The following is a 51,130-nucleotide window of genomic DNA, read 5'->3' on the forward strand; positions in this document are numbered from 1 at the left end:
AGCCGGGCTCTACTCCTTTCCTGCCCACTGCTGTGGGAAGTCCAGTCTCTGAGTCCCCCAGGATATGTCCCCTGGGAAGCTCAGGCTCTTTTTGGCACCAGCTGGGCACTGCCAGGCAGTGTCGGAGTTTGATTGTGTTACAACTTCATAACTTCATTTTCGACTCTACCCAATACCCCAAGCAAATCCTGTCAAAGACCCAAGAGAAGACTAGTCAAGTCAGGGCACGGTCCGCTCCCGGAGTCTTTCTCGAATCAGCCATTGCCCTTTGGGATTCTCTGCCTCGAAGTGAGCCTCCTCCAAAGCCCCCAGGGACTCCTGTGCAAAGAGCTCCTGGTCCCACTCCATGTCTTCTCTGGAGAAGCCGCGGAGGATCTGTCTGGAGCTCCCCAGGCTGCAAGGGAAGGGTAAGGGAGAAGGTCAGGCTCAAGCTGGCGGCAGCATAGGGGGAGGGACCCCCAAGTTAATGCCATTCCTACTGAGACTATCCATTGTTCTGCCAATTCAAGGCTTTAGGGAGAAGCTTAAAGTGATACAGGGTGGGGTGTGGGTGGACTTCAGGGGGCCATTGACCTGGCCTTGAAGGAGGTCAAGGATGAGGGATGGATCATGGCTTCACTACCGTTGAGCACATGGTTTATTACTATGGGAGTAAACTGCTATCAAGAAAACCCTGTATCTATCAGAGTTGAAGGACTTATGGAGTCTGAACAGGCTCTTGTGTCCTGTGGCACGGCCTGAGTGGTTGCCTTGTGTAAGGCAAGGGAAACACGGGGAGTTGGTCCTGGGAACTAATCTTGGGAGAGAAGGGTCTGGCAGCAGAGGTCACAGAAGCCAGTGGCATTAGGTCCTCACAGGGACCAGGCCAGCAGGAAGTCCTGCTCTGCCCAGCAGAGGCTGAGTCAGTGTCTTCCAACACAACAGTATCTCAGCGTAGGTTTGCTTTCTGCTTGGCACTCTACTCTGTAGGTAGAGCTGCCTTTAGAGAATACGCAGAAGGTACAAGCAGCAGACCAGAGAGGAGGCAGGTCTGCACAAAGGACAGCAGTGAGCCAGGCTGCTGGAGGATAGACTGTGAGAAAACACATCGCAGCCAAGCCCTGCCCCCCATAAAGTCAACCAATTCTGCACGCGGGATGAGGGACCAGCACACCCTAAGAAGCACTCCGCGAGTCTGGAACACGTGGAGATTGTCATGTTTCTGCTAAGTCCAAGCACTTACTCTTTTTTGTGGGCTTTGGGCTTGAATTTCAGGGTGTTGAATGCCCCTTCCACAGCCTTGGGCAGGTAAATGGGGTGTCTCTCGAGCCTCCTCTGGGTGCCAGTGACCCTCTGTTCTGTGCTCCTTCGAAATCGGCTGTCTGCAGTGGCGGGAGCAGAGACGGCCTCGGAATGTCTGCGTGGTGCCCGCAGAATCCAGTTGGAATGCAAGCTGTGCTCCTGGGAGCTGGTTGCCACTGGAAGAGAGAAGCAAGTGACCTGGGCAGCTGGCCACTATCGGGGGAGCAGACCTTAAAAGAGGGCGTGAACAGGTGGGCGTTCCACAGCAAAGGAAACACAAGAGGCAGCAGGACTGGGGGGGAGGGGGGGACGGAGTCTGACTCAGCAAGTTTGAGCCTGGGGCGGAGCCCAGATCAGTACTCACTGATGTACTCACTGAAAGATATCCCAAAGTACTGCATATTGCTCAAAAAGATTCTGGTTTTTGTTCAAAGTAAAATTATAAGTAAAATCTGAGTGTGTTGAAAATCCTCCGTGAAAGTCATATGCCCAAGTGTTAATTAACAGTGGTAGTGACCTGCAGGTGGAATTTGTCTTTTAGTTTCTTCTTTCAATTAGTTTTTAGTTTTAATGATGTGCATGTGAGGGTGGGTGCTCTCAGAGGCCAGAAGAGAGGGTTGAACCCCCTGAAGCTAGAATTACAGGAGCGCCGTGTGGGTGCTGGAAACAGAACTCTGGTCCTCTGTGAGAGCAATGGTATCTCCTGCCAGCTGAGCTATGGCTCCCAGCACCTTTCCGTTCTTAATGCTTCTGTGTGCCGTCTGGTTCATTTGTTATACAACGGACATCGATTATTGGTGCTATGGGGGGAGGGAGGTGTCAGAGACAACCTTCAGGAGTCAGGTCTCTCTGGAGGTTGAATTCAGGGTTTCAGGCTCAGGCACTTTTGTCACCGAGCCCTGTCACTGGCTCTTGTATGACTCCTTCCTCCCAATTGCAGCCCTTCCTCCACATTTCCTGGGGGGTGGGAGGTGGGGGGAGGAAGGGAGGGAGTGCTCACCAATATCAGTGATGAACAAAAGGTCACACAAGGTTACATGTGCCAGAACAAAAACTTGGAAGATGCTGGAGGTCCCCTACTCAACACCATAGAAAGCATTGTAAACATTTATAATTCATATATATATATATGTGTGTGTGTGTGTGTGTGTGTGTGTATACATATATATATGTTTAGAGTTTATATAACTATAAACAGCTGCTGGGATGGAGACTCTGAGCCGCCAAACTGCAGAGAGAAAGATGCAGGACTGTGATGTCCTGCAGGAGTCAGGACTCGGGACTTGTCACCTGTGTTGGGGTGGGCTGCCTGGTGATGCAGGTGCTTTTGAGTTACCCCTGCTCTTTGTAAGTAACCCCTCACCCCTACTCCTGTTCATAACCTCAATCAAAATGCACTGGTTCCCCAATTTGGACATTGGTGCAACAACAACAACAAGGCTCGGAACTGAATTTTCAAGTCACTTGCCCAATTTTTTCTTTTATAAAGTGTCCGTACATCAACTATATACGTCTTTAGCCTGTGTGCTTTTGGTTTTGGCTTTGTTGTTTTCGTATATTTGTGAATATGCCTTCCTCGGTTTCTCACCACCCTTGTTTTGTTGTTTTGTGTTTAAGGCAGGGTTTCTCACTATCCTGCTCCCTGAATCAGCTAGCCAGGCTAGACAACAAGCCCCAGGGATCCCTCCAGTTTCTGCCTCCCAAGCACTGAGATCATATGCTCACACCATCACATGTACCTGGCTGCTGGGTCCTGAACTCTGATCCTCACACTTTTGGTGCAAACACGTTATCGACTGAGCCGTATATTCAGTCCCCGAGTTACAGATTTTTGAAACAGAGTCTCCTTATGTAGCCCAGGCTGGCCTCCAAACTCTTGTCTGTCCTTCTAGCTCATCCTTCCAATTGCTGGCATTATAGGTGTGCACCATCCTGCCCAGCCCATTTTAGTCATTCTGAGTACATCATTAGGTAGTACGTTCATATTCGAGAATGCTTTTCCCTCTTACAAAACAGAAACTTTGCCCTGTATGGCACCATTCCCCATTGATAACTTCTTTCTTTAACCATCTCCTCTTGCTTTCCCTTATGACAGTTGTAGTAAAGAAAAAAACTAAACAAAACAAAAACAAACAACAACAATAAAACAGCTCAGATGTAGGCTGAGGCGGTGGCCACAAGAGCGACTGAGACAGGTTAAAAGGATCAAGCCTAACATGACAGTAAAAAAGCCCCTTTCAGCCAGGAAGTTGTGGACCCTGATGCCCTCCCAGGGGCCCACTCACAGCCCACCTCCCCTCAGCACATTAGGGTGCCTCTCCCAGCACTCACCATCAAAGTCCACATCTTCGTTATGCAGGTCGGCCTCAGCCGTCCTCGGCCGTTTCTCTGTGTCCAGTTCTGCAATGATGGAGTCAAAGAAGGCAATAGCCTCGGCCACATCGGTGCTGAACTGGGAGTATTTCTTTGAGGCTGCTTTCTGCAACGGAAGAATGGGGCAGGGGGTGCTGAGAGTTTTTTGAGTGCCAGAAACATTAAAAAGAATTAATATTCCTAAAACTAAATGCATGTGAGGGTTTGGTATTTGTGAGGTTCCAGAGGAAAATTAGATGGTCGAGATGTGGGTTTAATTAGGGGTACTGATCCCTGGACAGATGGAATCTTTTAAAAGACAGAATACTGTGTATCCACAGAGAAGAATAGAATCTGGTCGTTTGTTACAATGTAGACGGAACTGGCGGCCATTACTGGCGGCCATTACTTCATGTGAAATAAATCAAAAACTGCAAGGCAAACACCCCATGTAATCCTTCACATGTAGAAGTTAAAAGATTTTATTTGGTAGAAGTAAAGTGGGGGAAGGGAAGAGAAGGGGTTAATGTGGGCTAAGGCAGACAGGACAGGTTCTAGAGTTCTATGGCACAGCAGAGGTTGTAGTTACAGCAATTTACTCTATGTTCTATAAAGAGCAAGAAGAGAAGCTTGAAAGACAGAAAGAGTGAGCGTTTAAGAAATCCTCACAGTGGAAATGCTCATCCACTCCTTTCTGCACACGCACATCAAAGCATCACGCTCTACACATCAATGCGCATAGCTATTGCACATCAATTAAAGCAATGCAAAGGCGCATTTGATGGAGAGTCTTCTGGAAGGAAGATCCACAGCCGCTGCAGGATTTCTTGTCTCAGAGGGGAACTGGGAGAGGGAAGACAACAGCATCTATTTCTATCCTGGTCGTAGATTTATCATCAGACATGAGAGAAAATAATTTGCCCTTCTTTTGCCTTCACACCGGCCCAGAGACCTTGGGAGAGACCCACCTCATGAAGCCCGGGTACTGTGGTAGGCTCCACAGAGAACTTCAGGTGAGGTGGGCACGAGAGACACACGAATTGAGAAAAACTCCATGAGGAGTTCCAGAGAGACAAACAGGACACTGCTCACCAATGTGGGCTGTTGGATGAGACATGGAATCCCATTCTGTGAGGCTTTGAGTGGGCATGGCATTAAACACGAACAGAATTAAGTCACGGAGCAGAAGGTGGGGTGGCATCTCTAGGTGCACATTAAAAATGAACAGAATTAAGTCACGGAGCAGAAGGTGGGGTGGCATCTCTAGGTGCACATTAAAAATGAACAGAATTAAGTCACGGAGCAGAAGGTGGGGTGGCATCTCTAGGTGCACATTATGGGGTAACCACAGACTCCATTTCTTCCCTATTTTCTTCTTCGAATTGCAAAGAACTTCCTTATAGGAAAAACTGACAAAAGACCACAGCACACACTGAATATTTTGTCATAAAAGTGGGAGATTATTCTCAGACCTTTATCCAACACTCTTTAAAGAGCTGCTGAAAAATGAGAGCAACGAGAGGAAGTGGGAAGCCCGCTGGCAAGGAGAGCTCATCCTCCCACAGGCAGACCTCATCCCCCCCCACCCCCCCACCACCCATGTTTCTAGAAGATGGAAAGCAGTAAGGAGGCTAGGGAAGAAACCGCAGTTCCCAGGACAGCAGGAATAGAGAGAGCAGCTGGGCACTATTTGAGCACCAGAAAGCTGAGACGTTGCAAATGTGGTGTCCTGGGTACCAAGGGCTGAGAGTGGTTTCAGGACTTCCAATGTGACTCACTTCCACCTCAGCTGCATGCACAGCCTTGATTGTTCCATGTTTCCTATTCCTTTGTAACTCTCTGCTGTCTCTGACTTAGAACAGGATGTGTCATGGAATGCAAGCCCCTTGACACTGAACTCCCCAGCTTCCTGAACTATAAGAATAAATCTATCTTCTTCATAAATTACTCAACATCAGATCATCTGTTAGAGCAACTGAAAATACACTAAGACCACAAGTTTTATATTTTGGTGATTTCAAAAAATTATTGTCTTCCCAGCCATTTGATGACAATGCTGCATTGTCTTTTGAGTTGTCTCTGATGAGAAATCTGTAGCTTTTAATCTTTGTCCCATTGTATAAAATATGTCCTTTTCCCTCTTAGCTTCCCAGAAGTTTTCTCATGAAACACCTAGGTTTTACTGGTGTGATTTATCTTCCTGATCATTATTTTAAGCTTCTGGATTCTGTGGTTTGCTGTGTACAGTCCTTGTTGTAAAGTCCACAGCTACCGGGTCCCCACCGCTTTCCTCCCTCCCTGCTTCTCTGATTGCATTTGAGTTGTTCCTCTACCGTCCCACCCTTGCCAGAGCGCTGCTGGGCTCTTTTGCTAACTTTTCTTGTTGAGTTTGTTCTGAGTGTTTCTCATCTTCCATTCTGTCTTCACCTCTGCTCATCCCTTCCTTGTCTGTCTGTCATCTGCTGGTGAACCCATCATCTTAGTTAGGGTTCTTTACTATAATAAAACACTGTGGAGAGGAAAAGGTTGATTCATCTTACAGCTGTAGTCCATCACCCAGCAAAGTCGGGCTGGATACTCAAGGCAAGAACCAAAAGCAGAAACTGCAGCAAAGACCATGGAGGCGTGCTGCTGACTAGCTGGTTCCCATGGCTTGCTCAGTCTTTGTATAGCACCCAGGACCAGCAGCCCTCAGGTGACACCAGCCATGGGGACTAAGCCTCCCATATCAATCATCAATCAAGAAAATGCCCACAGACTTGCCCAGGGGCTAATCTGGTGGGTGGGTGTTTCTTAACTGTGGTTTGCTTTCCCCAAATAACTCTAGCTTGTGTCAAGTTGACATTAAAAAAAACAGCCAGAACAATTGATTCCTTGTGAATTTGACACACAAACACATTTTTATTCAAATATAACCTTTCCTTTCTTATTTATTCCCAAGATCTTATTGAGACATTAATATCAATGACTCAATATAAGACATATGCCAACCTTTTAAAGCCCCACATACTTTAAAAATTCAAACATCTTTAAAAATTAGCTTCTTTAAAATACCCAAAGTCTCTCTCAAAGTTCAGTTTCACTATAGCATCCAGTCTCTCTAAAATCCCCAAAGTCTTTTTTAAAATATCCAGTCTCTCTCTGAAATATTCAAGGTCTGTCTAAAATACCAAAGTTTCTGTAAAATCCCAAAGTTTCTCTAAGATTTCCAAGATACGAGTTCCTGTAAAATCAAAAAGCAAGTAATTATTATTTTTTTTATTCCAAGAAGGAAGAACCAGAGCACAGTTGCAACATGAACAAGGCAAAACTAAACTCCAAAAGCGTAAATAGCTCAGTGTCTGATGTCTGACATTCAGAATAATCTTCTGTTCTCCAGAAGACGTGGAGAGTTTCTCTGGCCCCGCCCTCACAGCACACTCAGCCTGTCTCACTAGCTCCAGCTACCTGCGCTCCACAGTGGCCGCTGTTCTCAGAGGTCATCCCGCAGTTCCGGCTTCTCCGGATTCCTGGGGTCTCTGCAGCTGGGCTGCACTGTCACCAATAGCCTCACATAGAATCTGTCTTCAGGAACTTGAACCCTGCCACAGGGTACCAAACCTTAACTTCTCTCCATAACCTCTTCAGACTTGGGTCTTCAATTACAACTGAGGCTGCGTCTTTACCAATGGCCTGTCCTGGTGCCAAGCTGATCTCCATGACCTCTTCGTGCCTTCAAATCCAGGACTATCTGTGGGATTCTTAGATGCACAGTCAAGCTGCCAGCACAAGGTACAGCCGTGGCCGCCCTGTCCCACAGATTGTGTGTACTGGCCGTGAGAAACACTTCCCTGAAGATTTTGCCTCCAAGATTCTTCCTTTTTTCAATCACAGCTGATCCTTTAGCATCAGCTCATCAGAACTCCAGAAGTGTTGTTCAAAATATTGAACAACCTGAGATTCTTTAATGGGTTCTTTCAAACTTCCCTGTGAAATTTCAAAGGCCAGGCCTCCATTACCTGTATTGCTCTAAGCATTGTCCCCCAAGTTCCCACGACAGCTTATTAAGCTCTGGGCACTCAATAGCATTTCTAGTTCAATGTCTCAAAGTCTTTCCACAACCCTCCTCAAAATACGGCCAGGTCTGTCACAGAAATAGTTATTAATTTCTGTCTTAGATAGGATTTCTATTGCTGCAATAAAACACCATGACCAAAAGTAAGTTGGAGAGAAAAGGGTTGATTTCATCTTATAGCTACAGTTTATCATCTAGCAAAGTCAGGCCAGGAACTCAGGGCAGGAACTATAGACAGGCCCTGAAGCAGGGACCATGGAGGAGTGCTGCTTTCTGTCTGGCTCCCATGATTTGCTCAGCCTGTTTTCTCATAGCACCCAGGACCACAAGCCTGAGGGTGCCAGCTCCCAGTGAACTGGGACCTCCCACATCAATCATTAACAACAACAACAACAAAAGTGCCCACAGGCTTGCCCATGGGTCAAACTCGCAGGTGACTTTCTCTGTTGAAGCTCCTTCCCCAAATAATTCAAGATTGTGTCAAGTAGACAGAAAAGGAACTAACACCCTCACCGGAGGCCCTCCTTATTCGTGATGCATCTGTGGCTTTTCTGGTCTGGTCATTGGATTCATTCTGAAAGTTTCTGTCTTTTGACTGGAATTCTCCACAGACATGTTTTCTACTTTTCCCACTCAGACTTTCAGCATCAAAAAATTGTTTAGAAACAATTCACTCCGGCTGGTCCCAACATCCGTCACTCTGAGTCTTGTCTGTTTGGTGTCTTGTTTCTTGACACCTCTTTCATTTCCCCTTCCTCGTGTGATGTTTTTGTTTAAATCTACACACTGTGTTGTCAATAGGCACTGCGGATATGGGTATCTGAAAGCTGTCTTTGTTTTGCTAGACCTTCAGTTTGGCTTTTTGTCAGTCTTAGGCAGTCTGCTGATGTCATACTCTTTTGTTGCTATGGTTACCATGTGTGGATCATTTTTTAATCTCTCTTGAAACACCATGCTTAAAGTGGAGGCTAATTAATTTCCAAAGCACTTCTTTTTCCTCGGTGTAGGTTCCCTCTGTGATGCAGTTGCCAGAGGCTCCTTTCCCCACTCTGTGGCTGTCTCTTGGCAGTGTCCCATCTAGGGACCTACTAGATGCTTGTTTGCATGGTAGTGGGAGGCAGGGAGACAGTCCCAGACTTAGGTAGTACCTTGTGTTTGAGGATGTGACCTCTCAGAAGTGGTGTACTCCTCAGCATCTGTCGTCTTGGACCCAATATCCCTCAGAAACTCCCATACTGCCCTCCCCAGGAAACTTGTTTCAGGAGCTGTAGAAGAATAATCTGGCCTGAGGTTTTTACGATAGCATCTGGAAGGAACCTTCAGCATCTGGTCTCTCCCATAGGCCTGAACTGTAAGGAATACTGGCTTAGGGTCTGCCAGTCTTTGTGGGCATCTACTTATGACAATAGAGAGAGCTTCCTGTATTTGTGACTTTCTGGGCCTCCTCTGACTCCCCAGTTCCTGATTTGCCAGTTGTCAACAGGTCTAGGAGGCTTTAGGTCTAGGAGGCTTTCCAGGTATGTGGCTGCCTTACTTAAGCAGGTACAGCTGTCCTGCTGAGGCAAGATGAAGGCAACATGATGAAGACAAGAGAAGGGGGAAAGAGCCTCCTGTTGCATGGGAGAGCACTTGTTTGTTCCCGGCTGCTCAGCCCCGAAATAATCACACAGAAACTATACTATTTGCAATACTGTTTGGCCAATAGCTTAAGCATATTTCTGGCTAACTCATATCTTAAATTAACACATCTCCATTAATCTTAGGCTTCTCAGCTGCCCTGGGTGTGTCTTACTTTCTTTGGAGTGCTTCTCGTTTTTTCCCCCTCAAGCCTTGTGTTAAAGCTTACATGAAAATATTAATAAACTCTGCTTTATACACTAGCCAGTCCTGAAATTCTTCTCTGTATCAGAGTTAAGAATCCTGCTTTGGCCTGAGGTTTTGGCCTAAACGTCTAGGCAAATTCCTAGAGTTGTCGGGAGTGGCAACAGGGAGCTCTGCTGCTGCCTCCACCTCCCCCAGTGAATAGCAACACTTACTGCAAGCTGCATCCAATTCTCCCCTTGGATTTTAATTTGGCTGATTTCCCAGGGACCTCAGCTATCTGATGCTGCCAAGAGAAACTATAAACTTGCTGCATATTTGGGTTGTTGTTGTAGAAATGGGTATGGACAAGGAATGGCTCATTCTTCAAATCTCAGAACCTTGGAAGGGGAGGCAGAGGATCAGGAGTTTGTGGCCTTCTAGGCTGTATGACACCCTACTTAGAAACATAAAATAAAATATTAAAAAGATGGAATGGAAATATAGCTCAGTGGTAGAGCACTTGTCTAGAACAAATGAAGAACACAGTTCAATTCCCAATATCATCAAAACATAAGTTAATTGATTAATAACATTAACTAAAATGAGAATCTTATTTTTCTAGATCTCTACATCCTGAATATCTCTCAAATTAATGTTATAATTTTCATTTTTTTGTATCTATTTTACATTGAGACAAAATAACTTCCTGTATCTTATTGTATGTACAAGATCAAGTCAAAGCAAGAGCAACATAAACCTTGAATGCTTTTCCAGACAGGGTTTCTCTGTGTAACAGTCCTAGCTGTCCTGGAACTTGCTCTGTAAACCAGGCTAACCTCAAATTCACAGAGGTCGGCCTGCCTCTGCCTCCTGAGTGTAGTCCTTAAAGGACTACTCTTTTGTTTAATTCTTTAAAAGTCACAACTGCATGCATGGTTCCACCAAGTTTTGAACTATTGCTCAAGAAAGAGGGTGTTTCCATGGCGGCCTCTTTTCCTTGTGTCCTGGATCCTCTAGTTAGTCTTTGTCTGTCTTCCTAAGATTTCTTTCTGGAAATATAAGCAAACATGTAGGGCACACACAGGATGATGAAAACCTATAATCCCAAGATCCAGATAACTGAAATAGGAGGTGAGTTAAAGGCTAGCCTAGGTTACACAGTGAAGTGAGTCTTATCAAGAAAAAGTAAGTGAGGAGCCAGGAGATAAAGGCACTTACTACAGAAGTCTAATAACCCTGAATTCGACCCCTGGAACCCATCCAAACATAGAAAGAGAGAGCTCTGACCTCCACACATATGCATGCCATGACCCATGAATCCATCATGCTCACACACACACACACACACACACACACACATAATAATAATAAGTAGATAAATTTTCTGTTTTTCTCCTTATTATGGTGTTTTGCCTGTGTATATGTTTGTGTACCATGCATGTGCAGTGCCCTTGGAGGTCAAAAGAAAGCACTGGATACCTAACCAGAGTATTGTAGTTACAGGTGGTTGTGAGCTACTTCCTGGGGGCTGGGAATCCAACCCAAGTCCTCTGGAAAAGCATCGAGTGCTCTTAACCACTGAGCCATCTGGGAGACAGCTGGGAGACAGCTCAGAAGCTTGCTGTGTGAGCGTGGAGACTTGAGTTTGGATCCACAGAACCCACATGAAGTCAGGTGAGGTAACAAACACATGGAGAATCCCCAGGGAGGCTAGCCTGGTTTACACAGCAGTGAGCAAGAGTCCCCATCTCAGACACAGTGGAAATCAAGCACAGACACCCCGAGTTGCCCTCTGATCAACACATAGACAAACATCCATTCACAAATATGAGAAGGCACACATGGACACACACACACACACACAAGATTTTCAGAAACAGTGAGTATATTTATTCTCGTGTTTACTCAGTGAGTCATATATAATACACACCTGTGAACACTGCCATCTTCACTCTGCATCCAGAGTTCAGCTCCCTAGTCTACAGAGAACCATCTTGTCCCTCTTAATAGCTGGATAGTTTTCCATTATAGCCACACAATATGGCCACAAATAATCTTTGGATTATTCTTCATCTTCGACTCTAGCAATTAGTGTCGCAATGAAGAGTCTCACGTCTGTGTTGTTTTGAACATTGCCAGTAGGAGCCTAGCTTAAGGTAGAGCTGGGTGCGTGAGTGCCCAGCTTACTGTGAATAAATATTGAAGCCACAGTGGTGAGTAAATGACAGCTGGGCGTTTCCTTCATGGGTCCCCTTGGAAACGCCTCTGAGTGGATGTGGGGCTATTTTCACATGCAGAAGATGAGGCTTGCTTCTGATCTTTCTGCCTTCCACGGTCTCCCTGACCCACGCTTACGACAGTTCCTCCTCTCAGACACCCAGAGGCTGAGGATTTCAGGATCCAGCTGACATTACGGAAAAACCTACCTTACAAAGAGGTGACCAGCAGGATGGGGTGTCTGTTACCAGCACACTGAGTGAGCTCAAGAGTCCTACAGCCAGGAGCTCAGAACTCCAGGCAGACTCCACTGTTTCCTCTGTTCCTTAACTGTTTAGAAAGGCCTGGTGTAATGCATGTAGTCTGCTTCCTGGTGTAGGCTGATGTCCCCTTTGCCATTTCTCCTTCTCCAGCTACTAGGGAGGGGGTTATCTATGCCAGAGAACAGAGAGCACTCATTTGTACTATGCATATCATTGTTCAAGCTCCCCTGACCCTGCTGCTTCATCAAGCAGAAGCTTGCACTGCTCTTCCTGGATGGAATCTTTTGCACATTTCCAAGCCAAACCCCCTCATAGTTCTCACTTCAGTTTCTGACTCCCTGGAGGCAAACACCATGGTTTTTCTGCATTTAGGCTGTCAGTCTGCCCTACTGGTATACCTAGGCTGCTTCTTTCTTCGGGGCTCTGTGAGTTATTATCTGCAGACCTGAGTCCTTCCATAGGAACTTCCCATGTAAACAGCAACCAGAGGAGGGGGAGGGAGATGCTCGCTGCACCCAGTGCCAGGGAAACCTCCGCGAGCTTCTAGTCCCTTTCACCCTTTCCAACCTGTCTATCCGTGCCCTCCTAACCCACCCTCCCCTACCCCGATGGTCAGAGAGTCATTTCCTGTCTTCTCTCCTCTTTGAAGTCCTCACCATGGTTGCACAGACAGAGCTGGGCATGCTCTTCCATGCTAGAGTTCTGCCTTGTGTGCGTGGGTCCACCCGTTGGACACTGAGTCATGCCCACTGCCACTCTACCCTAGAGCCACACCTCTTTTGGCCAAGCACACAGGGTGGAGGACACTTCTACAAAATGTGATCTAATCAGAGGACTTTAAGATAAGCTTTGAGAGCTTCAACTACATTATCCTGCCTTCTGCCATCCCTGCCTGTGGGGATGAGGATGATGTCAAAAAGCATTGTGTATCTTTATTTCTTTTCTTTCTTTGTTTTAGGCAGGGTCTTATTATATGGCCATCTGGTCTGGAACTCACAGAGATCCACCTGCCCCTCCTTCCTGAATGCCAGCGGATTAAAGATGTGCACCCATATACCCAGCTCCAATATGCATCTGTTCTTTTAACACTACAGTATTTAAAGAGCGAGGTGCCCATAACTGAATGGGATTTTATTTCTTAAAAGGTGAGAGTTTGTGAAACAAGACCTATCTATAAGCAAAACAACTCCAAGAGAGTAGTCACTGGGATATGAATGCAGGCATGCACGCAGCCTCATACCCGTTCTCCACAGAGAAGCTAGCTGATAAACTTGTCCAACTTTAACGAAAACTCAATGGAGTAGACAGCAGAGCTGAGGAGATCAATACAAAGAGATAAGAGAAAGGAAATAACCCTAGAACCACTCGTTGTTGCTGTTGTCTACAACCCTTAACCACTATAAGAGCAAAGACATAAACTCTCAGTCAGTAGCAGCCAGGTCCTGTGTTTGGCTGGAACTTCCAGTTCGCTGTGGAAGCCCCACCTCTCTCTCCAAACCCCACCCTCTCAGAAAATCTCCAACAACAACAACAAAAAAAAAGCCGCCAAAAAGTCCAGTTCCACATTCTTGGTGGCTGCAGTAGCTCCTCCCCTGAAGTTGCTAGCTACCCAAAGCACACCATACTTGGGTACACAACTAGTTTGTGGCAGACACATCTTTGCCCCTCGACTCTAGGGTACATAAACACCCCGATTTAGCTGGCCATGTGATTGTGATTTTCTCCTGCCTTCATCTCTGGGATCTGGAGGAGTCATCTGGGAGTTGCTTTGCCCAAAATAAAACTAGTCTTTTACTTTTTAAATTCAGCTTGATCCAGCTTACTGATTTGGCAATGAAACCTTTTATTGGGGTACAGAAAACCTACTACTCAGACCTCAGGCCACGGGGTTCTGGTGCTGTTTACCTGAAGCTAATATGGATCCTACAGGGAGGAAGCTCAGTTCCCAGAATGCCCCTGTTTCATATCTGCTCAGTGTCCCAGGTCATTGTTCTATCTGTGCTTCTGACTGTGGTTTATGATTCCTGGAAAGAAGCCGCATCTGCAATGACTGTGTTGTGGGTCCCCCGGATAGCCTACCTCTGTGTCAGTACTAATATTCTGTGAAAAATTCGATATCTGGATTCTTTTAACCTGGCAGGCCCACCAGCTCCCATCAACCCAAAAGCTAGAATGCAGTCAGATATCGTCTGAGGCCCTGTGGAGAGATTCCTCCATCTTGTCTAACTGTTTCTCTGGCATACCCACCAATATATTTTTTAATTACCTTGATTTATGTCTTTTTTTTTTTGTTCTGTTACTATAAAACTACACAAAACTGCTTCCATGTTAGAACATTATCTTTGGGAAGACCCGAATATGTGTTCCTGGGCCATGGGAACTTAAATATGCTCTATAAGAAATCATATCTTTTATTCCTCTGAGGTGAGAGCCGCTTGTTTCAGCATGAATGAAATAAATCAGGTTTCCTACCACCTCCTCCTTGGATTGTTAGTTTCTGACAGAGACTCATGTGACTCTGCTGTTAAATGAAGCATGTTATAAAGAAAATCCATAAAGAAAGGTAAAGGGACAGATGGGGCAAAATGTGCTGTGCAGGGGAATCAGCTCCCATGTCCCCTAGGGGGCGCTATAATCCCAAACCGCCACTTGTTCTACTCGCTGGTAGAAAGACTTCTGGAACCCAAACTTTCTGGGGGTTATAGGGAGTCTATTACATAGATAACAATTGATCAAATCATTGGTCACTGGTAACTAGGTCAACCTTTCCCCATGCCCAGAGGGCTGCAAGTCCCAAGCTCTCACCGGGCTTTGGGCTTCATCTGCAGCCAGCCCCTTACTACTGCTACCAAAGGATCAGCACACAAAGGCAACCCAGTGGAGATCCTAAGGACTTTAGAAGATTAATGCTAGGAAACAGAGATCAAGACAAATACCCGTTTCATTGCATCATGCAAGTGGAGAAGACCCTAAAATTAATGGACATCCACCTCTCATCCACAAGTCATGGCTCTAGGAATCTCTGGTTTAAAATCTCAGCACTTGGGAAACCAAAGCAGGAGGACTGCCATGAGTTCCAGGTTAGCCTGGGCTCCAGGGTTAAGACACCTTGACTCAAAAAAAAAAAATGTAGCATAAATAAATAAATGCCTTAGAGACCACAGAGTAAGATATACTCATGTATAATCTTTTAATAATCATTTAAAGTGAGTTTTTAATTTTTTACCTTTAAATTTTTTACTTATAAAAACTATTGAGACCCAGTTGTTTACGTAAGCTTGTTACTACATAAACACACACACACACACATACACACACACACATACACACACATACATACACACACAAGTACTGGGGTTGCCAAATTTGACAAATAAAAATATGAAATGGGAACTAAGCTTTGATATCACACAATGAGTAATTTTCTTTCAGTATAAGTAACTACCAAGCCTGCGATGATGTCCCAGCCCTCAGAGTCACAGCTGTCCCTCCCAGGCAGCAGAATCACTTGAGCCTAGGAGTTCAAGACCAGCTTGGGCAACACAGCAAGACTCCATTTCGAAAACTAACAAACAGACACAAAACATAAAAACTCATCTCTCATTTACTGGAAATTCTAATTTAGCTGGGTATCATTTGTTTCAGTTTGCAACCCCAGTGTGGAAAAACAAATGATTGACAAAATACACATCTAAGCTATTATAGTAATTATTTTTAGATCATGGACTTCTAAGTTATTTTTATTTTCTTCTTTCTATTTCTTATGTCCTATAAATTTTATCTAAAGAGCAAATATACCTTTCTAAAATCATATCTTGTGAAACTGAGCAGCCTTGGTGGGCTGACCCTGAGAGCTAAGCATCACCAGGAGAAACAAACCCACTTTGATAATTTGATAAAACTCAGCTGCCTGTGTGGCCTTTCTCTGCAGTCCAGCTGCTGCCCAGGCTCTGTTAGAGTTTTGCACACTTCAATGGGTTCTTGACACCCTTGTGATATCAGGTGACTTTCTTCAGTCAGGTGACAGAGAGAGGTGTACATTTTGCAGTTAATTCCTTCATGCACAGCCCAAGCTGCTCAATGCTAGAAGGTCCAGGGAAGAATGAATGCGCTTTTGTCTGACAGGGATGGGTGAGCAGGAACCCTGACTTAAATAACAAACATCCTACACACTGCGGGCTCCATTGGAGTCAATTCCCTCCCCCAGATGACCCCTCCTCAGCTACCCTGAGCTCTAAGAGTGTTTCTCCATGATGCTAGGATTGAATGCAGGCCCTCATGCTTGCAGAGGCTCCTGGCCATTGAGCCATTTCTCCAGCCCCATAAAAAAAAAAACTGATATAAAACCATTCAAAGAAAATGGCTTCTTAAAGAGCCATTAGCTGTAATGTACATATTATCTATAGTTTGAAGACACCAAAGAGCAGTCTCTTAGGGGTTCTGAAGTGCCGCATTGAAAATAGTAAACTCCATCTTATCTTCATTCTCTCTCTCTCTCTCTGTCTCTCTCTGTCTCTCTCTCTCTGTCTCTCTCTCTGTCTCTCTCTGTCTCTCTCTCTCTCTCTCTCTCTCTCTCTCTCTCTCTCACACACACACACACACACACACACACAGCTGAAATGGAGGATGGAAATGTCCAACTAGATGGCAGTTAAAGTTTCATAGCTCATAGCATCTCAGCATCACTGACTTGGACATTTCAAAGGGATGAGCTTTGTATGCATGAATGAGAGCTAGTTTTTAATGGAGCCAAGGAATGATTACAGGGAAAGAAAGAAGTAAAACAGCTCAGGACATCAGCAGCAGGAAGCGGCACTGTACATAGAGAGGAGCAAGGAGAGGGCCCCCAAAACCTAAGCAAGCAAGTCTGAGGGAGGGGCCCAGAGAGAGCCGCAGAGGATGCTGGGCTTCCTCGTCCTCTTTGATGTGGGGTGATGGCAGAAAAAACAGGAAAGCGGCAAGACAGTGGTTCACCATCCTTAGGGAGAGAGTATCTTCAGTGCTCTTGATGTTGCTGCTTTGTTCCTGAGTCAAAGTCTTTTTATGTAGCCTCCAAGTCAGCCTTGGACTCACCCGAAAACCCAGGCTGGCCTTCAATTGACAATCCTCCTGCTTCGGGCTATTCAGAGAGTTTTCCCCCAACATTTTTATTATACACATACGCGCGCGCGCACACACACATACACACACACACACACACACACACACACACACACACACATATTCTCTGCGTGCGAACAGGAGTATCATCTCATATACCATGGACAGTTCCTGACAGTGTGCTCTCCATGGACATGCTAATAAATGAATAACACACGATCCCTAAAACATCATTGAAGACATTGTCAACCACACATCTCGGGGATCCTTACGTCAGGTACCATGTAAGAAAGTTTAAAATCCGAAATTGGTGGAGGGGGGTGAATGTCACTTCCCTAAGCAATGGGCCTGGTGCTTTCATATCAACAGAATTTTGAACAAGTCCAGATCTTCTTTATGTCTTCGCTGTCCAGCAAGTACCCAGGAAAAGCTGAAGATCACTGTAGCATCTGGATTAGCTCAGTGATGACATGTGCTTTTGCATGGCCCTAACTTTCTGTGGATGTTTCTTCTTTCCTAATTGCCCAGCCTCTGCTGCCCCTTCATTACTCGGGCGCGCAGGTCATCTCAGGTGCTTTGAGTGAACGTGTATGGAGCCATCCACTCTCTGATTGGCCTTTTACTGGGCTCTTTCTCCCTCACCCTCTCTCTCCCTTATCTTTTTTCTTCGTTCTTTGAAAAAGCTGTTAGTTGAAATATAGGAATTCGAAAGTTAACTGTAGAGGCTGGAGTGATGGTTCTGTCTATGAGCATGTACTACTCATACAGAGGACCAGAATTCAGCTCTCTGCATCCACACCAGGCAGCTACAATCCCTACTAACATTCAGAATCCGAGCAGATTTATTCTGTATATAATAGGCAATAGCTGTTATAAAGCCTTGCCCCCATGCTTTTAAAGGGTGATTAACTATTAAAAGGGTAATTAACTAATTAAATATGCTAATGTTAAGTGCCCAGAAGAGGTCTAAGCAGGCTTTTGCTCAGTAAACTTCAAGTATAAACCTTGGTTTTTCGAGACAGGGATTCTCCGTAACTTTTGGTTCGTATCCTGGAACTAGCTCTGGTAGACCAGGCTGGCCTCGAACTCACAGAGATCTGCCTGCCTCTGCCTTCCGAGTGCTGGGATTAAAGGCATGCACCTCTACTGCCCAGCCAGAAAATGTTCTTACAATGTATGCAACATAGTGCTATGCATGTAAGCCTCTAGCAGATACAACATGATAAAACTGTTATTAGAAATTTTGTTCATTTTCAAATGACTTTTTAGGTATGAATTTAATGATCATTCAATGACTGTATCAATAAATGATTTCAGATTTTGTCTGGAGTATAGATAAAACTACAAGAAAAATAAATCTTAAAAGACTTACATGTAGTTAGGTTAACCATAAACAAAGTGCTGTCTACAAGGTATTTGTAGTAAAGTTTTAAAAATGTGTTGTGTCTAAAACAGTTAGTGTTTCTTAGATTACTGATCTACTTTCAGTAAAATTTTAAAAGGGCTAACTCTAACTTGAAAAAAAATAAAAATTTAATGTTTTGAATCTTAGTTTTTCCAAGTCTTCTTTCAGAAGAATCAGAGTTCATTTAAATTTCTGTTTAGGCTGAAATGATTTTAAAGACTTCCTAGCCCTAGTTAAATGGGTCTATCACACACATGTGCACTAAGTGCTATCTCTTTATGGTAATTGATGTGATTTTATAGAAACTATAAAAATATTTCAAAATAACTTTTATCTAAAGGATTTCACGGGGTCAAATTTTAATGCACCAGGGCTGGGGAGCAGCTCAGTGGGAAAAGTGTTTCCTGAACAAGCTTGACAGTCAGAGTTTGAGTCTCTAACACCTACCCCAAGCTGGGGGCAGACAGGCAGATCCCTCAAGATACTGACCAGTAACAGTGGGAGACCCTCCCTTAAAGAGGTAGTGTAGACAGCAATAGAGAAGGCTATCTACTATCCTACTCTTGGTGAGCACCCACACAGTCGGCATCCACACACCTCTGAGTTCATACCACACATGTGCACACATACACAATTTAATACACTAATATAAAACTAGAACTTAATTCTCTGTGTCTAAAGTAAGAAAGCGCAAGTTAAATGCATGTCCCTTGTGTGTTACATAAGCCTTCAAGATGCAGTATTTAGGAGAATGTCTGAGTTACTTTCTTTTTGCAGTGATAAGACGCTATGACCAAGGCTACTTATGAACGAGTTTATTGGGGCTTGATGACCATTTCAGAGGGTTGGAGTCCGTGACCATTACAGCAGAGAACATGGCAGCAGGCTGACAGGCATGGTGCTGGAGCAGTAGCTGAACATTTACATTCTCACACACAAATTAGGGGCAGAGTGAGAGAATTAACTAGAAATGGCATGGCTTTTTGAACTTCAAAGCCCACCCCAACAGTGACATGCCTCCTCCAAAAAAGGCCACATCTTCTAATCTTTCCCAAATATATATGAATAACCATATAACCATTCTCATTCAAACAAACTCAGAGAACATTTTCCCAAGCTGGTATCCTCCAAACTAAAATTGTTAGTGGAGCTAACCTTTCCCAGGGCAGTTCCTAATTGTATCATGAACTAGTCCTCTAGGCAATGATAACTAGATAAGCCCTAATATTGGGCATGTTTAATTATTAAAAGGCAATGGCACTGGTCATCAAGTAGTACAGCTATATGTCAGTACTCGATTTTTCAGAGTTTTTTCTTTTTAGGATTTATTTATTGTAGCGGCGTAAATGAATGCAGACAGATTGTAAAAATATATATAGTTTTAATGTAGAAATAGACTTACAGAACCACCATTCCCGCGGAGACCAGGAAAGCAGAAGAGACAGCTCGGAGCACGCTCTCCAAATTTATAGGTAGACATTAGCCCGAGGCGAACACGCCCCTTAAGGGGCGGGACTTATCCCTACAATTTATGTTATTTTTATATGTATGTGTACATGTATGTGTGAGTGAATGTCATATGTGTGCTTAGGGAGGTCAGAGAAGTCACTAGATCCTTGAGCCAGGATCTAGTGACTTCCTTTGCTTGGGTTTTCTGAAAGAGCAGCAAAGGATGTTGACCTCTTTGCCATCTCTCCAGCCCTACAAACTAGTTTTCTTTAAGAATTTTTATTTATTGGCTGTGTTTTATATTCGTCTTATGTAACTCAGTGGCCACCACTTGTTAATATCCTACAAAATCAGTTTCTAACAAAGGACCTTAGACTAATCCCCCTCTCACACACACCCAGGATACCAGGAAATCATCCATAGGACAGACAGCATGAAATTCAAGAATGAACTTCAAGTGGGCTTGGCCTAAGAGCCATCCCTTTAGCCATATTGCTTAGTTGATTAAAATCCACCATAAAGGGCTTTATTGGCACTAACTCCTTAGTCTCTGTTACTTGTCACTCATGATGTGGGACCATATCAGCCCATCTGGGACAGTTTTTGTCCCAGTAATGAAGGAAAGTTGATATTAAACCAGATGGCTAATCATCAATATCTTCAAAGAAAATTGCTCAGAAGCAAGAAGGGGGTTATCATCTCTGAATGAATGCACCCTGGGCAGGGGATTCCTGCCTTTCATTGAGAAGCTAAAGCATGGGGGTCTTGAGTTTGAGGACAGCCAGGGTTTCATAGGAAGAACCTTGCTGTATGAGCTCCTTCTGCTCCTTCAGCCAATAGCCTTTAAGATACCAGCCCACTTGGGTGTGGTCTCTTGTACTATAAATGCAGTTGTAAAGCATGCACTTGCTCTCTTGCTTCCTCTGTCTTTCTTCCTCTGTGTCTCAGTAACTGACTGTAGACTGACCTTTCCTCTTCCCAGCATTCTCCTGTTCTCATCACCCCACCTCTACTTCCTGCCTAGTTACCCCACCTATACTTCCTGCCTGGCTACTGGCCAGCCAATCAGTGTTTTATTAAAATACAAGTGACAGGGAACAGACCATTCTCCCACAGCACATAAAGAAACCCTGTCTCAAAAAGCCAAAATTTAAAAATATAAATAAAAGAAATAGAGTTTAAAATAAAGCCACATAAAGATGAAAAATACACAGAGAGTCTGGATACTGTATGTTATTGTGTTGTCTTTAAAATATTTGATGGCTAAGGAAGGAACAAAAGCTGCTAAAAAGATATTTGATTATAAATGCTGTTGGATTAATCCAACATGTATATTTTGAAAATGCCTTGACTTCAAAATTTAAGTCAATAGGTATGTTACTTTAGAGAAAAGATTTTTCTTTTGTTTCCACAGGAAATGAGAGGCTATTGATTCATTCTGGGCTAAGAAAAATAAGGTTTGATCAAGGAAGACCTCCTGAGAAATCTCTGATATGAGCAGATGGCCCAGATGTCTGAGTTCTACATCCCAGAACAGTTTCAAGACTGCTGGCTGAGATGATCAAGCTTCACAGAATATTCCATTCAGGACTTGACCATAATTCAAAATTTTCTTTAGGTCCCCATAAGAATATCAGTGCCCCAAATCAATAGGAAGTAGCCTGGAAATACCCACATTATGAAAAATGGATTATGTTTAGAATATTGGTTACAGGGCTGGAGAGGTGGCTCAGAGGTTAAGAGCACTGACTATTTTTTCAGAGGTCCTGAGTTCAATTCCCAGCAACCAGATGTTGGCTCATAGCCATCCATAATGAGATCTGGTGCCCTCTTCTGGCATGCAAGCATACATGGAAGGAATGTTGTATACATAATAAATAAATAAATCTTAAAAAAAATACTAAAAAAAGAATATTGGTTACATGTTATGGATAGTGGTTAGAAGAAAAGCTAAACAAAGGAGATTCAATTCAGAGTTCTTGTTTTGAAAAAGTGGGGGAAAGTGCTGTGGGACAATGGTCTGTACCTCGTCATTTGTATTTTAATAAAATGCTAATTGGCCAGTAGCCAGATAGGAAGTTTAGGCAGGCAACTAGGCAGGAAGTAGAGGCAGGGCAATGAGAACAAGAGAATTCTGGGAAAAAGAAAGATTCAGTCTGTAGTCATCATTCAGACACAGAGGAAGCATGATGTGACTGCCTCACTGTAAAAGGTACCAAGCCACATGGCTAACACAGACAAGAATTATGGGCTAATATAAGTTATAAGAGTTAATAAGAAGCCTGAGCTAACAGGCCAACCAGTATATAATTAATGTAGACCTCTGTGTATTTCTTTGGGACTAAATGGACATGGGACCTCTATCAACAGAATTTGTTTCAAAACCAGCAGCAGAAATGAACTCACTTATGCCAGGCTTTCCAAAAGCAACTTGAGCTGAGAAGTTACAGGACTGTGGTCTTATGCAAGGTCGCATGTGCTCTAACCTTGGCCCCTCCAATGCTGCTTGTGATATTTGTTTCAGCAATAAAAGTATTTCAGAGATTTTCACAAACCCAGCATATCACCGCAAATACCTCAAAACTGAGGTCTGAAGACAAAGAAGAGAACTGTCTGGACAGTAGTGAAGACATTTTAGACAGGTTTGTGCTGTCAGATCGCTGAAACAATGGTTCCCTGAAAATTAAAAAAAAAATCTCAAGGCTAAGAAACTACATCAGTCGATAAAGTGCTTGCCACACAAGCATAAGGACTTGAGTTCAGTCCCACCACCCACATAAAAAGTGCACTTACAATCCCAGTGCCCGGGAAGTGGGTCCCAGGGATATGCTGGCCAGTCAGCCTAGCCTAATTTGTGAGCCCCAGATCTCAGAGAGAAATGCTGTCCCCAAATCCAAGTAGATGGCTCATGAGCTCATGGGCAGTAAGTCTGAAGTTGACCTCTTACGTGCATGCACACACACACACACACACACACACACACACACACACACACACAAAGGAGAATTTAAATTCCCCTAGGCATCTTACGCTTGCAGTAGGGAAAGACTGAAACCCTGCTCTCAGAGAAGAAACTTGCCTCCAGGAAAGAGACATCCTGCGGTGCTAACAACTTTTCTAGACCACCCTGCAGGACAGACCAGAGGCAAGCTGGTGATGGATTGGTTAGTAATGAGGGGAGCACACTTTGCCCAGGACTGTTTTCCTATACATCCTGCTTGTCCAGTATTAAGCCTGAATTCACGTCAATGTCCTGAAGATGAGTAACTTTTCTCCTCTTCCCACTGCAGCCGAATTAGTTGCCTCCCCTTCCTCCTCTTCTCAATAATCCCATCCTTTAACTGCTTTATGGAGTAGACTGCTCATTATGCCCCCCCCCCCCCCAGAGCCCGGGCTTTGCTCTAAAACTCTGGGGACTGCTGGCCTCCTCTATTTGAACCTCTACCCGATGTGGCCACGTTGACTAAATCTCCTTTCTCTGCCTTTCACGGCTGCTCTTCTCCTGAACTGGAGTTTGTTGGAGCCTCATGAGCCTGGGCTTTGACCCTAAAGCTTCCAGTTACATTGTTTCCAACTCTGATCTCCTTCTGTGGTGTTGGGACGAGATCTCCAACATGTGAATTTTGAGAGACAGCATCCAAGTCAACCCGTAACGGAGAACAGGAAAAAGAATAGTGCAGGCCTAATTCTTGACTGTTGGCAGGACCACGAGGGCATTTCGGGAGGAAAGAGCTCTCATGGTGGCTACCCTGCTGGCCCTGGAGACTGAATAGCCGGCAGCCTACTTTCTGTAGGCTGAGGGCAAAGGATGCCAGCAGCTGGTCTGTGGCTGCTGGTTGGGCGTTCCTGGCATTTCTGTGGGAATAAACATGGGTGTAGCAGGATGGACTGGGTACCAGCACCTGTAGGATGGCACTACTCCTCCCAAGGCATGGCACCACGTCCAAGGCTCAGCCTCATAACAGACCCAGAAAAGTGAAAGGAGCAGGAAAAAAAATCAAACTTTGGTCTGTTCTCCATCAGCACCCTTTCAATATTCGCCCTTCAAATGTAAAAGACCCTGAAACAATGGCCCAAAGAGCAACAGAACTGCCCAGTGCCAACAGAGAAAATAGGCTGAAACCCTGGCACCAGGAGGAGGAGCTTGCCTCCCTGGAAGGGATGGCGCAGGGCTCAGACAGCCTCTCTCAGAGCTAAATCAGCATATGCATTTCCATAAAACTGCAACATTGTCTTTTCTATAAAATTGAAATGCGATTCCAGGAAGGGGAGAGAATCTAAGAATTTTCTCCCTCTAGTTCTGTTCAAACTGTAAATAAATCCATTTTTCTTTACCAGTGGCTGCTCCCAAATAAATTTCTTCTGAAATCCGGGGAAATGAAAGAGTAGTTTCTGAACGGAGCTGCCAGATAGCCTGCAGTGGTCACACCTGGCGGGTGGCCATGTCATGCTCCGCGGGGAGCAGCTTTTGTGTGCCCATCCTCCGTCCTCAGCACTGTCAGTAGCCAGTTGTGTCCTAAAAGGGAGGGCTCCGTCTGCAGGCAAACACAGAACTGTTCTCCGCCAGCAGCTAAGCAAGACCCCATTCCCAGGAGACTCAGGCTGGAAGGAAGCCCAGAGCCTGCGGCCCTCTTCACCCCCAGTACCAGTTCCAGTAGAAGAAACTGGCTCAAACCCTATAGCTAACTGGCATGGGTTTCAGCATCTTGACCCCGGACTAGGAGGCCCTCTTCGGGGCTCAACACTGACACACTTTTACAGCTAAAAGGATTATTTAACCCATTTCCACCTGGTATTAAGTGCAAACAATTGAAACCTGTTAGCTAAGCCCGGCCCTGGAGATTTGATAACAGTCCAATCAGCCATTCAACATTAATGGACCTTGGGGAGCCCACAGAACTCTCTGGGGGAGGGAGTGGGGTCTGCTCTGAGCACTTAATCTGGCCATCAGGAAAACGTTCACTAGAAATATTCAACAGGCGACATTCAAACTACGGGTACAATAAATAATGAGAAACAATGGGAAACAGCAGCATGACGACAGAGTGGCCTGGTGGCACATTCAGGGGGCCCAGGTGGGAAGAGTGCCAGCTCAGGGCCATCCTAGGCTACATAGAGAAACCCTTGGCATAAAATGAAACATGCAAAGGAAATGAATAAAGGGAGTCATTGGCCCAGCGGACAGAGATGGGTCCCTGCACCTCAGTTTGCCCTTCCGAAACAGGTCTGGCATATTCGCGAGCTAGAAAAGAAGAGGAAGGTAATATCTGCCAAGCCTTGAAGTGAGCACCAACAGTGAGGCAAACACACAGGTTTCTCTCCCGGATGTCACCCTTGTGTCTGGCTCCAGGCCTTTCGCAAGTGACGACAGCAATTATTTTAAGAAGAGTAAAGCATTCGTGGGAAATTCCTTGCTGTTCCGCTAAGCCATGCAAGCATTGCCCCCTTTATCAAGTCAGACAATAAGTAATATGTTCAGACACCAGTGCGGAACCTGGTGGCTCTGAAGCCCCAGCCCTCGCCCTCTGCTCTGGATCCGGTCCGCCTATCTCCTCAGGATCCAGGGAGGTGTGGGAACTGAAGCCCATAATGGAACCTGTCAGACCCACTCAAGAGGGAGGACGTCCAGCAAGTGTCCCAAGACCGGGAAGAACCACGGCTAGCAGCCAGCCTGTTCCACACTTACTTTGCCTTCTGCTGGGGTCTTTTGTGCTCCTTTGGAGGACTTGGAGGAGGTGGACCCAACGCCCTGTGTGCGCCGGGGCCTCAGGTCACCCAGGCTGCTGAGATATTTCTTTCGCAGGGCCAGCAGCTCCTGAAGATATTGCAGGCAGTCCTGGGTGCGGGAGTACATCCAGGCACGGTCCTCCTGCTGCAGGTAATGCAGGCTGGTGTCCATGCTGTGGGTGCTTCTGTACTTCTTCAAGGACTCGCCGGCCTTCTCGAAGTGGTCCCCAACCACGTACATGGAGCTACTACGAATCAGCCTGACATTGGGGTTGGCTCCTGCGTAGTAGGGGCCCTCGGCTGCCGCCTTCCCTTGAGGGCCGTGGTGGAGGATGGAATGGATCTTTCTGAACATAGTCTCCGTTTCCCTCCGTGGGAACCGTTGGCCGACCGCACGGGGGTGTCACTTGATCCAGCGGCAGGCAGAGGAGCCCATATCCAGCCCTGCGCCACCTGCCTCCCAGTAGGCTCAGTTCTCTCAATTCCGGTGAGGAACAGCTGTATCCCATAGGCAAACTGCACCTCTCTCATTGGGTACTCTTAGCTGGAACAACAAAGACGACATGCAGAGGGGTCCCCGGCTCCAGGAGGCAGTGTCCAGGCAGGCCTTTCGAATCAGTCGCAATATGCCCTGTGCTTTTCCATGGAAAGCTTCAGCTGGAGGGAACATTCTACCTGCTGAGTTGCTGTCTTTCCCTCGTGTTTTCCATCCTCAAGAGGGGTCTCATCCGGCTTTGCTTGATGGTCACAGAGTTTTCACAGTTTGGCCTAAGCTGAGCTGGCCCTGGTGCTGAATCTGTCGATCCGAAACAAAATCGTACTCCTTCGGGGGTACTCTCTAGCAAAACCCAGGAGTTGTTCTGGGTGAGATCCAACCCCCCTTGTAGGCCAGGGTGGACACGACCAGGGCCCTTGGCAGGAGCTGGAAGATGCCCTGATAAACCGGGCACTGAGCAGGCATCCGAGAGTCCTGGAGGAGGCTGGCTCTGCGTAAGAGGACCTCACCGTGGTCATCCGATAGCAGGCCTTTGAGGGCTGGAGGATTCAGGTATCTGGATCACGACTTTCAGCACAAATGCGTCAGGGAGCAGATGGGTGATTACATCCACTGGGGAAGAGTCATTTCTCCCGAGTGTGTTTTAACTCGGGACAACCCAAACCAAACAAATTACTTCTCTAGAACACTGAGCTCCCCAGGGACCTTCCCCCTAGTTTTCACAGTTCCATCCAGAACTTTCACTGCCACATTGGTTTCTCTCTAGAGTTTTTTCTCCTCCAGGCAAGGATCTGAGAACTGAGTTCTGAATGTTTCTAGTGCAGGTATTTCTTTGGGTATGGGTTAGGATATTACAGGAGTTGGGGACTCGAGAGTATGTGTGAAGTATTTTTGCCTATATCCACACACTTTATTTTTGCTACTTATTGGGTTTGCTTTCTTTTATTTTTGAAACAGAAAGCATTTCTAGCTTCATCGGATACAAAGAAAAACATGCTTAAAAGTTTATATCCTGCTCTAAAGTAGCCGTTTATTTTAAGTGATTACAGAGCACTTTATCTATAACCACTGTATGAGGCACCCTCTGCGTGTGTTCTTCTTCTAGGCAGGCTGGGGGCAGAGTTCCTTGTGGGTGAAGCTATTTAAGCCTCCCCATTGCAGAGGGATTTAGGGAAGATGAAGTATTTTCCAGTGAAGTGATATAGTTAGTATTTGTAGCTTTCTGGGGCAGGAAGCGAGGTCTCAACCACCGTCTTTAATGAACATCTATACTCTGGAAAAGGGGGAGCCCCCGGGAGAGATTTGTCTAAGGTCTAAACAGCTCAGCTGCAAGTCCCATGTTCCCCCTCAAAAAGTCACAGAGCTGCATCTCCCCTTGACTCTCTGTCTCTGCCTTTACCGGGACACAGTGTGGAGCAGTCCATAGGGGGCATATGTCGAGCTGCAGCTCTTCTCAGAAGTGCCCATGACGGAGAAACTCAGCCTTCCTTAGGAGACGATGCCGGTGACTAGTGATCATGTTTGCACTGCCTGGATCAAGAAAATGTGTGAGGAGATTTTAAAGATGGCACCTCCTTTCCGGAACGTCACCTTCAGCCTCACCTTTTGCTCACAAAGGGCATAAAAGTTCCTTGCTCCACATGCTCACCATCTTTGTGCACGCCTCTCTGCTGGATTCTTCTCACCGGCCAGACTTAGGGGGAACCTCTGGTAATGGCTCTTTCTTGCACTGGAGCCCGACGACATGAGTTCAACTCCAGGAAGAAGAGGGAGAGCACTGAAACCAACTCCCACATGCTCTGACTCCACATGTAACCTCACGGTATGCACACACACAGGCGCACACACACAGGCACACACACACACAGGCATGTTCGAGCATACTCATGTGTCAGACTTCAACAGCTGCTCACACCACAGCCACACTTGAGAGAAGAGGGAAATGCAAGCATGCTTCATGCTCAGCTAGCTTTCCCTGCTCTTTAACTGTCCAGGGCCCCAAACCAGGGAATGGTGCATTCCACTTTCAGGCTGAGTCTTCCCAAGTCAAGTAATTGAGACAATCCCCAGAGACAAGCCCACAGGCCAACCTGATCTAGAGAAGCCCTCATTCAGACACTCTGACAGTTAAAACTAACCATCGTGCTAAGAATTTCAAAACTGTGACGAAACAGCCAAGATAAGCAACTTAAGGAAGGAAAATATATATTTTGGCTCACAGTCACTAAAGTCCATGGTCAGCTGGCACTACCTCTTTGGTCCCGAAGTGAGACTAAACATCTAGGTGCAGGGTATGTAGAGAGGAAGCAATCTCATCCAGAGCAGCCAGGAAGCATAGAAAGGATCATTCAGTGAAGTTTGAACACTTCAAAGGCCTCCAATGCTGTTCCCTCCAACTCAGCCCCACCTCCTAATTGTGCTACTTCCTCAAAATGTCATCAGATTACAAAGATATGAGTGGATTAACTTTTCTATGATGTCATATCCCCTGTGACCTTACACCCTTCCCAAGCCTCTGCTCTCAAAACTGCTAAAATCAGAACTAAGCCTTCCTTCCACCCATGAACCCTCCTGGGAAGCACTTCCTAATCAAACCATAGAAACAACACATCTCTCTCCCTACTTATGCTTCTCTTCCCACCATAGTTCATTTTCCATCTCTATAGATTCAACCTTAAAATTCCACATAGAAAGTGTGATTATGAGATACTTTTCAATCTGTCTTAGCATGATGTTCCCAAGGCTGTGTTTGTTATGGCAAGTGACAGGATCTTTTTATTCTGAGATGGAATAATATCAACTGTATATCTGAAATAGTTTCTTCTTCTTCTCACTGGTCAGCAGATATTTTGACTGTTTTTACAACCTGGTTGCTGCCACAGTCTGCAGATACATAAGACAGGTCCAGAGATCGAGTGTACCACATGAAAACTATGGTTACTAATACTGTGTTTCATTGGGATTCTCCCACATACAGAGAAATACGCTTTAGGTGCTCTTGCCCAGGAAGAGGAGTGGAGGATGGTTCTGTTAGATCAAGAGCATGTTAGAAGTATGTTGTGTGTCTCAAACATACACAATAAAAATTTTAAAAAGCGAGAAAATGAGATAATATAATGAGAGCACCAACTGTCCTATCTCCTCCATCACAAGTTGCATTTTAATTATATAAAATGTCACCATGGTTTCCATTTCATAGCCCCTGTCAGTTGCCAAGCTCTTTTCCCATACAAATGTTTGGATTCAGTCAAAAGCAGGAAGTCTGCCATGCTTTGATATTTATAGAGGTCCATGGACCTGGATGGGTCGCTAAGTAACAATCAGACAAGATACTGCCGCTACCATGAGGACAATCTGTTTCCTAGATGCCAGTTGGTTGGCCTGTCTGGAGCAGCCAGCGGCTTCCCAGGCCACCTGCCCTGTGCCTTTCCCTTCCTGCCAGGATTCCATGAGCACCCCACCTACTTCCCAACAGCCAGGTGCACAGCAGCCATCGTGGAACAGCCTGGAACCCCAGTGGGATGCCCATCTCAATCAATGGGCTGCAGGTCAGTGCCTGAATGTCCTAAAGAGAGAGCTGACTCAGACAACAACAAACTTTCAAACGTTGATGCTCCCAGTGGCAAGTCTGGAAGTCTCTGTCACCCTGTTCCCAACAGGAAGAAAGGTGACTTTGAGTCAGCTCACTGCTTCCCAGAGGTGGATAAAACGTTGGAGCAGGGCAGTTGAGGGGCCGGAGGAAGAGTGTGGAGGAAGAAGGGGACGCTGAGAGAAGGAAGCAGTCAAATTCCTCTGCTGAATAGTTAATGAAGGATAAGATTACAAAGTTTGACAACATGGATCCCATGTCATGGTGGTCCATTTGCACAGCTTACTGGAACATTCCACTTTCTGAGTGTGCTGAATAGCAAGGAAACGAATTCTCCCTACAGACAGCTTCCCTGACTCAGAAAGCAATGCTGTTTGCTTGAATCTTTAGCCCTGTCCTGTTCCCCGATGGGCTTGGTGAATGGCTAATGCTGCTCTAGGACTCATCTAGGATGATTCTAAGGACTCACCCTGCTCCAAAGAGGAGTAGTTGGTTCTAAGAAGCATTGATTTGACTGAATTAATCCTTTGTTTTACGTAATTGATCATACCGTTTAAGATGCAGGACCCTGCCATTAATCCAATCAGAATGAGAATTAAAGGCCAGCCAATGCTAATAGCAGAGTAGTTAGTGAACCAGGGGGTCCAAGAAAGAGAGATTGGTACCAATTATCTGACCTCTCCTCCTCTCTCTTTGATGTTTTCCCCAACCATGGCAAAATTTTCTTTTAATTACTCTTGATCTATTAGCATAAAAACCATGTTAATGCTAATAAAAACCTCCTGAAATCCTCCCCTGTTTTATGAGAATTAAGTCTAAACCTCTCTGATTTTGTAGGACTACTTCCACAAGGGAATCGCTGTTCTAATTCAGAAATGGAAACTCTTTATTCCTCTAAGTCCTGATCAACTTGTCTGCTTAGTTTCTTAAGTTTTTATCTCATGATAAAGGTTGATGTGCCTATGGGTGTTGAGTTGACTAAACCAGTTCTGACCAGGAGTAGCATAAAGACAGGCACAGTCCTTTTTTACCTCTGTAGTCCCGGGTCCATATTAAAATGTATTTTTCCCATCATATAGGTATATCTGGGGCAGAATGTGTACTAAAACACATAAAGGGGTTATTTATCTCAGTTTGGAAAACATTAGAAAAGGCACACTTAGTCAGACATGAGTACATACCAACCAGGTAGACTCAGGGACTTGGTAACATGGCTGTTGTTCAGGTGAGTTAACCTGCAAGTCAAAATAGCAAGCATCAGAAAAAGGGGAAGAGCCCAGAGTAAAGGTTTTAGATATTAGACAAGTTTTAGCCCCTTGTAAGTCCTCTAACGCTAATTTGGACTGCCCCCAGTCACTATGATTTTTATCAATCATGGGCCGCCAGTCTGGTTAGTTCCTATCCCTATGTAGTACGAGGGCTGAGGTGTTAAGTTTAAATTCCTGGTTAATGGAAATCCACCACCACTGATGTAATAAGCCAATCAATCTGAATCAATAAATCCAGGTTTATTCTGAGCACAGCATTCGTGGGTGGCCCCAAGGGAAGTTGAGGAGAACACAAGTTTGTTCTCTGGGAGGCAGTTTAAATACTCTGTGGGAGTGGTCTTGAGCATCTCTGGGGGGCAATTTAAATACTCTGTGGGAGTGGTCTTGAGCATCTCTGGGGAGGGATCATTATTTGGTGGGCTTTCTCATGGGCAGAGTCTGGACTGAGCTAACTCTGAGGGAAAGGGACTTGGGATGGAGCCCCCACACGAACATTCCAGACTCTAGATATATGGATGCCAGGGGTTGGGATGATGCTTCTACCAAAACATGAGGATCTAAGTATAACCAGCAATCCTGACCAATTTCTGGTTGGGAATGATTAACTAAGCAGTGGACCTTGTCAATAGTGGAAAATGGGGATGGGGATCCCTCTGCTGCCTGGATAGGAAGGTGGGAGTCTGAGCCCCGGATATGTCAAGTGAGATAGTGTCTTTGGAGGAAGAGTTGGTTGGGGCTTTGAAACAGGTAAAAGATTTTTATTAGAACCCAAAGGTCTGGGGACCTTGGGTGGGGAGTTTCTTCTGGATAGTAAATCTATCCTCAGTGTCCCTTCCTGTGGCCTGGAGTCTGATTCCCCAGAATTTCCCTGTTTTACGTAGGTCAGAATATCTTTTAAGAAACTTCTAGACCTTTAATTTTATGGGCATTGAATTATATTTTCTATTGGATATCCCTTAGGATGGGGATACACACACACACACACACACACACACACACACACCCATGTTTTTCAGAAAGCCTTTGCTTCACAACCCCAAATTTTGCTTTGGAAACTCCTTTGTCTTTAGCGACTAGGGCACCTACCTGTAGGCCATGCATAGAATTATAAACTGTGTTTCTATCTCAAAAGATAAATTCCCACAGCTCCCCTTTCTCTAGTACAACCAGACACTTAAAGTGGGCTTCAGTTCAGGGTGGAATATGGGTTACATTTCCCCTGTATTTGTCTTCCTAGGTTCCCAGCTTCAGGCCTGAGGGTGGTGGGAGTTGGACCATGATCCTGACTCATACCCATAGGATGAAACACAAGACTCAGGAGGAGGAAGAGAATAGAAGGGAATAGGTGGGGAATGGATCCTTAATTTTAATGGGTCCATAGTCTGGGAGACTATGCTGGTGGTGTCGCTGGCTTCCACTTTCTTGACCTAGGTGTGGTGGATCCATGGCATAATGCCAGTTATCTTCATGGCTGTAGGTGTGTAGAGAATCACTGTGTATGGTTCTTACCAAGTTGGTTCCAGCACGCCTTTGGCTACATGCTCGACCCAGAGGTGAGAAAGAGGAATCTGGTTGCATTCTCAGAGGACAACTGGGCCTCTCAGATAGCCTTTATGAAGGACGGGGGTAGGGGGCGCTGTAGTGGCTTGAGAAAGGGGTGCTTAGACAGTTCTGCCAATTGTTGGTTTCTGAGCCTGGGAAGCTCTGGGGGAGGTCTTCCAAACGTAACTTCAGAGGGGGTAAATCCCTCCCTACATGGAGAGCAGTGGGCTCAAAGCAATACAAAGGGAAGGAGGTCTGTCCACTCTGCCAGATTCTAATTAGAATGTTTTTAGAGTTTCTTTCAACATCTTGTTTACTCTTTTTACCTCCCCAGAACCCTGAGGACTATCTGCACAATGAAGTTTTCAATCTATGCCAAATGCTTTAACTCATTGAGAGGTTTTGGTTATGAATGCCAGGCCTTTGTTGGACCCCATTGCTAGGGAAAGGTCAAACTGGGGTACCACTTCCTGGAGAAGCTTTTTAGCTACTAGTTAAACAGTTTCAGTCTAGATGGGGGAAAGCATCTACCCACCTGAAAAAGTTGTCTATAAAAACTAGCAAGTACTTATATCCTTAGGTTGAATCTCTGTGAAGTTGGTTTTCCAGAGTTCTCCAGGGTGTTGGTCGGTAAACAGAAACTGCTCGTTCGTTTCCCAGATGCCTAGCCCCAAATAATCACACTGAAACTATATTAATTACAACACTGTTTGACCAATATTTTAGGTGTCTTTCTAGCTAGCTCTTATATTTTAACCCATTTCTTTTATTCTGTGTATCATCATGAGGGCTGTGGCTTACTGGGAAAGGTTCTGGTGTCTGACTCCTTTGGCAGCTACATGGCAGCTCTCTTTTTATAGCTGCCTATACTCTTTTTCTTCTTCTTCCCAAGCCTGTGTACATTTATCCAACACTGTGACCCATTCAGAGGTCATTTTTATCTGAATCTGTCTTTATTGAGTATCTGTAATCATTTTCTGACCAGGAGCGCTTCTTAAAATGCTAAGCGGCATGTCTGGGGCTAAGGCTGCTTTGGCTTTTGGCCCTGCCCAGTCCAACATGGCGGAGGTACGATCATTGCCAGCTCTGTGAACCATGCTCACCACCCCAGCTCCAGGGACACAGTGAGTCTATGCAATTTGTAGCACGCTGCTCACAGATTCCATTTAAATGCAGGACCTCCCAAAAGAACCAGAGTTCATTCTGCCAGCATGAATCAGGAAGCTGTGTAATTTTTTTTTTGCTACTAACACAGAGTCAGGAAGACTTCTCTTAAAAGAGCTGTTCCTCTTCTTGCCCCAGCAAACAGTCTGCCTGAAAAAATGTGGCTACCAAGAAGCTGTGCTTTACTCTGTTCTTTTTGTGTCTAGAACTCCTTCCCAAGCTCTCTCGGTGTTTATGTGGATGTAGTTGCCCCAGCTTGGTGCTCCATTCTGTGGATAGAGACTGTGCATTTGTTTCCTGACCACTCAGACCCAAATAATCACATAGAAATTGTATTAATTGCAACTACTTAGCCTATTAGCTCAGGCTTCTTATTAACTAACTTGTATACCTTAAATTAACTCATTTCTATTAATGTATTGGCACAAGATGTGGTTTACTGGTAAGGGTCTGTCATCTGTCTCCTTTGGCAGCTACATGGCATCTCCTTGACTCCACCTACTCTCTCTATATATCTCTTCCAGACTGACTATATTCTGCCCTGCTATAGGCTGAATCAGCTTCTTTATTAACCAACGGTGATAAAAAACATATTCACAGCATACAGAGGAGAATCCCACGTCACAGGACAGATACCCAAAGACCACTAAGGATGACTGAAATCCAAATTGAGAACCCATATAAAGCCAGCCTGCAACTGCCTAGAGAGAAATACTTCTCACAGAACAGCCTCATATGCATTTTACAGGGACAAAGAACTCAGTAAAACTGCAACCTTGTTAGGGGAAGTAGGGCAAGCAAACAGATTAGCAGAAGCCAAAAACTTGCAGTTATCTGGGGGCATTTTTATCCCAAATTTCTTAAACAGGGTTGGGTACATTCCCTAAGTGGGAGTGGATGGGGTGAGGCTCATATCAAAGATGGCTCCATCTGAGGCACGAAGGAGGTACCTTTGCCCTGTCACAACAGTGATGCCATTTGGTTAAAAATGTAGAACAGAGGTAATGTGACAACAGAATTGTGAGAAATTGCCATCTGGAGACCTTGAGATGGCTGAGCCAGAAAGATGCTTCAAGAAAGTCGGGCATTGGAACTGACAGCGCAGGTGTGTGAGCTCGGCAACCACATCTACTGTGTGACAACGCTGAGATTTGAGGCCAGAGCTGCAAGAAATGGGCAGGGTTACACACTAGAGCCAGTTCCGCCCACAGAGAAACGTTTGTCTCTTTTTGTTTGTTAGAAAGACCCCCCCCCCCAAAAAAAAACTATTCTGGGGATTCAAACAGGCTGATCCAGGGCCCAGAAGCCTCAGACTTACCATGGAAGTTGCAGAGTGCTTCCAAATCGTGGAAGCCATTTAAAATTTAAAATAAGATGGCATTTGATGTGGTTAAACCAGACTTTGAGAAAAATAATGCTCCATGTTGTGAGGGTAAGAAAAGCTGGCGTGGGCTGCCATTCTCATACACCATGAATCAGAATATTCTGAAACAATTTTGTGGGCATAGTTTGGAAACATCTACTAAAAATTCTAAAATTCGTGTCATTCCTTTGCCCTAGCTATTCCATTTTTGCAGTTGCAGAAACGATGCTGTAGAATAACAGATGATACCAAAATGTTCCCACAGTGCAAAAGAGCAAAAGGCCACAAAGGCAGCATGCAGACCACACCCCTTCTGCTTCATTTGTAGGGACTGTGTCTGTACTGGCTTTGTGTGGGTGCAAACAGCTTGCTCTCAAGTCATGTACAGAATAAATTTTAAAAACATAAGAAACACTTATGGCATATTAATAAAAATGTGAATGTCAGAATATAGGATCGAAGAGAAGTCACAAATTCAAAACTGATTTTATAGGCTTTTGTTTTCTATAACTTACGTGGATGTTTGTGTATGTTTGTATGAATGTCTGCACACGTGTGCAAGTGCCTGTGTATCTGGGAGAAGGTATCTTTAGAGCTGACAGGCAGCTGTGAGCTTTTGGATGTGGGTGGTAGGAATCAAACTCTGTTTTTTCTTAAAGCAGAAAATACTCTTAACCACTGAGCCATCTCTTCAGACTCGAGTTTTGTTCTTTGAGACAAAGTCTCATGTAGCTCAAATTGGTTTGAAACTCACATAGCCAAGGAGGGCCTTGAACTACTGACCCCGCCTTTATCTCCTACGTGTTGAGATTACAGGTGTGAACCATCACATCAAGTTTAAAGAAAAAAACAAAATAAAACTTTATCATCTTGTAAAGTGCTGGGGCAGTTGTCCGTTCTTTGAGTCGTGCCCCCTAAGAAAGGCTAGAGGCATAGCAGCTCCCCCAGACTCTTTGTAAACTTCTGCACTCCCTAACTGCTCCCTCGTACAGATCCAGCAGCTGCTAGACCTTGACCCCTTGTGGATCTTTATTCCGATCATCTGCTCTCACGAGAAGTCAATCCCACAGGAAGGTTTGCTGTACAGAGGAGACAGGAGACCGTTAGCCTTCAAAGGGGTCCTTAAGCTTCCAGCTGTGCCACCTTAGCTAACCAGTTCTCTCCAGCCTTCTCCAGAATAGTCTGGGACACACAGAAAGAACTTGGCATCTGTGGGCCTGAGTGAAGAGTTTGGCAGATAGTGGGAAGGTGTAGGGTTCCAGAACCCTGGAAATGTCAGGGGTTTGGAATTGTACCCTGCCTACAGTCTGCATCCCCTCGCCATCCAGCCTGCCCTGGAACTAACTCCCTTGACCACACTCTGCTGCTATCTTACACGGTTTGAGTTTGGTTTGGAATTAGAACTTGTCTGAGTGTTGGAGGGGGATTGCGAAGGGAGATGGTTGTTCTTGGGAAGTCCTGGTGGTCACAGCCCACACAGTCAGGTTGTCCTTGGGAGGTCCTGCTGCTCACAGCCCACACAGTCAGGTTGTCCTTGGGAGGTCCTGCTGGTCACAGCCCACACACTCAGGTTGTGTTTGGGAGGGCACACACTCAGAGCTCTTCTGACTTCCTGGCACTCACCAGGGTTGATGGGACATTTTCCCATGTTCCTGGAGAATTGAAGCGGTCTCCCACAGAGCTTCAAGAACTATCCAATTAGGACCTCAGTTTGACGTAGGTTTTGTTTGTTTGTTTCTGTTTTTTAACCTTCTAACACTCTCATTTCTATGAGCCCTCATTCCTACAGTGAGTTTCTTTGCCTTCATAATAAAGCAAGCCGCTTTCCTCTGGGGCTTCCCTCTCCTTTCAGGGGTTGAATACGAGTTTTTCTTTTCATCAGCCGCCAAAAGAACATGCTGCTTTTATTCTGAAGCAAAACCCCACATAAACACTGCTAATTTCCCATCTTGAGTTTTGCCTGGGAAAAGGACCTGGAGATTGCTCCAGGGTTCAGGGTGTCTGCCACCAGCCTGCCAGCAGTGACCGTCTCTCCCCTGGGGACAGGCACCTGTCTTATTTATGACAAAGGAGGAACAGGTGTATATGAAGGCAGAACGTCTCTCCGGATCACAAGACTGGCAAACACGCCAGGCACCTGTCTACTATGACCTGCAATTATGTCGCCTCCCTGCTAAAGCCACAGCTCGAGGCGTGCCTCTTCTTGCAAAACTCTTTATTTGATCTTGAGGGCCTAGTGAAGCCGCCGAGGAAGAGTTTTCTGTGGTGTGGCTCGCACCTGCCAAGAATACATATTTCATTTCATTTCTAACCCCTTTAAGTGGAGAAAAGGCTGCCCAGTTCCATACCGCAATTCAGAAAGTCGAGAGAGAGAAGCCTCACAATTCATTTCCAGTGCTGGGTGGATTAAGCAATGGCCAGAAGAGAATACTGAAAAATTTTAAGGCTCAGCAGGATTCCCACTCTGCATGCAGAACTACCCAGATTACCTCAGCTGGCTTCCTGTGCCCAGCAACACCCATGTCTACACAGTCCCTGGGCTTATCTGCTGAACCAATCAGCAAATAATCATTGGGGGGGCGGGGGTGGTCTATGCTCACGGTTGTCCTGGACTCTATGGGGGTTTCCCCAGTTCCATCATTCTGACCTCTTTATCTGTTAAAAACAATAAAACCACAGCCTAGCGAGCTGATGCAGAGCCTTTGCCTGGTGATGTCTGATGTTGTCCATCTAATACAGCAAGCATGTTTTGTAACTGTCTCCAGAGGGCACCCTTCCACAGCCACCTCTGCTCTGGTACTGGTAGATAAGGACAATCTAGCCACGGTTCTCCAGAGTGTGCTGTGTGCAAACCTCTGTGGGGGCAGCTTGCTTGCATTAACAGATTCTAATTTCTCGTCAGCTCCAGAGTGCCTCTGCTGCGGATGGGTGGACCTAGAAGAGCATGCTCACGTTGAAGCTGTTGCAAAGACATTGTCACGACACTGTGCAGCATTTACCAAACTGCCACCATAAATCAGAGGTTGTGCCGCTTGCTATAGCTTCCCCTTTAATGAGGACGCCTTGGCCAGAAGCATCTTGCACGAAGGGCAGCACTCCTGAAGTGGCCTTGTGTGTTCGTCTTATTGCTTAATAAAGCAAGCATTTCCCTCCGTTCCTGCTGATGTCACCTCACCGGCTTATAAAGCATCTTGACTGTTAATGCAGTATTAAAGAATTACATTCAAATGAAATTCTATCATGTGCGTTGTGTGTGTTGAGGAGTGTAGGCCATACATCACATATGGAGGCCAGAGAAGACAGGCAGTGCTTTCCTACATTGCTCTCCTCCGTATTCCCCTGAGACAAGATCTCTCATAGAACTCGAGGCTTGCTCTTTTGGCTTTGCTGGCTGGCCAGCCAGTTCTTGGGAGCTATGTGTCACCACACCCGCATGAGTCTCGGGACCCCCATTTCCGGTCAGCCCATACCCTTACCAAATCAGGTTTCCATATCTGAGTTTCTAGAATGTGCTAGGCATTTCTCATGCTACCTCAGTCAACTCTGTGACCACCATGAATAGGTTACTCTCAGGTTCTTGCTGTGAAGATAGAGATCCACCCCACCCACCCCCAAAGAAGTCCAGGAGAGCCTAGGTCATCTTTAGCCAAAGCCCAAGCTGGGGACCTTGGGGAACAGGGCTCCTTCAACTCTTCCCACGACTTTCCCTTCTCACTGGAGAACTTGTTACATGGACCCACGTGTGTGTGTGTGTGTGTGTGTGTGTGTGTGTGTGTGTGTGTTACAGGTATGTTAGTCAAAAGTTTACTTTTAAGTCATAATGACACTTATTTTTTTTCTAAATATTTATTTATTTATTATGTATACAATAGTCTGTCTGCGTGTATGCCTGCAGGCCAGAAGAGGGCACCAGACCTCATTACAGATGGTTGTGAGCCACCATGTGGTTGCCGGGAATTGAACTCAGGACCTTTGGAAGAGCCGGCAATGCTCTTAATCGCTGAGCCATCTCTCCAGCCCCATAATGACACTTATTAAAAACATTTTTCAACATGCCTATAATTTCATTAGTTACTAAAGACAAAAGCAAATGTGCATACTAATGAGATGTTTCAGTTGCCAGAGAGATGAGTCAGAAGTTTAAAAGCCTTTTTTGCTGCTACGGGGGGCCTGTTTGGTTATTAGCACACACATGGTAGCTTATAACCACCTGTAGCTCTAGTTTCAAGGACTGCAGGTCCCTCTTCTGACTGTGGCTGGCTCCTGCACCCTTGTGACGCACGTACGTACACTCAGGCAGTACAGAGACATGTAAAATAAGTAAAATGCTTCTTTCTGTGTGTGGTTTTTCAAAACAGGGTTTCTCTGTGTAACCACTCTGGCTGTCTCACTCTGTGCCCAAGCTGGCCTCAAACTTAGAGATCCACCTGCCTCTGCCTCCTGAGTGCTGGGATTAAAGGCATGAGCCACCACCGTCTGGCAATAAAATTATTTTTTTAAAAAAGAATTAAAATCTGGCTGAATATTTGATACTGCAGAATGTAAAGCATCTTCAACATTTTTCAGAGTTGGTTGAGAGATGTTTTGATTTTATGATTATCAGTGCTAAGGATGCTGCTTTGCCTAAATACACAGGACAGACTGGATGAAATACATTTGACAACATTTCAGAAATCGTCGAAAATTCTTAATCCTAATCCCAAGACAAAATTCATTTAACTATCATTTTCTGAAACTCAAGTTAGCATTTCAAGTAGTAATTTTTAAAACCAAACATTCTGGCTTGATACATCCAAAGATTGCTAATTTGAGGCTTGCATGATGAGAAATGACAATAGAAAAGTCCTCGGTCTTTGTTTTTAATAATTAAACCATTGTGTTTCCATAGAAGCAGAAAACATTGCACACACAGTAAGAACAGCGCAGTCCATATCATATACGACTGTAGCACGTGGGCCGAAGTATTTCAGGCTCACTCCTTGGCAGTGGAAGGGTGCAGTGTTGGCAGCGGGAAGTGTGCATGCTGTGTCTTCACAGCCATGCTTTTAGGTTCCTCATTGTTGTCTAGGCAGAACAGCTCATTTTAAAACAGTTCTGGGTCACTCCAGATGTGGGGGTCGGGGTCTCCAAATGATCCCAGTTCTAGAGAGGGATGTATACCTTAGTTGTGTGCACTCACAGCTCTTTGTTGTCCTGACAACTAAGAGCACACGTAAACATTAAGCAAATCCGTTATGTAAATCTGTTTCATCAGCAGCAACAGAGGAGTTTGACCCTGGTCTTTAGCCTTTCAAAAGCTCCCTGGAACACGTGCCACGCCTGTGTCTGCACTCAGGCCTGGACTAACCCTACCATTGGGCTTCGAACACTAGGGCAGGCTGAGGAGCCATGACTCTCCGAAGCCCTGTCTACCATTCATTTCTCTGTTTGGGGCTCTGGTGACATGCATGGGTCCTCCTCCATCTCACCTCTCTTCCCCCTAATGAGGTCCAGGAAAGCAGATGAACTTGGGGTACAGGGAACCAAGCAGCCCTGAAAATACTCTGCCTTGGCACAATACACCATACACACGTGATGTCCTTTAACAGCAGCCGGTTTCCAGTGAAGGGCCAGCTAGCTCTAGGTGGGGCATCCAGGTCCTAGGGCTTCCATTCACCACACCAGTGAACCAGTGTGCCATACGCACCCCAGCATGTGTCAGGGATATCTGTAGACACAGCCCTGCTCTGGAAGCCCCTGCTTAAGCAGCAACATGGAGGACAAGACAAGAAGGATAACTAATGATGCAATGGCGAGCTGAGCAAGCATTTGAAGGAAGCCTCCAGGCTCCGGCTGAGGCCAGTGGTGAGGCTAGAGGCCCTACAGGGCTGTGACACCAAGGCGAAGTGCTGCAAGCTAAGGAGGCAGTCCAACCCTGAGCTTCCAGGGAGTCACGTGGCACCTAGGGATTAGGTAATAAAAGGGATGTGGCTAGTTTATGGACGGGGCAAGAGCCCACTCCCACTGGACAAGGACCAGCTGTAGGAGATGGACGAGCCAAGCCCTTTAGCCAGCGGGAGACACAAATGTCTCTATGGGCCTCAGCAGTCAGGCCTGGCTGATGAGAGAGCCCTTCCCCCTCCCCCTGACTCCAGCAGCAGCATCACAAGCTGGTCAATCAAGACTACCTCAGGTAGCCCTTTCTTTCTCCAGAGAAAGCCACAGGAAGCTACTCCCCTGATGGACAAAGGCACGCTGTTTTCTTTCCATGAAAGCAGAAGCATCCTTCTGCCTGGCCACGTCTGCTGCCTACAGTCATAGAAAAGTCCCGAATCTTCAAGATGTTGAAGGAGGCCTTCTGCTCACTGGAAGGATTGGAATCCTTAGCCAACCTCCCCCGCGCACCCCCAACCCCCAGTTTCTTTCAGGCTGGAACTGCTGTGACAGCCTACAGTTTCCCCACTAGGTGGGGCCCTTGAACTCTGCAGCACCTTGATCTGCTTGGAAGCTGCAAACTGGTACAGCCGCTTTGGAAATTAGAAAATTAGGAAACAACCTACCTCAAGACCCAGCAATACCACTTTTGGGTATATATCCAAAGGATGCTCAATCGTGCCACAAGGACATGTGCTCAACTATGTTCATAGCAGCACTGTTTGTCATAGCCAGAACCTGGAAACAATCTAAATGCCCTTGGACCAAAGAATAGATATGGAAATGTTGTACATTTACACCATGAAGTACTACACAGCAGAAAAAAAATGACATCTTGAAATTTTCTGGCAAATGGATGGATTTAGAAAACATCATATTGAGTGAGGTAACCCGGATCCAGAAAGACAAATATCATATGTACTCACTCATAAGAGGCTTTTAGACATAAACCAAAGAAAAACCAGCCAGAGAACCTAGACAACAATAAGGACCCTAAGAGAGATATACATGGATCTAATCTACATGGGAAGTAGAAAAAGACAAGATCTCCTGAGTAAATTGGGAGCATGGGGACCATGGGAGAGGGTTGAAGGGGAGGGGAAAGAAAGGGAGGGAAGTGGAGAAAAATATACAGAGCAATAAAAACAATAAAATAGAAAAAAATCTTTTATGGCAAGTTGCCATAAGCTGAATTTAAAAAAAAAAAAAGCAAAAACCATAAACCCTTGGAAATCTGCCCTGTTTTTCTCCTTTCATTTGCAAAATAAAGGGCAAGCAGAGGCGGCTGTGCAGATAAGCAAACTGCGGGAATCTGAAAGATGGACACGAAGGAGGTCAGCTAATAGTGTTCTCAACCTTTCTAATGCTGTGACCCTTTAATACAGTTCCTCATGTTGTGGTCACCCCCAACCTTAAAATTATTTCCATTGCTACTTCATAACTGTAATTTTGCTACTGTTAGGAATCGTAATGTAAACAACTGTGTTTTCCCGATGGTCTTAGGCGACTGCTGTGGAAAGGTCATTTGACCTTCCAAAGGGGTCACGACTCGCAAGTCGAGAACCGCTGTACCACAAAAATAATTTCCGTGAAGAGCCATGTTGATGAGCGCTCTGGTTGGCTGTCCCCTTTGAAGCCTTTACTCTCAGCCATCAGGCCGTGGGGAATATCCTTTGCCCTGGTATCCATCACTATCATTGAACATCCCCAGCCTGCTGATGAGTGCGTGCCAGGTACCGTGAAGCCAGGGAGAAGCCGCCGCCAGCAATTAGGATTCTGGATTCTCAGATTCACATTACAGTACCTCATCCTGACTCGGCGTGAGCACTTCCTCGCCGATACACACGCAACCCTGATCCCGTTTCTTCACCATGACATTTCGAGGCAGAACTAAGGATGGTAGTGGGCATAGAAAGGGCAAAAACATACTGACTATGCCTTAGGGAGGCTACTTTTACCCCGGGAACACAACTTTTAGTAGAAAACAGTGTCAAGGTGCACATCTTCAGACCGCTTTAGAACTCGGCTCACGCAAGAGGAACTCCCGTTTCTGAATGGGAGAGCGGTAGTGGAGATGGAACCATAGGCTCCTGAAACAGCATCACCAGTGATTCATGTGCCCAGATTCATGAGTCTGAGGGGCAGCACTCCACCCTCAAACCACAGCAGCTTTCATGGTTGCTAACTTCTCTGCTCAACGTGGCTGAACTTAGTACCACCCAGATTTGTGCTCTGGATCCATGCTGATCTAAGCATCCGCATAGGCATCTCATGCATCAGCAGACCATGTGTCTTGAATGGGAACACTGGGCAAGCTTGACTCCAAAAACATGTAGTCACAAACATTATCATGTTTTTGTTAGAAAGTGGGACTTTCAAGCCAGGTATGGTGGCCCATGACTTTGGCTCTACCACCTATATTGCTTGTTTGTCTGTCTGTCTGAGGCAGGATCTTACGCTATAACCAAGCTAGGCCATAAATTCATGGGTATACTCTGGCCTCAGCCTCCCAAGTGCTGGGATTATGGACATGAGCTACCATGTTTGCCTTCAGCTCTAGCAAATATTATGGAATAATTTTTTTTTGGTCTAGCCTGTGATATCCATCCCATAATAATTTACCCTAGATCTTCAAATTGCTGCATTTTGATTCACTTCTATCTCTAGTCGACAGTAAAACCCATCTAAAGGCTCTGAACTCATAAGACGAACTTTTATTTTTTTTAACATTTTATTTGTTTTATTTTATGTGCACCGGTGTTTTGCCTGCTTGCATGTGTGAGGGTATCAGATCCCCTGGAACTGGAGTTACAGACGGTTCTGAGCTGTATGTGGGTCCTCTAGAAAGGAACCAGGGATCTTAACCACTGAGCCATCTCTCCAGCCCCCCAGAGCAGCTCTTTTCTTAGGACTTTGACACTAGGCTGCATGCACAGCCTCCCACTAGCCCAGCACCACAACCTCTTCGCTCTGCTGGCACTCCACTTCAACTCTGGATCCTAGACACACCTGGGGCTGCTTTCCATTCCCTCAGAAGCCTGGAGACACTTCTGCTATGAAAGCTGAAGTTGAGTGGGTTTGTGTGCCTCAACTGGGGTTGGTTTCTGCGGTTTTACACGGTACCCGGGGAGCCATATCCTCCTGGGCTCCTCTCTCTTTTCAGAGCCTCCCACCCTACCCTAGCCCCATGCTTCTTCTTCTGTATGTTCTTCTGCTCCCACCTAGCAGGGGCTGTCTCCAGAGAGGGCCAGACATGCAGTCCCTCCAAGAAGCAGGGCACAGTTCCCAGCACCCCTGAGACTCTGGCCCTGTTCCATGGATATCCTGTTCCTGGGGGAATGCAACATGAAATGGCATTCATGAAATGAACTCTCACAGGCCATATAAGATCAGAAAAAGAAGAAACCTTTCTTTGGCCTTCTTTGATTTATAGTAAAAGTCCGCAGAGTAGAAAGTTGCTCTCTAAACCAGCATGAGTGTTTGGAAGTAGGAAGTGTATTCTCTCTGTGCAGCCAATCACAGAACTGCTTCCTCCTATGTTTTTATAACTAGGCAGTTCCATGCATTCATATAATGAACTTTATATTCCCCCTTTCCCTTCCTCATTCCCCCTCCTCTCCTGCTGACACCCTGCTTCTTCTCAAAGAGCCACTTCCTATCTTCATGTCTTCTTTTGGGTGTGGCCTGATGAGAAGCTACTTAGTGGGGCACAGGCAACTTATACACCTCTGAACAAGGTGACACCTCTTCACCAATAATGGCTAATTGCCCATGGTTCCTCTGGGAGAAGTGGGGCCTCCCGAGCCTCCCCATTCACAATGAAATGTCGAGGGGGGTCCAAGCTTGTGCACATAACCACATCCTCAGTGAGTTCGTTAGGGCAAGGATTATGTCATGCCCAGAAAACATCTTTTGCCATGCTTTTTGCCATCCTCCGCTCTTACGTTCTTTCTACCCATCTTCTGTGATATTCCCCACGCCGTGGAGAGATACTACAGCTGGGGCTGAGCTCCACCAACACTTCTTCTCAGCTTCTTACTGCAGTAGCCTTCTCTGATGGACACTGGGCATAGTCCTAATCTACGGGTAAAAACATGATTATTTAGAAGGCAGTTTGATAACTGGATCGTTTAACAAAACAATCGTTGGTTCCCCACTAGGGTCTATGAACATCCAAATCAAGAACTCTTAACCAGGTTTGCAGAGCCAGGCATGAGTTCCCTCCCTGGGGGGAGGGGGGGAGCGGGGGGGGGGGTTCAAGTCCAACCAGAAAGCATTTGGTTATATCCTATCAATTGTACCATTGTTGTGCTAGAGAGTACGCTGCCCACACTATGGTCTCTCCCCTCTAGCACGACCTAGATGATGTTAACGTTTCTGACTCCCAAGACCGGATAGACGGGATATCTGAGAAGTGATCCTGCTCAGGCCCTGCACAAGGGACCTCAAAAGGAGACTGCTTACATAAGGACCACCTTCCCCCTTGCAGGTCAGGAAAGGGCAGCTGCAGAGCCCAGGTGGGAGCCAGGCTAGTTCAGTAAAGTTTCAGATTCCTGTGCGTCTGACAGAACGTGGAAACTGCCACCAAAACTAGAAAGGTTTTTCCCTTTTTTGTAGCAATTTGTGATACAATTTATGGTTAAAAATAACTCTTACATTTTTAAAGACCGGAGCTTTTGCTGGACCTCACAGGCAGTGTTAATGATACATTTTGAGATCACTTAAGACTGAGAGCCTACGGAGTCCTCTGCCTGTTTCTTTTGCTGCCTTTAAAGAAACAAGGTAACAACCAGGCTTACCTGCCTTGGGTTTCCCATGTAATCAACTTTACAACCTAAACTAATGCATAGCTGTAATCTTATACTATGTATCCTTCCATGCCCTTGACCCACAGATTGCCGTGTGTGTGTGTGTGTGTGTGTGTGTGTGTGTGTGTGTGTGTGTGCGTGTGTGTGTGTGTGTGTGTTGTGATAATAAATGCTGGAAACCACAAACACTGAAGTGACTTTTTTAAAAAAATGAATAGCCACCATAGATGCTGGAAGCGGAATTCACACATTGCTTGATAGCATTTATTTGTTATCTGGGTCAGTTGGAGTCAATAACTTAATCCCTTGTTAAATTGTTAAAGATTTCTGAGAACTATCCCTCATTATTTCCCCATGCGATGCCTTCTGTGCTGTTCAATAAAAGAGAGAGCCGAGCCCTTTGCCAGGGATGCACACACAGATATAGACATAGGGACAGATTCAAAAGACAAAAGGGAGGTGGGCACAGATTCTGACTCATACGACAGACAGATGGGGAAGACGGAAGTCACGGGGGGAAAGAAACAGAGAATTCAAATCTGGGTCCACTCCATCTAACAGCACCAAGAAAAGTGTTTTACAAATTTCTTTTTCTTAATGTGACACTGGGGCATAATTGGTGACTCCAAGTTTATTGTTAACGTGTTCAAATCAGCATACTCTGCTTGCTTGGGGACAATGGCGGTGTGACCTGAGATCGGAAAGGATAATGGGTCTCAACCCTTCCTCCTGGCCTGGAGCCCAGAAGAAAGCTTTTCCACAGAAGCAAACCAGACTTGCTCGCCTTCCAGGCACTTGGGAATTTGGTGTCCCTTATCTATAGAGTAAGACAAAGGTAATGGCTGGGCCAGACAATTTTACTTTGTTTCTCAAAAGATGACACCTGACAGCCAGCAGAATAATTGCTAGTAAGCTAACATCCCTTACCACGGGCCAATAGAAATTGTGTGCCCAGTACTCCACACAGATTAGTCCCAAATGCCCCCGAGAGATAGTTGCCATTATCCCCATTTTTGAAGAGAAGAACAGAGAGTCTAGAAACTCACCAGGGTTTACACAGCAAGGAAATGAGAAGCTGGAACTCGCATCCAGGAAGCGGTTCTGGAGCCTGTGTCTTCAAGCCAAGGATCCAGAAGACCTGGGTTATGATATCGCTCACCTCTTGCTTGTAAAAACCACTTTAATTTGCAGATTCAATGGTAAAATAAAACAAAAGATCCCTACATTATAAGATCACTGCAAAAATTCGAGGGGGAAATAGGCAGTTTAGAAGACCCAGTAGACTTCCTTGCTTCCTCTGTATCTGCCTGGTGACTGTGTCTTTTTTCCTCTTTCTCGAATTCTCCCAGTCTGGTCATACTACCTATAATTTCTGCCTGCCTACTGGCTGATCAGTGTTTTATTAAACCAATATGAATGACAAAATCGTTACAACGTACAGAAGCATTATTCCACAGCACTGGCATTGAAGGCACAGGGAATTTCCAGAAAGTCACTGCTCTTCAGTTCACATAGGAAGCCCAGGGTCGGTGAAGGGGTGTCTTGGAAGCAGAGTAGATGAACTGAACAGCATGGTGGGAAGGCAAGCAGGCAAAATGCACAACTTGCCCTCTAACCTTCTTTTGTCTTGCTGCCACCAGAGTGAGTCTTCCCACGTCAAATCACCTGATCAAGAAACCCCCTTGCAGCTGTGTCCCGATGCAGGAAGCTGACAACTAAGACTAACCATCACCGGGTGATGAGAGGGAGATCACAGGTTCCCAGTCCTCCCTCTTATTAACTGCCAATAGACTGAGCAGCTTCTCTTCATTCTTTAAGTGGTGAAACAAGGAAGAACGATGCCCACCCGGCTGGCTTACCGAGAACTAATGGATAAAGTGTCTCTCCTGCCTGATACTCAGCTCAGGGCAGTCGGTGACAGTGGCCACCCAGGGCTCTCCAGAGGCCACTGCAGACCACAAGGACAATGGCTGTACCACAGAGTAAGCCTTACCTTCCAAGTAGCGGTGCCGTCCTTGGTAAGACTGCTATGTCAACATCAACACAGTAAGCTTCCCCAGGGCCTGTCTTTGGCCTTGGGTCCCCACAGCACTTTAGAGGCTTGGCAGCAACTGAACACACAAGTCACACATCCATTCAGGGAAGCAACCCACGGTTATTGATCGCTGGGCCATCCCTCCCCGCTGCTTGTTTAGCTGAATTGATGGGCGCTCTGTGAAATCGATTGCACCCGCCAGTGCTTTCCGTGTGATAGAGACAAAACGACAGTGTGGCCCCAGACAAGGAGCGAAGCAGCTCATTAGAGAGAGATTATAGCAGGTATTTTTCCAGTGACAGTCTCGCCCTGTCTCTGCTCGCGCATAGGTGATTGGAAGGCACTTAGACGCATTTTACTGCATGTCGATACGCTGCTGAACTGATTCCCTGTTAACTTCCTGACGGTTCCAGGGAGCTTGTTAGATGCTGAAAAAGAATTCACCCACTCTCTCTTCCTCCCCGTATAGACATTGACTAGTTCTGAGTCACTGAAGCTGTTATGTTCTAACTGAGCCCCTCTACCACCTGCAATCATATGCTTCCAAGGTCCTCATTAGCGTTAAATGAAAATTCAGACAGGCAAGCTAACAGATCACCAGCTCAAGGTAACTTACAAACCTGCGCACGGTAGCTTCTTCCATGCACGCGATTTGTGTGTTTTGGAGAGCTCCACACTTGCCTTCACTGACAGCAATGAGCAAACAGAAGCCATGGTAGGGCTGGAGGGGAATGGAGGGACTGGGGCAAGAAGAGAAAATGGTTCCAGAGCCTCTGTCTGTGCCGCCATGCCCTGGTGTTTCCTTCAACTTCCAGGAGGCACCAGCTTAGTGACGTCTCCCTAGAGAACAGATTATAACTGGATTTTTACTAACTTTCAGACATCAGCAGCCACTCTGAGGCTCTCCTGCTGTCTGTTGTCACTGTCATCCCACCGCTGTGCCGAGACCCCGAGGACCTGGGGTCTCACTCACAGGAGGCCGGCCATGACGGAGAACATAGTGTCTACTTCCCGTCTAATGTGCCGCGTGCAAGTGAGGTGTGACCTGTCTGCTCGCTCGGGGAAGACACAGTGGCGTTAAGTCAGTGGAGTGCTGACTTTGAAAACTGTGACTTGTTCCTTCCTCTCCACTGCCATACTTTAGCGTTCACAAAGGTAAGTCAAGAAGCAGGCACCCCGCTCCTTGAAAATGGATGAGGGATGGTGAATTTGACTACAAGATACTCAACACTAGGGAATTTCTTAACGGTGTGAGGAGAGCCGCCCTCGAAGTAGCAAGTAGACTGTGAGTGGCAACATCCACCCATGACTGAGATCTCTTAGCAGACTACAAACAGCCACGGAGTCCTTGAATTCATTGCTAAGTGCCTATTAAACTCCCACGGTGTGTACTGCTCCCCATGCGATCCTCTCTGACATGAGAACGGGACAAGGCACTGTCAGGCCAACCTGATAAGAAAGGAAAAACTCTACAGTGACTGGCAACAGAGAGACAAATCCCCTGAGGAGCGGGGCCCATTGGACTTTATTAATGAGATTCCTGACTTTTCCTTGGGCTCTGTCTGTGGGCACATCATCAAAAGATCAACAGGTAAGAGGCCAGGCTACCCAACTGTGGATCTCTGCATAGCTGCTCTGCCAAGCAGTGGGTTGAGTCTGTCTACCGTTCCCAGCCAGTAGCTCACACATTCTGCTTCCCTTTCTGGGTTCCAGTAACCTCCTGCTGTTTCCAGCACCAGAACACAGATGGTCCCTAACTTAAAGAGGATGCGACAATGTAATAGATTGTTTGACTTTATACTGGTATAAGAGCGATACACATTTCATACAAAACCATTTGAATCTTGACTTTTGGTCTTTCCTGGTACAGGAATGGCTTGGTGGACATCCTCTCAGCCCACTGGGCAGTGACAGAAATCTCCATGAGCAGAAGAGGGAACAGGCCTATGGTCTGAGTACTGTGCTATTGATTGAGCATGTCTGCATGGTAAATATATTCAATGCATGTTCCACCTACATTATCTCCAGCAATGGGTTTATTTGGACATAACCCCACCATAGTTGCTGGAGTTCTGTATTCATTACCTACAGCAAATGCTCTAAATGATGCTTGTAAAATTGCTCCTCAAATTTCTCAGTTTTTTCCTATCAGGACACTAACTAATGTAGAGATAAAATTAAATACCACTTCAAGACTAGGAACCAGTGGCTGTCAACCCAAGAGACTGAGAAGAAGGGAATATGATGGGGGCTCAACAGGAGACTCCAGAGAGGAAGCAGAAGGTCCAACAATGTGTGAGCTTCCTGGACAGTGCACACGGCAAGCATCTCAGGACAGACGTCCAGCTGTGTCAGGGACACCCACAGGGCTCAGGAGACAAGGGATGACGGGGAGTGCTTCCGCTTAGCAAGAGGGTAGTCACCGATGAACTTGATTAATGCAGTTATGTGGCTTTAGTGAGGGGTGGAACCTGCGTGTGCAGAGATCTTGGGAACAAAGAGAAGACTCTGATGAGCTTCCTGATGATGCTACAAAGCAATGGCTTCTGGGAAGATTGGCTTTCAAGGCCCTGGGGCTGCAGCTCCATAGACGAGCCCTTGTATACCATGCAGAAGGCCCTGACTTCCAGGGCCCAAATCATAAAATATTGGTTATAAAACTATATTGAAGCCTAACACTATCAACATGTAGAGAATCATGAAATAATGAACCATAGGAAGCCAACATCCAGAGCCCTCAGCCCCAGGGTTTGGCAGTGCTGTCTTATTTAATCTCTATGATTGCCCCATTAGACCAAATTACTGTTTCAACTTGATTGATTTATTCAACTGCAATTTATTGAATGTTGTGAGCAAAGTAGCACTCTGTTTATGGGGGTATGTCAGCAAAGAGAATTATATCTTCTTCAAAGAACATACATTCTGGGAGTAACATTCAAACATGGAACCTCAACAAGGGAAGTTATATCATTTGTCCAAGTTCAGAAAACAAGAAAGGACTGTTCTGCCATTTTTGTGACTTTGGAATAGCATACAAACAAATTTACCACTTAAAAGTTTATCTTTTAGCCAGGCAGTGGTGGCACACACCTTTAATTTAACCCCAGCACTCAGGAGGCAGAGGCAGGTGGATCTGTGTGAGTTCAAGCCCAGCCTGGTCTACAGAGCGAGTCCAGGACAGGTTCCAAAGCCACAGAGAAACCCTGGAAAGGTTTGGGGAGAGAGAGCCGGACATTGTGTGCCTATGGACAAGGCAGGAAGAGTGGATTTCTAGGCAACAGCCCACAATCTGATAACAGCC

At 45.7% G+C, this 51,130-nt stretch overlaps 1 protein-coding gene across 1 annotated transcript; it reads right to left on the reverse strand.

Moving 5' to 3' along the window:
* Positions 1–219: 219 nt before the first annotated feature.
* Positions 220–26,006, reverse strand: CUNH13orf42 (chromosome unknown C13orf42 homolog). Its single transcript, XM_041664886.1, has 5 exons — positions 25,623–26,006; positions 11,782–11,808; positions 3,613–3,760; positions 1,223–1,457; positions 220–394 (listed from the first exon to the last, which is right to left on the reverse strand). Exons 1-5 carry the CDS (start codon positions 26,004–26,006, stop codon positions 220–222), a joined length of 969 nt encoding a protein of 322 aa, XP_041520820.1.
* Positions 26,007–51,130: the final 25,124 nt, after the last annotated feature.

The sequence above is a fragment of the Microtus oregoni genome, unplaced genomic scaffold, assembly GCF_018167655.1.
Source record: "Microtus oregoni isolate MIOR12 unplaced genomic scaffold, Mior012 000001F_ref0000356, whole genome shotgun sequence".
In the NCBI taxonomy this organism is placed as follows: Eukaryota; Metazoa; Chordata; class Mammalia; order Rodentia; family Cricetidae; genus Microtus; species Microtus oregoni.

What these genes read in the sequence shown, in the direction of transcription:
- CUNH13orf42 (XM_041664886.1), bottom strand. Translation starts at nt 26,006, where the DNA reads ATGTTCAGAAAGATCCATTCCATCCTCCACCACGGCCCTCAAGGGAAG. An exon ending in GCAAGCCTCATCTTCTGCAT is followed by an intron (nt 3,761 to 11,781) that starts GTGAAAATAGCC and finishes CTTCCGTTGCAG; the next exon opens with AAAGCAGCCTCAAAGAAATA. An exon ending in CGAAGATGTGGACTTTGATG is followed by an intron (nt 1,458 to 3,612) that starts GTGAGTGCTGGG and finishes TCTCTCTTCCAG; the next exon opens with TGGCAACCAGCTCCCAGGAG.